The 70,731-nt window shown below is 39.6% G+C and overlaps 5 protein-coding genes and 1 non-coding gene across 17 annotated transcripts; 2 read left to right on the top strand and 4 right to left on the bottom strand.

Annotated features, from left to right (window-relative positions):
* Positions 1-11,579: 11,579 nt before the first annotated feature.
* Positions 11,580-18,913, bottom strand: LOC103706162 (Transducin/WD40 repeat-like superfamily protein). Of its 2 annotated transcripts, none has more exons than XM_026804322.4 (4): positions 18,501-18,913; positions 15,207-15,371; positions 13,439-13,923; positions 11,580-12,263 (listed from the first exon to the last, which is right to left on the bottom strand). In XM_026804322.4, exons 1-4 carry the CDS (start codon positions 18,805-18,807, stop codon positions 11,961-11,963), a joined length of 1,260 nt encoding a protein of 419 aa, XP_026660123.4. In that variant the 5' UTR covers positions 18,808-18,913; the 3' UTR covers positions 11,580-11,960. The 2 variants fall into 2 exon arrangements, with proteins under 2 accessions (XP_026660123.4, XP_008788412.4); XM_008790190.6 differs by having other exon boundaries at positions 11,580-12,332; positions 18,501-18,911.
* Positions 18,914-20,576: 1,663 nt separating this feature from the next.
* Positions 20,577-29,953, bottom strand: LOC103706160 (uncharacterized). 4 transcript variants are annotated; one of them, XM_008790186.6, is made up of 5 exons: positions 27,986-29,953; positions 23,956-24,061; positions 23,748-23,845; positions 23,576-23,642; positions 20,577-20,974 (listed from the first exon to the last, which is right to left on the bottom strand). In XM_008790186.6, the coding sequence occupies exons 1-5, from the start codon at positions 29,713-29,715 to the stop codon at positions 20,966-20,968; spliced, it is 2,010 nt and encodes a 669-aa protein (XP_008788408.5). In that variant the 5' UTR covers positions 29,716-29,953; the 3' UTR covers positions 20,577-20,965. The 4 variants fall into 4 exon arrangements, with proteins under 4 accessions (XP_008788408.5, XP_008788410.5, XP_026660122.4 ...); XM_008790188.6 differs by having other exon boundaries at positions 23,748-23,842; positions 27,986-29,805; XM_026804321.4 differs by lacking the exons at positions 23,576-23,642; positions 23,748-23,845; positions 23,956-24,061 and having other exon boundaries at positions 27,986-29,809.
* Positions 29,954-34,522: 4,569 nt separating this feature from the next.
* Positions 34,523-39,676, top strand: LOC103706159 (endo-1,4-beta-xylanase 5). 2 transcript variants are annotated; one of them, XM_089929803.1, is made up of 9 exons: positions 34,785-34,994; positions 35,074-35,108; positions 35,281-35,437; positions 36,836-37,008; positions 37,090-37,194; positions 37,311-37,457; positions 37,587-38,225; positions 38,772-38,780; positions 39,629-39,676. In XM_089929803.1, exons 1-9 carry the CDS (start codon positions 34,925-34,927, stop codon positions 39,674-39,676), a joined length of 1,383 nt encoding a protein of 460 aa, XP_089785929.1. In that variant the 5' UTR covers positions 34,785-34,924. The 2 variants fall into 2 exon arrangements, with proteins under 2 accessions (XP_008788407.3, XP_089785929.1); XM_008790185.6 differs by lacking the exons at positions 38,772-38,780; positions 39,629-39,676 and adding an exon at positions 38,831-39,600 and having other exon boundaries at positions 34,523-34,994.
* Positions 39,677-40,766: 1,090 nt separating this feature from the next.
* On the top strand, positions 40,767-50,967 carry LOC103706158 (S-adenosyl-L-methionine-dependent methyltransferases superfamily protein). 7 transcript variants are annotated; one of them, XR_015976685.2, is made up of 9 exons: positions 40,767-40,987; positions 41,686-41,884; positions 42,043-42,173; positions 42,718-42,810; positions 44,128-44,188; positions 47,565-47,680; positions 48,390-48,522; positions 48,974-49,442; positions 50,462-50,598. XR_015976685.2 is itself a non-coding variant. In XM_088719058.2 (8 exons), coding segments are annotated over exons 1-8 (828 nt in total). In that variant the 5' UTR covers positions 40,767-40,893; the 3' UTR covers positions 48,975-49,529. The 7 variants fall into 7 exon arrangements, 5 of the variants coding, with proteins under 5 accessions (XP_088575184.2, XP_088575185.2, XP_088575182.2 ...); XR_016399997.1 differs by lacking the exon at positions 50,462-50,598 and having other exon boundaries at positions 48,974-49,107; positions 49,202-49,529; XM_088719058.2 differs by lacking the exon at positions 50,462-50,598 and having other exon boundaries at positions 48,974-49,529.
* A 1,176-nt stretch (positions 50,968-52,143) lies between these two features.
* On the bottom strand, positions 52,144-52,216 carry TRNAE-CUC (transfer RNA glutamic acid (anticodon CUC)). Its single transcript has one exon. It is a non-coding gene; the product is annotated as a tRNA-Glu (tRNA).
* Positions 52,217-55,562: 3,346 nt separating this feature from the next.
* Positions 55,563-58,830, bottom strand: LOC103706157 (thaumatin-like protein 1). Its single transcript, XM_008790174.6, has 3 exons — positions 58,485-58,830; positions 57,687-58,380; positions 55,563-56,307 (listed from the first exon to the last, which is right to left on the bottom strand). The coding sequence occupies exons 1-3, from the start codon at positions 58,555-58,557 to the stop codon at positions 56,127-56,129; spliced, it is 948 nt and encodes a 315-aa protein (XP_008788396.4). The 5' UTR covers positions 58,558-58,830; the 3' UTR covers positions 55,563-56,126.
* Positions 58,831-70,731: the final 11,901 nt, after the last annotated feature.

Consider the following 70,731-nt stretch of genomic DNA (forward strand, 5'->3'; position numbering starts at 1 on the left):
ACTGGAGAACATCAACCTCCAATCTGACTCATCAACCTCCAAGCAACGGCTAGGTTTATCATTTGGAGGAGTCCTAGCCCTGTTGAGTTTTGACTCACATGACCACATCGTGGTCAGTTACGAGGATTACCGTAACTGTCTCCTTGAGAAGTGGAAGCATTATCCTTGATGGTAGAATAACATAACGGGTCTCACCCTCTGCCTATAACGTGAACACGGAATCGGTCTCCATCACCGGGTGTTTGAACAGGGGCCAAGAGGGAGAAACAAACGAAGCTTTGATCGTTCAGATTACTCATGGATCCAGGTACGCTTCCCTTTCATGATTGGTTCATGATCCTATTTACAGATGTTTTTACAAGCCCTACAATCCTAGCTGGTAAAAACTTCCTAAAATTAGAACCGAGCACAAACATTTTGTTGGCTAGGAAATTCCAGGCCTGCATCCAACTTTGGTGTGGTTGGTTTTTAATGAAGAAAAAACTTCGACAGCATTTTTTCAGCCAATCGAAACTTAGTCGTATACTCAAGTTGGAGATAATTTCTACTACTAGGGTTGTGGAGTATTTATTATCTGTCTGACAATTGCATTTGTGGAACCAAGTCTCCCCTCGTAGTGAGATGAGGTGCATGATTCATAGTCTAGAGGTAAAAGAGTTGGATGTGGGAATGTGATGAGTCCTAGCTGTGAAATAACTCAGATACATGAAATAAGAGTTCTAAAGAACCGACGGCAAATAATAGCAACAACATCTGAAGGCCAATTGCAGAGGACAATATCATGAGTTCCTAATCAATTAATGTCTCTTTAAGAATAATTAATTGATAAATCACATAACCTATAACCTTTGTTTTTGGATTGAGAACCAGATACGACATCAAATCTAAGTCATCAAATAACTCTCCATTTTTATATAAAATCTAAGAATGATAGAAGAAATTATCACTATTTCGGAAGTTATCATCACCGAAGCGAGTGATCTTTAGGGCTGAAATCGGATTTGATATAGATCAGATATCAATATATCCACATTCATATTTGTTTTATTTGACGGATATAGATATGGATACAGATGTTAGTCGGATGTAAAAGTTTATATCCATATTTATTTTAAATGGATTCAGATACAAATCGGATATCGAATGTATAGATATAAATCAGATATAAATAGGATAAATTAATTTTATGAGCACAAAATCAAAGATATTACTAAGTAGATGATAATCAAGTTATTAGCATGTTAATGCAGTCATATATATTTTTTAAAAAGTTTATGAGTATTATATAAAATTAAATAGTATTATAAATAGAATCGAGTATTTGGATATAGATCAGATAGTTTTCAATTCATATTTTTTTTACGGATAAGAATACAGATCCAAATACAAATACGAATACGAATTAGATAGTTGTCTATTTTTATTAATATTGTAACAACTCAGGACCTCACCCAAAATAGTTAGCCGAAAGGTATCATTTGGGTTACTTGATCTTGTATAAATATCCAAAATCTACTCAGCGAATAATCAATGTGAGACTAAATACAAGTCTGCACGTGTCCTCACAAATATATATTTTAAAAATATAGATATAGGTATAAATATTAGTTAGACGTTTAAATTTTTATTTATATTTAAATAAATTTAAATATGAAAATAGATTCAAATAAATATTATTCTATCCGTCTGGTGATTGGAGATTGATCAAAGGCTCGCCGTGCATGTCACCGTCGATTTTCCGCTCTCGGCCGCGCAGTCCGAATCAGATGTCCCAAGACACCGCAAGTGGACGAGCGGTAGGTGCAGAGAGGACACGAAGATAACGTGGCCTGTCGGATAAGGTCATTTCGTACCGGGCCGTCCGGTACGTCGACTCCACAAGCTACAAGGGGAACACGGCTTCCTAGGAAGCGATTAGCAAGCACGTTTCCAATCCAAGGTGGCACTCCATAAGTGGCCCAGCTCTCGTGCAAGAAGCTGAATTCCTGTGCCGCATCAGATGGTAACTTGTTTGGTAATTTTATTGGGTACCGCAGCTATGAGTACGACTAGATTGCCTTTTCTTTATGAGCGTTGTACTAATTGGTTTGTTTATAAAATAAACCTGCCAAGAAGAATATTGTATTTAAGCCGAAGTCCCAAAAAGCAGCCGTGACGAGATCACCCCTGCACTATTTCGTCCCTCGTACGAAATCAGCCGCGTCTCTACTGCGGGGATCGGTGCGGTACATGGGATCACTGTAGGCTCGTTTGGTTCTCAGGTAAAAAAATAGAAAAAAATGCGGTCAATGAAAAATAATGGGATGCCTCCTATTTGGTTGGAATTTTTTTAAAAAAAAAGATGAAAAAGTTTTATTTCCATTAGAATATGATTCCCACATTTCATGGAAAAGTCTTTAAGTTACTTTCCCATGAGATAGGAATCACTCTATTTTTACTTTTTTCCAAAAAAACCCTTCAGCATTAAAGAAGCATTAAAGAGACATTAAAAACCTAATTTTTATTAAGAACATAATAGAAATTATATATAACTTTTTCAGAAAAGTGGATGGTCAATCAAACATAAGCATTTTGGAAATTTGTCACTTTCCTATGGTCAATCAAATATGCCAAAAGTATTTTCCTAGGTATCCTCTTTCTGAGAATTTGTTTCCCAGGAATCATATTTCTAGGAGAAAAAATGCTTCTCGCGAACCAAACGAGCCCTATATGACAGACAGGTCTCTAGTGCCAGCCCACATACCATCATGGACGGGTGCTCTAAGCGGGTAGCGGAACAGCAGACGGATACTGATTGAAATATCGTAACAGTTATAACGAATGAAACGTTTCTCATTATATCTGTTAATAATAAGAATTTTAATAAGAATTATTCTCTGGTAAATATTCCCTTTTATCATCTGATAATTAACATGGATAAAGTGCAGCTATTTAATATTAATTTTAGCTGCTCATCGTTATACGATAATACGAATACAGACCTCCATGCTTGTCTATAAAGTAATTCAAACACAAAGCACTCCAATTATTTTCTGACATGTTATAAATATATATGTATAAATTCTTGTTTTACTTATGAATATTGACAGTCAAGCGTACTCTGGGCAATAAATATCACCTGCAATTTCTACATAATTGTAGCAACAAAGATTTATTTAGAAATAATCATGTAATCAGTATAGGAATAGTGTCATATCAAATAGGTTAGAAATTCTAATCTCTTAAATACTCAAGGATCCATCCAGCTACTAGCTTAAATTTTTGGATCAGATTATTTGACAATTAACCATGGTTAGCTAGTTCATTTTCAAACAAAAAGGATAAAAAATAAAAATACAAGTTCAAATAAAAAATATATCCGATTAGATGATGAAAAGCTATCATTATTTACGCACACCAGAGTAGAATCAACAACAATGGTAGCGTGTCAAATGGAGAAAAGTTCCACGTAGCGGACATAATGTCACAACATCGGAGGTAAGGGCACGAGATTCTGATACAATGTCTGTTACAATGAAGAAAAATATGAAGATTACAACAAACAATATTATGTAGAAGCACTACATGTTGACATAGCTACATAGTCTATTATTCTAAAAGCAGAGATCAATTAAATGTCAGTTCCCAAGCAACTCGATCTATCAGCTCAACACCCCCTCATGCTCATCAAATTACACACACAATACAAACACATCGCATCAGAACACCGCTAAACATCATCTATTCTCAGATGGATAAGCAAGAATATAGAAGATGCATAAAAAGGAAAAAAGAATCATCCGTTCTACCATTTGCGAACAAAACGATAGCATGATGAAGCAAACATGATGACAGGAACGAAAAATGATTCAGAAGCTTCAAAAGGAAAGCTGATGGCTGCCTGCTTTTGCTTGCATTGCCTTGTAGATAGAGAAGTGCATGCTATAACTTCATAAACACACCCTTCTGGTCTTACATAAAGGCACAAAATTCCCTGAAGACATTTGGAAAGGAAGCAATAACTGACCAACCTTTTTCCATTCATAAGTGCGATCTAAACAGAAGACAGACATCCTGTAGGGAGGTCGAATCATAAGCACTTGACCATCCATCACTAACTTCGGCCATGAGTCCACACACATTGTATGGAAATATGTGAAGGAAAGTGCATTATCGTTGACAAGCAAAAAAGGAAAAAAAAGATGCAAATTGCATCCTCTGTGATTAATGAGTTTGTAATGAAACTCAGACATCAGGTAAGCAGTCACCTGAGTCTGTCTTCATGCAACCATATTTAAATGCAGAAAGTAACTTTGCTGGTTTCTCATCATCAGGAGAAAGGGTTTTGACTTGTTAATACTCAGGTATCGAAACATATTAATTAGTCCTACGTTTGAAGAACAAGCATGCTATTTCAAAATTCATTATGCAGGGAACATTGCATTTGACTTATATTACAGTAGGATCTAACATTATGAACTCTGGTGACAGCCAAAGAATGAAATGCTGAAAGGCTGTCATGTTGGATTCATCGATGCCTCAGATGCTTGTCCAAACAAGCAACTGCTTTTCAGGAATAAGCAAGCCCCTAATTGTCAACTGACAATAGTCTATCAGCAGTCTTAGTAAAAGGTTCAGTTTAACACAATAACTTTTCATTAGATACACATAAGGATATTTTCGAACCATGAAGAAAGATCGATCATAAAAAATAAATATAGAAATTCAGCTCACCATGAAGACAGGGAAGAACCCTTATGTAATCCTCAAGACAAATGGCACAAGTTTCTGTCATGTGCTTGCCATTTACACAAGAAGTTTTGAATGTGAAGCAAGGTAGGACACCCACTGCCTGTCTGTTCATACTGGGAGGCCGGTTATGGGCTCCATGCCTTAGAAGCCGACAATTTCGAGCAAAGAGAAATGCTGCAAGAGCTGATACTACGACAACAATTGATACAAAGGAAATTACCAATACTGTTGCACCTGTCTCATCCATTAGAAGAACCTATACAGCATTCTCCTTCACCATGAGCAAATTTCTTTAGGGCTCACCCGCCATCTATGAAACAAATACTGCATGTAACATCATCATTGGTCGCTGAGCAATCTGTTTTATGTTTGTTGTCTTTGGCAGAAATCGGTAAAATTTGATTTGCTTATCTATCTGTTGTGGTGAAGCCATGTTTATGAGGTCTGTTTGATAAAGACGATATCACTGTCATAGTTTCATTGAATAATAACTTTGTCAATCTTAAACAGTATTTATACTTGTTCCATCAGCTCAACATACCTCTGTGCATTTAATCCCCAATTTTCCCTGTACACACATTCAAACCACTATAACTCTCTCCCCTATACTACATCCTGCACATGTAACCTAAGCAATTCCAATAACAGGAAAAAAAGAAAATAGAATGTATATTGATACTTTGAGATTTATCCTTTATATCCAACCTCTAACACATCGATCCCCAACCCTTACATCTTATTTATTGATATTACTTAAAAATATTCTTCCATCATTATTTTCCAGCAATTGGGACCCCCATGATCTTCTGTATATCCTAACAGATAAAATTCCAGTCCAGTCAGACCTTCCTCTAGATCAAAGCTTGATCAACCCTTTCATATTACATCCTGCTTGAAAAGGAGAAGCTGTTTCAAAATTGATTGCATCAAATTCAACCATTAGATAATAGTGACAATATTTGAAATCTATTTCAAGATAATATGATCCCAGTGATTGATTATTCAGATAACGCCATCACTAGCAAACTTCACGAAAGTTAACACACCTAATATAAGAGTCATTTCGTTATGCTCATAGAGGTTTCAAACATGAATACCTTCAATTCATCAACCTATACGAAGGAGAATACTTTATTATCAACATAGCCTCATTCCACTATCCTTCAGCCTTCCATAATGCTTCTTAAGAATGTGTAAGTCCTGAATTACTACTACAATTCTTTCCCTTCAAATTAAAAAAAAATATGCTTAAGTGTCATGAAACAGATTCCTATTACATCATAATAGAAGAAGTTTTTTTTGGTTGCTTAGAAATGAAATATTTGCCTTTTTACTTCTACTGCACAAATTTAAACCAAGTAACTGCATCATGCAATGCAAAAGACAAGATCCCTAAGCTATCAAAAGAGACAGGGATTTGAGTTAGTTGACAGTCAAGCATCAAAAGGACTGTATTAGGCTAATGTAGGTTTGCTACAATTAATAGGGAAAAAGGGTTGCAGTTATAATATAAGATCTTTTACTTTAGCATATACACAAAAGATTGTTTATGACCATCTCATTATACTGATGACTCGGTAGGGTGTTAAACATGCTGATCCAACCTAACAACTCTAAACACCCATCTCAATAAATGTCAGGCTTAAGCTCAAAAATCAAGTCCAATGATTTGGCACCCACTTCATCGTCTAGGCCTGAAGTAATTGGTGCCAGGCTTGGGCTTAAATATTTAACTATATTGGGACCAGAATATTAGAATATTGATTTTTTTTTTATTGTTAGAGGTGCCCCTTGTAATTATTGTTCGACCTTTTCAAATTTCTTGGATAAAACCAGCACTTGATTCAAATGTTCACTTTATTCACATCATAAAAATCATAAACCAGAAAGAATGCTTATAAATCAGAATGGGAGCCTCAAATTCCCAAATTATAAGTAGACCCAATTTGTTAGAGATGAACTACTGATATTTCGCTCAAGATTGATGTGGTAAATACAGTTACATGTTGATTGTCCAAAATTCAAGTTGGGACCCGCTAGATTCAATATGTCACCTTCCTACTGAGATTGATTCTGTTTTAGAAGGCTTTAGCTAAATTTGTTACAACCTCTGTGGTATCAATGCGACTTCTGTAACATACGTATCATTATATACTGAAATGAAGCTTTTGTGCTATAACATGGGAGATTCTAGTGTCCTTAAGGTGAATTCTTCTTTTTGTAGCTCAAGTCTTTGCAAGTGAATTTATACATCTATCCCTAATTCTCTCTCTCTCTCTCTCTCTCTCTCTCTCTCTCTCTCTCTCTCTCTCTCTCTAAGACTATTTAAACATCTTAGTTATTAGCTTGTATCAATTCACAAGAGATAGGATAAGGATGCAGGCATTGAAACAACTTTGTAAAATGTAATCTTTCTTGTATCATTAAATAAATTTTGGGGTCTAGAACACATCAGCAAATAAATATCTTTCCACGAAAGCTACTACACAATTATTTAAAATTCACTGAAACTTTTCCCTATCTGTCACTCTACCTCCTTTTGTTTGCTTTGCCAACTTAGAAACTTTGTTATGTGCCGCAATCTGATTCTTGTTTCTGCGTTCATACAACACTAGATTCAAAACCGAAACTATAGATAACCAAAAGGCCTAGCAAACAGATATACATTCTAACAAAATCTTGTAACTCCCCGCCGGTGCTAGCGCACCCTTCTCTTCCATCATCTCCCGCAAGCTGCTCTGTCTCGCTTACAAAAACCTTCCCTTCCCCCCTCGCCGGCGTGTAAGCTTCGTTGCCCGAACACGATTGGTGCTGACCACACGAGGTGCTACTGTGGTAGCAAGAGAGGCCAGGCAGGGACAATTGAGAGGTTGTCACTGAGCATTCCGTCTGAAGAAAGTGCGCCCGCTCTCATACAAAACTGAAGCCGCGAAGCTGGAACAAGCTGAAAAGCTATTAACTATTAGCATCTAAAGGATACCGGCCCGGAAATAGAACCCAGCCCCCCTTCTGATCCATTCATTTCTGCAAGCAGGCGGGTCAAAAAAGAACGTTTAGGATGAGCGCTTTTACCATCAAATACTAAATCCCCTCCAATCGTAAATATACTTGGTCGCACTTGCACATATCTCCTACAACATAACCATTCCTACTCCTTCAGAAATAATCTTACTGCTCTCCTATCTAACAAAGATATCTCGGCAGCACCAGTTTTTACCATCTCAAGCCTTCTCTCAGACCAACTAAATCTCCATCACCATTTCCCAAACAGCATCTGAACAGCCACGACTCAACCTGAGAACTTGAACATTAACATCACTCTCTCAACATGCATGGCAAACTTCTTCGCGCGTCTTTCAGTTGATAACACTTCCTCATGATTGTGTAATCACAAAGATGAATTCTTCAACAGTGCTTTCAGATCAAAGCATCCCTTCACCTTAAGATGGAATTCACTTTAATTAGGAAACAATATAAAACAAGAATAGACACATGGGTTAAATCCTATTGTGTTGATTGTGAGTCAACATCGTGAAACCCACAGTACACAAAGACTCAAACAGAACCCGGAAAGGGATTCATGGGTTCTCTAAATCCAGGTGATGCGATAATAAAGAAAGACAACTTCTTTACTCACTCGACTACAAGCTGCCATTCTCCAGGTCGTCGTAGATGATGGCGGCCTGGTATCCGGCGTCCTGAGCAATCCTGACGTTGTTCTCGAAGTTGCAAACACCTCTCACGATAAGAACAAAATCGGAATGCGCCGACTGCCCGGCTCCGCCCGCAGGAGTCCTATTGCTCCGGATTGGAGAGCAAGCGTCGATAGGATCGGCAATGTGCAGAGCTCCACAAACCCCTGACCCGCGAACGGGAGCAGCTGGCAATAGACAAAAAGATTAGCCCCTATTTTTTCTTGCTGATCGGGAGCACTAGCCCTGGGAGAAGGAAACCGAAGCGGGCGGGGGCGTCGAGGAAGGTGAAGGCGAGAAGGAGCTGGCGGGGCGGAGGAAGGAGAAGAGAAGCAGGAGGAAATAGGAGTTGGAGACGAAGAACCCGGCGGTGGTGATGGAGGTTTTGATGGAGGAGGAGCGGCGGCAGATGCAGTGGGGGCGGTGACAGTACTTCATCACGGCATCTCGCTCTGTCTGTCCTCATCATGCTCTCCGTCTCCCTGGGATGCGTCCGCACCGCACCGCACCGCAGGAAATGGGCAATGGAGAAGAAGGTAGGGGTCCGAACTCGAAAGCAGGGAATGATACGAGGGTCGCGCAGGCGCGGCGACAATGGAACGGGGTTGTATCTTTCGTTCGAAAGAAGGATTCGCCACCTTCCTTCGCGCGGCCGCTTTGAGATATATACAGGCCGATGAATAGCAGAGTTCGATTTGCTTTGAGATTTGTGCAGAGCGCGAACTTACGGCCCGTATCGCGAAAGAAGGTGCGGACCGAAAACACGTGGGGTGCACAGCATACTGGGACTTGACGAGAGCGCTTGGCCGTGGTCGTTTTCGTGGATGATTTAGAAGTCACAATTCACCTTCTCATTTGCTTAATTTCGAAGCCTGTTTGATCGCAAGAAAATTTGCATGAAAGGCTTGTTTTTTTTGAAAAAAACTAACTTTTAGTTTGCTTATTTCAATGGATAATTGATGTTGTGGTTCAAATTGGGCTTAAGGGTGACCATGTCAGAGGAGTCGAAGGAGCTGCCGGAATGTTGAGAAAGAAGGTGGGTCACCTCCCACGCGACGGTGTACCTGCACAAAGTCTCGCGGGTAATTCCGGTGAGGGCCCTCCGACGCTCAAGTTAGGATGAAGCTTAGTTAGCTCAAAAGAGTCCCCGTAGTGTTACCTGATGGGGCTATATATATAGTCCTCGGAGAGGTGTCCAGGTGGCGGAGGTATGGCCCATCCTCATCATGGGAGGAGATAGGTCGTAGACAGATGACGTGCAGCTAGAGCTAGCTTGAGGCCCACGGCGTAGGCCGTTCCTGTAAATGGTAAGGCGTCGATATATGTGACGGGGTATAGCTGAAGCAGCATGGTGTTGTCTTCGATTATCGTTGGTCAGCAAGCAAAGCATGGCGCGGTAATGTTGTAATGTACAACCACGTAGGCGGGTGTGAGCATGCATGAGGATGTGGTCATGGGGAAGCCGAGCTCGATGAGGGGTTGCATCATGTATTCAGCGAGGTCTGCTTGGCCTGCACTGAGGTTGGCCTAGCTTCCTCGATTACAAGATTTACTCGGTAGGGCGCCCCGAGCTTAAGGATCGAGGCACACTGTTAGATGGGGCGCCCCGAACTTGCTTGGGGCGTATCGTCGAATATTAAGGGCGCCCTTAGCTCGGGTTGGGGCAAGTCGGCGAACATAAGGACGCCCCGAGTTCGGTCAGGGAACGCTGGCGAATATAAAGAGAGCGTCCCGAGCTTGGGTCGGGGCAAGTCAACGAACATAAGGGCGCCCTGGGCTCGGCCAGGGCACATCGGCGAATATAAAAAAGAACCCCAAGCTCGGGTCGGGGCAAGTCGGCGAACATAAGGATGCTCCAGACTCGACTTGGGCGCGTCGGCGAATATAAAGGGGGTGCCTTGAGCTCGAGTCGGGGCACGTCGGCGAATAGACCTATGGTTGAAGGAGCTCTTGGGCTCGTAACCCGAATAGTTGGGTGCTTTGAGCTCGGGCTCAGACCGTTGCTATGATCATCAGAAGAGGTTGGCGCAAATCGTAGCAGTGGAGACACCTGTCTGAAGTCGGCGGAGCCCTCGACGAAGTCCGAGCTCGGACGGATTCTTAGCGGGACCGAGGTCTGGCTCAATTGATGCTAGAGTCTATTTGGTTGAAATTGGGTGGTCCTATTATTGTGAGCAGGACAATCCATTTTGATCGCAAGAAAATTTGTTTGAAAGGCCTGTTTTTTTTTAAAAAAGCCAGCTTTTAGTTTGCTTATTTCAACGGATAATTGACATATTTGAAAAGAATAAACTGAATTCATTGAATCACAGTGTTTTTTTTTTTGCTTTCAATGGTACTTTACACAAAAAGTGCAGGAGTGCTTCGAACAAAATCATTATAAAAAAAAAACCGCTAAAAATATATTTTTTTTATTTTCTGCGAGATGCAACAATTGTTATTTGGCATTTCGCTATCATCTAAAAGAACTGCTTGAACGAACAACAGCCATCTTTCACATCCTGGCCTCTCATGACAGCTAACAACGGCCATTGCAAAAATCGTTATGTTTTTAGTGTTGCGGAAAGATCCTCCAGCAGAGCGTTACTAACAAAGTTGCAAAGGGACCAGTATCTGAAGGTGACAGGGCAGATAGAGGAGTATCTAATCCCTATTTTTCAGGGATAGATAAGTCATCTCACAGAAATGATTACTACGTCCAAACGGAAGTCCGAGGGGACAATTAACAGCCAATATTTCCATTCTATTGAAGATGTGTTTTTGGAGGAGGTTCAGTATTCAGAGATATCAAAAATGTTTAAACTTGGATCCTAGGACTGGGAGTCGCATTATAAATACATGTAACATCCTAAACAATTGTTAGTGGTCCATACAGCTCAAAGTACATATATAATGTATAAATATGATGCCTCTTAGTTATCATATCAATATACTTCAAGAAGCAAAAGCACCAAAGCTATCTTTTAGCACTTGGAATTCCCTGTTTATGGCTTAAACAAGGACAGCCCTGTAGGACGTACTTCCTAGCTGAAGAAGCTACCCTCAATTAACAAAGATTTCGATTTAAGATCATCTGTGAAGAACAATAACAAAGACTTCTAGTGCAACAAGTTAAAATAAAGTTAAAGTTCTGAAAGGCAAACCAAACATGAGAGATTTTTCCAGTCTTACGTATCATTTCAAGAACAAAGTTCCATATGATCTAATATTGAGTCCCAGGAATGCATTACTTCCTCCATTCAGGACTTGGCATTCAGTGTATCAGTAACAACGCAATAAATATGACATGGTACTATATTCACCACTTATCTAACCGGCAAGCATTTGCAACGACTTTCCTATTTTACAAACATGCTTCACCTGTAAGGTCTACTTCAGAGCACAGCTGAGATAGCAGCATGCACAATCTACCAGGTCCTCTGGGAACTTTTAGTGAACCGAACTGAGTTTTCAGAAGGAATGAGCTCGGCTGGAAAGCCAATTCGCACTAAAATGAACACAGCTATCTCTCTAAGGATAAGGTGCAGGAATATTGTTTTATTCAAACACAGAAACTTCACCAGTCCAACTGCATGAAGCTATCACATTAGGCATCATGGGGTGGAATGCAACATCAATGCACGCCTGCTCGAATGCCTTGATTTTCCTCACAAGCGCGGAAGATTTATAGCTGTAGAAGTACATACAGCCATCTGAGGAGCCAGAAGCAAGTTCTTGGCCATCCAGACTGAAATTACACTTGATGGGGAAGCCCCATACTCCATGATTCTCATACCTCCTGTACCTATCTAACTTGAAGGGGGCTCTGGCAGAGAAAATTGCAATGTAGTTGCCGTTTGACTGTGCAACAAAACAAGCGTCAGAAGGGTGATACCTGATACAAGGGCAGGTATATGCTTCCGTGTAAACCTGATAACAACATGAACATGAACTCAGCAGGTTGGTAACCAATTAAATTGTTATTTGCCAGTTAATGTAAAATAAAAAATCTAACAATGTTGGTTTTCAAAATTAATCAACCCATTTTTAGTGGTCAAGTGAAGATAATTTTATCATATAGATTTCTCCAATTCCAGTGCACTCAAGACAGGCCTGAAGGAAATATTTGTTGCATGTTCAACAACATATGGAAGGAAGATAAGGGCTGATAGCCATCAGTTCTAACTAGGAAAGCAAGTGCCACCATTGTATCTGGGGATAAAGGATTCCTAATCCCAAAAGGAGTAGGTGTTGTCACACCCAATAAGCAGGGTAATTTTGAACATCTCATACTTTCTGAAATAAAATCTCTGGCTGCCTTTGCCTACCTATAGTTAATAAGGACAAAAATAGAATTAAGGGTTTTGACAACGGAAGTAATTGTTTTCCCACACTGATTGCACATATAATGCTAATAAATTTATCAAACGGCCACCTTTTCCATCCCATGTCCATCCTGAGGACCATTGGGCATTTGATTTGTAGATTTATGGTAGGTACAAACAAAATACGAGAATTTATACAGTGAGGCACACACAATTATATTACTGGTGTATTTAATTTAAGATTAAAAATTCAAGTAATTTTTTGCCGCTAAATTTTATCGAAAGTAATATTAGCTCCAATTGCAAATTTATTCTTCATTGTTTAATTAGTCTATACAATTTTATCTCATTTATTTCTCAAAAATGCAAACAGATTTTTCTTGTTTACAACATTTTATAGCTTTATACAAACACTCCCTAGGCTCTTTTGCACCACAGATGTTAGAAGACTGCTCTTGCACCTTCTCCTAGTTCAAAGCAAGGTCCACAGACTAATATGATTTGAAAACAGAAAATAAGTAGCTCGATGCATACAAACAAGATACATAAGATGTATATTATGTTAGTGTGGCATGGCCTCTGCTCAGTATGTGAGGAATGAAACAACATGGTGTAGCCTTTAATTTGAACCTTCACAGATTTTTCTTTCCTATTCTTAGGACATAGGAAGATTACCATTTAACTACCAGGGAAAACAGGATTGAGCAATACCTGGTTAGATAAAGGAACTTGTCGTGAGACATCCCATACGATGATAGAGTTTTCAGAAACCCTGCTCTTGGAAGTGTCACTGGAAGAGATGAAATGTTTTCCATCGGCACTAAATTCAATGTCAAGGATCGAGCCAAGACCTCTGAGATATTCCTGTATCACCATACCAACTCGTATATCCCAGAGTCTAAGGAAGCCCTTTGATCCACCAGAAAGGAAGAGATTGGATTCGCCGGGATGGAATTTGATCACCTCCACAATTTGATCTTCCTTGAAAAGTTGTGTTTCTATCCCCTTTTCAACATCAACTAGCCGTGACGAACAGTCATATCCACAAGAAAGCAAAGAGAGCCCTTGTGGAGACCATCTCACATTCTTCACTGCTGCATCATGAAATTTGAAAACGCGTGCCTTCTGTTGATTTCTCCTCCATACATTCCACACATGGACTGTATGATCCATTCCAGCAGAAGCAAGAAGATGGCCTGTAATATTCAGCATACTGATAAGCAAAAGTGAATAGTAGAGAGGATTTCTGCAAATTAAGGATAAAGTATTTCTTTTAACATTTCAAAGTTTTCTTCAAGTATATAGTCAAAGTTGCTTGAGCACGGAAAGATGATCAATATAGAGTAAAAGTACTTCTGAATAAGTCCCATAAGTGACTATTGGTTTTATGCTCGTAGTAATTTTCCTATACACTGGTAAAAAAAAAAAGATTTAAAAATCACTTAAAGTACTAAAGTTGCATTTGGATGCGAAATAAGTTAACCTAGAGTAAATAGGTTAATTTACTAATAACCCTCTTTATAAACTACTCCACACCATCACGTGAAAGAGTTTACTCCAGTTTATGAGGAAAAAGATGCTTTAAAAACTTTTTTAAAATGTCCATTTTGCCCTCAGAATAATTGGTTGCTTTTATGACATTTTGTGGGTTAAAGTAGAATAAATGGGTTAAACCGGCCTTTGCCCACAATCAAACACAGCCTAAAAGCTAAATAAAGGAACCTATAAACATAAACATGATGAAATTACTAGAAAAATAGATATTTAATAGTCATTCGCTATCAAGAACTGCCCCATCAGTGCTAATGAGAAAAATGGTTTTAATCAGTATTTATCATGTGACTATTCCTCTTAATAAAAGCATCTGCTGGACTATAGAACCCAAAGTGTGCTGAGGCTGAGATACATCTTATGCTCAGATCTCGCCTAACTTCAAAATTTGGTTCGATGATTTTTAGCATTGAAACAAGCCAAATGTGTAAATAGAAGAATGCAACATGCTTGAAAGATTAAATTAAGAATGTGAAAATTGTTACAACATACATGGATCACTTTTGAGCATATTTGAAGAGTTTACTCCCGGCCATAAAAATTAATAAAGAGTGGTGCTAGAAGACATGCCTTAGTTTTTGATAAAATGATTAAGATGCACTTTCCCCTTTCGATCTTTATGCTTTTACTTAGAGGCTATCATTCTATAGAAAAGAAATTGGTCTGTTCTGAAACAAATAGATTATTGTTTTATGAGACAAAAACCCAATATGACAGAAGAAGAAGCTTGAGAGGATAAAGTTTAAACTGGCCAAGCTATATTAGTTTCAACCTTTATCTGAAGCTTAGTTTCCACATCAATCATAATATCGTACAGATGTATCATCTACCATGTATAGCCAAAACCAGAAAAAACAGAAATTACTAAAAGTTTGGAAGATGAATATTATCAAATTGTGGGCATTAAATACCAAATGGTAATACTAACCATGACTCTGTGACCATTGTACAGAATTGACAGCTTTAGTGTGGCCATGTAGGGCAACAGAGAGTCTATCAGGAACTTTCTTGTTCCGAGCATGGACGTTTTTCTGGCACTTTAGTGACGCCAAAATGTCAGATGGTAGATCTGAATCCAAAAGAGTTCCAACAACTGAAATCAAGCAGAAACCAAACCAAGACAGCTATCAGCATCTTATGATTTTAGGTGAATTAAAGATCTAATCTGGTGGAAAGTTATACCAGAATGCTCCAGTGATACAAGCCTGGCATAACAAATGTGACAACACAGTTTGCATAAGAATTAGTCTAGAATCCTAAAGCAAGATCATAAGGAACTACTCAGCAGTAAACAGGACCTGGAAATATAATCTAGTGTTACATATGTCTTGAAAAAAATCATGAAAGAAGTTCGCATAATGAAGCATTATACATTTTTTCTGGTGGCAGCATTCATATAGTAAAGTGAAGATAGTATATACCGATAAATAGCACATCAGTTAATTAGTGTATCAGACCATTACTATATCATTTATCTCATCTATCTAGGGGCTTTGTGATCCAACACGATCACCGGACTCGATGTGGAATACTTTGGTCACTACGAGTATCCAGAAAAATCACCAAACTCAATGTGGAGGACTTTGGCCACTACGAGTATCCAAAGAGATCACCAAACTCAATGTGGAATATTTTGGCCACTACGAGTATTCAAGAAAATCACCAAACTTGATGTGAAACACTTTGGCAACTTGATTGAGAAAATCTTGCTCGTAGTGGCCAAAATGATCCATATCGAGTTTGGTGATCCTCCTGAATACTTGTAGTGGCCAAAATATTTCACATCGAGTTTGGTGATCCTCTTGAACACTCCTAATGGCCGAAGTGGTCCACATCGAGTCCGATGATCCTTCTGGATCAAAGCTCCCCTTTTAGTTGTGTGAGATGTTCCATTATCTCATCATCCGTCAAGGTAGAAGTAGCAGTCATACTCGTCTTTGTCCTTCAATGTACTTCAAGCACGGGTAGCCATTCTTCTGGCTGCTTGTATCGCTCACGCAACTGGACCATGCACTAAAGCTCCTATAGATGTAGTGGTCAAAATGTTCCACATCGAGTTTGGTGATCCCCTTAGATATTCGTAGTAGCCAAAGTGATCCACATTGAGTTTGGTGATGCTCCTGAATACTCATAGTAGCCAAAGTGATTCACATCCAGTTCGGTGATCCTCCTGAATCACTTTATTATTCATAACCACTTCAACAAATGCGGCATCATAAGATTTCTTAGGTCCTTTTCCACCACTTCCATCTAACTATTCTTGTAACTCCATTTAGGATTACAAAACATTTGCCACAAAATGAAGCGCTTTTCGTCAGTGTAAATTATGCATGCATGTATACATATGTCTATCATTGGTTACACATGATCTTCCCCCAAAACTGATTTATGTACAAACCACAATTACACCTTCTAACCTAGACTTAGTATATGTTCATAGTTCAACAATAATGGTGTAGAAAAGATCAAGCTGACCATTTCTACAAGAAGAGATTTGAGTTTCAGATATGTCCTATGATGTACTTGAGACACATAATTCTCCCCCTCAGCACTTGTTATCTTCTTGCCTAGTCCCATCAAGCAATCTACTCAATCAGTCTTTGCCTTGTATCTCTTATTCTCAGGCTTGATAGTAAAACATCGATCGTAGTTGATACAAAAGTTTATGATTTCAATTGGAATTAGAGGTGCAACATGGACCACATTAGTCTGAATCCAACCCAAACTATAAGCTGTTACATGGGGTTTGGTACATGTGTTGGATGTGATCATATGTCTAAGCAACAGATTCATTCAATATCTAAGACTTTCTTCTTATAGAGCTATGTTCATGTCATACCAATATGCATGTTCAACTGTTGAGTGCGGATATTTTATGCTAATCCTAAGGTTCCAGGTAACACAAACTATATATCTATGTAGGCAAATAAACATAGAAGTCATCAGGATAGGGTCAGAAAAAACACCAGCACAGTTTGGGTTAAGTTGGGCTAGGGTTTTCAAAATTTCACCCTAGACTGGCATAAAATAATCATCATTTTACACAACTTGATTCAATCCCAAATTGACATCATATAAATCCCAGCCTTCTCTAGATAAGATTCTAAAAGTAATCCAGAAATAAACAAACATAGAGTTTATTAAATCTAATGCTCAGAAGTTCAATCCAATTCAATGAGTTACATGGTTGAGATCAAAATCACAGCAACAAGTCAAATTGCATGCTCCAATAATCAAACATCCAGTCTAGTTTCCTAGACATAGACACAAACATCGAACATTCCATTGAAGCGAGACATTTCAATTCCATTGAACACAAACAAACATTCCTCTGGATCAAAGGTAATTTATCAATTCTATCAAAATTTCAATTCATTATTTTATGTTATAAGAACATTCTTGCTATTAACTACTTTTTGCTCAATTATAAGGTTTAATTTTATTTCAGCATTCAAGCTTTTCACTTCTGACATATTTCAGAATACAAGCCTTTCCCCACTTGAATGGTATGTTTATATATTTCAAACAACATTATCAATTTATATTCACGCCCTATATAATGTTTGGTTGGAATTTTTTTTTTTTCAATCTCCTCAATCAGTATTGACATTATGGGTTGGATTTTTCTAATATTTCATACATATTGTAGTATTATTTTCCTACAATTTACTAAGCTGGAGATTTTTATCAAAAACTTTTATCCCCACTTCGCTCAATGTACTAGAGATTGAAATGGGAAAAACTGAACGAACCATTCCAGTTCACCGACGAGTCCTGCAACGGAATACATCTGAGGCTAATTTTATAACTACCCAACGTTGCAATCTAAGATTCGAATTTCATAATGTGATGTAGAGTTAGGCGACAAACAACTGCCAAATTGGCAAGTGGTCATTGTTTTATTTACTTAAACAACTTATCCATAAAATTTCCTAATAAAAAATGGCGAGTTATCAGGAAAAACATAGGGTTTCCCTCGCTCTTTCTGGAAGTTCAGTAGAAGAATCACAAAGAACAATGTCTCCTCAGGGACACAAAGAGGCTTCATTCTTATACTTCCCATCGATTAATTCGGTAAAAAAAATAAAAAAACAGAGAGAGAGCTTTTTATTTTCTTTACCCTATCTCTGCTCTAATATGTTTCGAGTTAGTGGCACCATAATTAAAAGGAATCTCGTAAGTAAGGGAAACAAGAAGATAAACATAGGGGAAATCAAAACACCAGGAGATGTGATGACCGTGGGAGGAAAAGGAGGCGACGGATCGGAAACGCTAGAAGATGCCGCCAAGATCGCCCTCTCCCTCTTCGACACGTACCTCCCAGCGGCGAGGGGGGCTTCCGTTGTGCCGCTAGAGGGGCGGTGGTGCCGAACGGCCACCAGCGGCGAGGGCCCTTGCTCCGGAGGATGCCCTTCCGATCGGGGTCTCTTGGAAGCCGGGGCTGCTAACTCTTTGCCTTCGCCTTCGCCTTCGCCTTCGCCTCCCTCGTCGTCGGAGGCAACACCGTAGGCACGGAAGAGGAGATCCATGGCGCGCCAGAAGGGCACAAGTCCGGTCCAGTCCTTGCGGCGTTCATCACAAATATAAGAACCAACGGGTGCATTCGGCGAACTAGGAAGGTGGCAAGCGGATCAGGTCGGGTCCGGGTCTAGATTCTAGAGGACCCAAACGCAGGCTAAGCCAAGTGCACGTTCTTTGAGCACCGACACCAATGCAACACTAATGCACGAGATCCCATCAGAACCTTAAGCATGGTTGGACAAGAATAGTACTAAAATGGGTGATTCTCTGAAAAATGTTCGTCCCTTTGTCGGTATATAGGATTGGAATTTGATCAGTAATTCGAACCATTTCAAAATTTTTAGCGTCCCGGATCACTGCAATTTTCCTTTTTTTTCTTTGTTTAAAGCCAGGGATGGCTAATCTCTAGCCACTAACCATACCAACCCCGTCCCATCTAAGTCAGAGCTTAGGCCAATAGACACACCGAGCCAAAGCTATCTTATGCTCTGTGGAAGCAAGAACCGAGTAAGAAACAAACTGGTACCCTATAATACCATCCGAGAAAAGGCTCTGTGGCTTTGGCTAGTTAGATGACTATAGTACCAAACTCTTTAGCCTAGGACATTAGGCTATAAAGTATTCAATATATGCCAAACTCATTTCTCTGATGGTATCACTACAGGTTCCCCTTTTGAGGGTCTTTTTTTACAAGATTTATAAGCCTGATTTGACTCAATATTAAGATCTGATTTCAAAATTTTACTATGATCTCGAAACAGTTAAAAACAAATACATAAAAATAAAAGTAAAAAAGAAAATCCCGCAGAACTGTTTAGCTTGTTGCAAACTAATCCAACCTATAAGTGAAGGTTTAATGCGAAATCATATAATTATAACTCCTGTCTTCTTGCAAAGAATAAGGCCGCAAATAGATAGGGTCAATCGGTTGCTCCACCGAGGTAGGGCCAGACCAACCTTATGGTTTAGGCTCAAGAATGGCGACTGATTTAGAAAGATAACCCACTGAACAATTCAGGTCGAGACTGGATCATGTTTTTTCCCATCTAACTTGGAACTAACCCAACCCGTCTAACTTAAGAACTAGTTGAACCAACCATATCTGCGGCTCTGCCCCAACTAGAAACTAGAAAACGCTTAGTGCAAGGCTATCAATAACAATAAGATTCAAATTAATATCGGCGGAACCATCTTAAACCGGACGATTTCGGTCATACCGAGCCGACCGGGCAGCAGACTAAGATGGTTTGGACAACAGAAATGAAATCAATTACCAGAGGAAGAAAAGAAGAAGAAAAGATAAGAAAAAAGAGCGAGCGTGAGAGAGAGAGGGGGAGAGAAAGAAAGAGAGAGGAAGGTTGAGACCGGCCAATAGAGACCAGCAAGCCACGTGGAGGACGCTCCGAGCTCTACAGCGAATTGCTTACCGGCTTCGCTTAAAAATCGTGAAATACAAAAATAGGCAGACCCTTATTTCGAATGAAACATGAAACCACCTCTTATCCGGGTTGCCGACATCCGACGACTCTCCGCCACTCTCCTCTCTTCCTCCCTCTCTTCTTTTTTCTTTTCTTCCGTTCGCTCTCTCTCCCACCTCCTCTACTGTGTCGGTACAAGCGCAGTACAACACGGTGCACATCCATACCAACTCGTGCCGCCGAGCAACCAGTCTGGAGCCTGGTACGAGCACAACAAACCATGATTTAAATAGTTATAATGCATTTCCCTCAAAGCTTGAAGTATCTTCATCGTCCAGTGGAGAGACAAACAACAAGCATCAGAGAGAAACCTCTTGGAATTAATGTAACTTGCAGCAACATGCAGCAAACACTTGGAAGTTATGTCTTTCCGGCTGTCTTCATATATATATATATATATATATATATACACGCGCGAGGTGTAAGAACTAAAGGAATAAATATCTCCTGTCACACAGCAGCATTAAGACAATTGTATATACAAATTTACAGTCTCATGTACCTTCCAGACGTTATTTAAAGAATCCCCATCGGCCCACCATAATCAGCAATACAGGCCCTATTTCAGAAAAATGCGTCCACGATAGAGTCGTTGACACAGCAGGCAGAAAGGTCAGCCAACAGGCCATCAAGAAACTATATGATGCCAATCGGTTAGGCAGAGCAGGAAAGAAAAAGAAGGTTGCCTTTATGACTCCTGTAAGACAAAGAATGCTTAAATTAATGGAAGAAAATGATGTATTAAAAAAAAAGATGTAATGGATGAATTGAGAAAAATATTGAAACATGAAGCATTGGAAATTGTACAGGAAACAGCACAGCCTGATGTAGCATTAGATAACCTAAAAATGGTAGATCACAAACTGTTTGATATGTGTGGACTAGGCAAAATGGCAGAACAGGTGAAGATTTCATGAAGAATGTTCTATAAGTTCTTCAAATAACTGAATGAGAATAAACATGATAATAAGGTTCAAAGTTTGAACAAACATATCAAAACAATGAAGAAATTCCAACTCTTTTCCCCCTGATCTATGTTATACAACATTTTAGAAATGATGCAGGAAATCATCCAAGACTCTGAGAAAGCTTAAACAAGCATTTATATAACCAGCATGAACATCAAAACCATGAAGTATCAAGCCAATCTGAAATGGTTCATTCACTTTAAATCGGCTAGCCATTTAATAAACCCTTGGCTCCCTATTCTTTTGAACCGACTCCTAACACTACCTTTAAGCTAGCACTCTCCGCTCTCCTCTCTCCACCACCTGCCGGTCATCTTACTAACACTGCCTATCCGAACCATCCAGAATTCTCTCTTATGGAGACCCCACCTATGCCCCAACCACGACTACACAGGCCTCAAGCATTTTTGCATCTTGGACCCTAGTTCATCCTCAAGTCCTTCTCACTCTAATCCTAGCCAGTAAGCCAGCTTTTTCCCCTCTGCAAGATCTGACTTGTCCAATGAAAATCTGAGAGCTCAGCCAATTTATATGATCTATTAAGCGAACAGTCCAACAAAAGCAGAACTGAGATATTTTCCTCGGACAGCCAACAAAATTTTTAACTTCAAGGATGAAATGATTAAAGTTTAGAAGGATTCTGACATATGATACAGGAAGGCTAGAAAGTAATTGCTTTTCCCACAAATATTGATCTGTCAAATATGAATATTTATAAGATACAATTAATATAAGCAAATTAATAGCATAAGATGTCACACACAATAGCATAAATCTAAAGAAGCATTCAATAAATGTAAGCAATAATACATAGATGGCACTGTTAACTTCTCTTAAAAACTAGAGGCATGATATCTTGAAGCAAGAATGACATAAATGTTTGAAAAACATAAGAGCCTCTAAGAATTAAGATAAGGAGTTGTTTACTGAAACATTAATGAATTCACAACCTTTTTTTCAACTACAAATATCAAAAACTTGTCACAAGCATTACAGAACTGATTATTTTCATATTACTCGAATCAATGGTATAGTAGAAAAGGAAAAGAAAAAAGCCAATGATCAAAATTCGCTTATGTGTGAGACCTGACTAAACTGACTAATGTGAAAGTATATCATGATCATTGACTAACTCAAGTTCTTTCACACAATAACATAAAAGAGAGAGAGCAAACGTGGGCACGTGGGTGGAGCCAGGATTCAACCCTTGTGGGAGTGGATATATAAACACATGCATATAAAAAATAAAACATTAAATCTTATCAGTGAAAAATCTTTTTAAGGTACGGCTGGATTAATTTGAATTCTATTCTTTGATCAATTTCTCCTCTTCCTACTACTCCTCCATCTGCTTCTTCTTCTTCTTCCTTGATCAATTCCTCCACCTCCTCTCTCTCATGGTTCATTTTCCCAAAAGATGTATTCTAAATTGGTAGAAACCAGAATTTTTACATTTTAGATGGAGTGAGCAAGAAAGTTTTGGGAGTGGTTGAGATAGAAGGTAGATAGAGATCTGAATGTGTGATAGCGTAAGCCATATGATTGAAATTCATAGAAGGGGGAAAATGGAGAGACTGTAAGATAGGTGCAATCTTCTAAGTCCAGCCCACCTAAACATCCTTATCTAATTATCTCAACATTTAAATTTTAAATGGAACTTTACTCCATGTTTGTATGAATAGAAAAGATTAATAGTCGATAATTTGGAAAGAGCAAAGGGATGATTAGTAAGGGATATTTTATTTTTTATTTTATTTTATTTTATTTGTATTTTATTTTATTTTATTTTATTTTATTTTTTTTTTTGGGGGGGGGGGGGGGGGGGCGCAATTAAGCAGGATCTTTTATACAATATACATTTTAAAGAACAACAATTAAAGGAGATCTTCCCTGCCTGGGCACATTATCTAACCATTTAGTCATGCAACTTCAGAAATATATGATTATTTACCTGGTAGGCTGTTAATGGTTCAAAAAAAATTTCCAGCACAACTGTTAGGAATATGTACATGTTTGTTTGTTTACCTTGTTAGCTGGTCGTAGTAACTGGAATTTGGATCCATTGAACACTTTTTTTATAGCAATGTAACAAACAGCTTATGTAAATCTGACGGTAAGAAACTTATCGAACAAATGTCACATAATTTCAGTAGATAAACAAAGAGAATAAAGACAGTAAACTTGAGGATTTCATGACTCTTAGGCCTCGTGTCTACATTATTTCAGATCATTTTCTAGACTCCTAGTCCTCTCTAGAAGCATAACAGTTTAAGTATAAATCTATGAAGATTAAGTAGACAATGTTGTATTAAGTGGCTGAATGGACATACCTTCTTCTGGTGTTCCAAGCCAGCAGTTGCATGCTCCTCTTCACTCGAAGAAGGGCCTTCTAGATTCCTACAAAGGATTTCATTTATCAAGGAAGCTATGCTACCGACAGTTGGGAAAACTTCAAGAATTGTTTCATTACATATGGCAGAAAATTTAAGGTTTACAGGATACCTTTTAGTTTCAGAACTACGTTGGTCATGTGAAGTTGAACATGAATCAGGTTTCCCTATTCCAGATTTCATTGTTTCCGGATTAGTATTGCCTTCCTGCTGTTCATGAAAGATAAGAGTATATATGATTTCACCTCACATTGTCTGTTAGAAGGAGGAAAGCAGTTATTTGAAGAAGAATATTTTTGTCTTTCAAAAATACGACTTACTCCAGGTTTCCCTTCAATCCACCTAGGAATGTTCTCAGACAGAACAGTCATATACTGCTCCATTGCCATCTCTGGATTCATGCTCCCCAATCTTTGCCAAGCATGCCTTGCACAATGTAACCACTGTTAATCACACAAGTAGCAGCTCTCTGCCCTGTTAACATAACTAACAATCAAGGTACAACCGAAGATCCACTTAAGCATGGGTCTTAAGGGAGCCATCTTCTCACTGTCATTGCATGTCTTCAAAAAGTATATCTTGTCTTCTCATCACCACATTTTATAAAATGATCTTGATCATTTATTCCTCTCATCATGTTTAATTAAGTTCATGATGATGTTATGTGCAAGTGACATTGTGAGGTATAACAGGGGTTAAGTGGGCAGAAATACCATGGGGGTTATATTGATCTTATAGCTAGGGAGTTGCTCTAACTTTATAATTGGAAGAGAATAGGGTGATTGGCCAGTCTAATGAGGCAGCCAGTGGCCATTTACTTACATTTCATCTTTCTATTTCCCTCTTCTTTTATTGAGCTCTTATTGTACAATATGAACATCAAGAGTATATACTCTATTAGAATTCTTTAAATATTTTTCTAAAATTTCTTTTGCATGCAACATTCTCTAATAGATTTCTGCTTTCCAGCTGAAGTATACATGTTAGTGATCTTGGTCTATAAAGCTACATACAGCATCTCTCAACAATAATGGTTAACAAATGAATTAATGTAACCATCCATTGTTGTTTAATGGTGTCAGCATGATCTCCAGGTTAGTTATAAGTTGTACATCATCTTTTGTAATATCATTCCCTGTCTTAGTTAGAGCAAATCTAAAGTCTTTCCCTTCATATGTTTTCTTATTTTCTCTGTAGATATTTGCGTTCAATTCATGGCACAAAGATCATCTCTTCAATTTATACATGCAAATGCAGTAGTGAAGAGAAGAAAATGTTGATTTGTCTATAGAAGATCATCTGAAATACATTGTTTGTTCTAATGAATCTAATCTTGGTGTTGCCAATAGTGCAACAAAAGTGCTTGTGGGATGTCAAGGGACAGATATTTGTTGCCTTTGGAGCTGATTGTTGTGACTATTGTAATTTAAATTCTAATCACAACTGCTAGTTTTATGTGGAGTGAATTTATCTTCTTATGCAAGTACATCTGAAAAGAGACAATCCTTATATCCTATTACTTTGTAAAGACTAGTGAAAAGTGTTATTGTTGTAAAACGAAAGGAGTGGTGTTGAAGTTATGAATGTTCACAGGTAGAAAGGTAGGGAGAACACTTTGGCTTATTTAACGATGCAAGTAACATTTGTTGGGACCTAAATTGTCAACCAATCACACAAGTAATGTGCAATTAGTAATATCACTTATCAATTATCAACCAGCGAGTAGTCATCCTAAAGCATGTATCACCTCCAAAATAACATATACATTATTAAAGGAGGAAAAGTTTATCGGTTGATTTAAAACTGGACTTCTTTAGGTGACTGTCAGCGCCTCATCTAAAATATTGCAGTCAAGTAGTCACTGGGTTTTGTATCAAGTGATTCTAACCTCTAGTTTTTGGATTACAGTCAACTGACCAAAGATGTTGAATTCTTCTTCTATGGATCAAAAAGTTATTGTGCACATGTGACAACAGATAGTTTGTCTTAAAAAGAAGGGTCCCCGCGGGCCCTCTTTTCAACTTGTCTACTCCACATACTTTTCATATCTAAGTTTTACTTGCATCCTATATATATCAGTAAATTAACAAAGCCATCAAACTGTTTGTAACTATTTTTTCCCTTGATGTGCTTTCTGGGACCTAAGGACTAAGATGCCAACAGACAAACATGAGTCCAAGTGTTAAATTATTTGGATCATGATGTTGCATAATGCCCTACATCTATAGCTCCTTACAAATGGCACTGTCACCGTCTTGTACAAAGTCTTTTATCTATCAATAAATATGCAAGGAATTAGCATGAACAAAGAGAGCATTTAGGCCTATTTTTTTCTAATGAGAGAAGATACTAATAAAGGCCACATATGCTTGGATAATACTATATTCATAGACACTATGGGTCCCAAATTCAGGCAGACCGTCAAATCTGTAGGTAATTTCACTAGGCTAACTTGGTTGGAGCTTAATAAAATCAATTTGAATTGCTTAATATATTACATTATTCTATGCTAAAATGCATACTCAATGCAGTGTTGCTGAAAAACTATTAAATCTACTGATATTTGTGAATAGTTGGAATACAATACTTGTTGTTTCCAATGGTTTTTTTTCAACAAATCTCATTTTTCTATATTAAGTAGTGGGCATAGTTGTAGAACACAAGTTTTCTCCATTAAGAAAGTTGCTAAGATTCTTGTGCTTGGTAGAAAAGTTCCCTATATGCCTCTACTATAAAATAATAATAAAAAAAAATCACTTTCATAAGTTCATGTTCCATTGAGTCTCCTTTCTCCCCTATTGTCTCAAAGGTCCTTGAGTGTGTTTATTTTGTGGACTCTGGAGACAAATTGGGTCATTCCATTATGTTTTTTTTTTGTCTGGTGTTTTAAAAACTAGAAAGGAATACAACCACCAAATTACCAACTCAAAAGGCAAGTTTATTGTTGCTAAGTTCACTTATTTTTAGTTGTAGAGCATCATTTGCAAGCTAGTTTGTCATGATATATAGGCTTCATTTTGACGCATGCTTAAGATTCGTTAGTTCAATGATGTTTTGAACATGTCAGTTGCAGATGGTTATTAGTGGCTTTTGCATATATAGAGGGGAATTCCATATAAATAGACCCTTAACAAATGAGTTCTAAAATCACATTATGAGGTAGTAATATATGAGATATAGCTATCATAACATCAAGGGAATTTTGGGTTCTGACAGAGTTGATTTGCTCCAACCTTACAAATATGAAAAAACAGGGGATCAGTCAGGCTGTGCAGACCACCCCCCCCCCCCCCTCTCTTCTATTGTCACCTCTTATCCCTCTTTGCTCTTCCTTCTTTTCTCCTTATTGCATTTATCCTAAAACATCAATATCTATGCTCTATTTTTTCAAGTTTATTCTATTTCATGTTTCCTTTACCCTTCGAGGCATTTTGAAAGGTTGGTACCTAAGCAATTGTTTCGGCTGTTAAATCTAATATGTGAAGTTTCATGACATCTATGGCCAATATCTGTCCACTAAGGATCTTGAATCGTTCCACACATATTGAGTAAATCTTTTGTTTAGAGTTAGAACAACAATGGGTAAATTAAAAGGCATGACACCTCCGCACACCATCAGATGCAAAATGGCATCTCCATTTAGGTGAATCCAATGGTCATGCTAATCAAAGCCAATTCATAAATAACTAAAAGATCATGGGAACTCAAGCAAATGACAAGAGAAAAACTGTTAACTAGTCGATATGGCAAGGCAAGTTCATAATTAGATCATTTGATTCTTAATGCAGTCGTAAGGAACAGAAAGTAAGATATTCATGAATAGTTATTTACCTGTGTAAACAGATTTTCCATGTTTAAAGTTTCCCTTGATCCAATAAGCTTGTTGTTCTTTGAGTTGACATTATATTAGGTTATGTTCCTTCTATTCATCAAGTAATCTTCCCTGCATTGATGCTTTCATGTGTTCTCAAGCTCCAATTTGTCAGTTTCTTGGTATTAGCGTGAGAACTTACCCTCAGTTCATTTAAAGCTTCAGAAGTTTGCATTACTTAGATTCCTTTTTGAAGTACAAAATTTGAAATTGAGGAGACATCAATATATTTCTTTCATTTTTCATTTTTCGGTCTTTTAATATTTGAACAGGTGCTTGAATTTCTTAGTATCGCTTGATGGAAATCTTGATCAGTTTCATCTGGCATTCTTCATATCCAATTGTGCCAGTAGAGTATATAACCCAACACTACATCAAAATGTACCTATTATAAACAACTCATCAACCATGTAAAGGAAAAGAACTAGAAAATGAACGGAAAGAAACAATCGAAATAAGAAGGCAAAGTTCAGCAGTACCATTTAGCACGAGCAGAAACCTTCAAAGCCAACGGCTGCGACTCATAGCAAGGGCCCTCTGTTGCAACCTTGCGTAGTCCATACAATTGCATCTGCAAATCACTACTCAGCTTTGACAATGCATCTCCACCACTACCACTACCCACATACGCTATCGCGGCACCAAAGCGCTTTTCCAGCTCACTCTTCTCAATCCCTTCCCAATCATCTTCCTCATTAAGCAAAGATCCCTCCTCATGGATGCAAATCTTCTGTCCTTTAGCTTCACTTTGAGATCCTTCTTGTACTATCCTTTCTTCTACAGGTGATTGAACAACATTCTCAGTACAAACTTCACCTTCAGCCGATCGTTCTTCCCTTTCAACCAAATTAGGAAAGTCAACTCTATCAATTCCCACCTCCACAGGCATTGCTTGTATAGAGTCCTCTTCTACCTTAACTGCATCAGCTTCATATCTCTGCTCTTGCTCAATCTCCTTATCTTGCTCAAAATTGTTAGATGCCACCTCTGCTGATCTTTCTTCTTCTCTAAGCAGCTTTTGTTCCTCTCTAGTCTCTTCGACTACTACCTCATGCATTTCTCTCATAGAATCATCTTCCAAGTTAAGCAAACTTACTTGATGCCGTCTCTCTCCTTCAGTCTTATTCTCCATGTCAAAATCACTGGCTCTGGAGTCCTCTGAGCGTTCTTCTTTTATGAATAATCTTTTCTCTTCCTTGATTCTTTCAGGTGCAACTTTCTCAGGCATTTCTCTAGTGGATTCCAATCTCCCTACATCTATTTCAGATATTTGCTCTCGTTCATTCTTGTTCTCTGGGGTCTCAATTTCACTGGCCATCACCTCCTCTGGCCTTCCTTCTTCTTTTAGCAACCTCTCGACTTCTCCAATCTCCACCTCAGCCACTTTCCTAATGGATTCATCTTCCAAATTCAGCACATTCACTTCAGGCTTATTTTCTTCTCCTTTCTCCATCGTCGGCTCAAGTTCTCTGACGTCCGCATCTTTTATTAATCTCTCTTCTTTTTTATGCAATCTTTCAAGGCTTACCATTTTGACCTCGTCCGTCGTATCTCTTGTGGACTCATCTGCCAATCCCTCTATATTTCCTCCATATATCCTCGCCTCTTGTTTCTTCATCTCTAGATTGACGCTCTCCAGGTCAATCTCATTGGCTCTCATCTCCTCTGACCTTCCTTCGTCCTTAGCCTTCTCAAATCCAACCCCCTCGGGCATTCTTTTGGCAGAGTCTTCATCCAATCCAAGTTCTTGCACTACTTCAAATCCACCTTCCAAGCTGTGATCAACCAATCCATCGTCCTCCAACCAGACAACGATTCCTCCATCTCCTTCATCGTCGTTTTCTTTACTCGCTTTATCAGCCCCCACCGCCGACTCCGCAGCAATATGATCCGATTCAAGAATCTCCTCCGCAGGCCGGCGATCTTCGTCGCCGTCGACCGCGCCCCGACGGATTCCGCCGACCGTCTCGGGCGATCTCTCGCGCTTCTCCTCGGGGTCATCGGCGGAGGAATCGACGGCGAAGATCTTGCCTAGGAGGAAGGCGAAGAGGACGGAGAGGGCGGCCGTTAAAAAGAGCTCGAGGAGGAACCCCATCTCCATCTCCTCCTCCTCCTGCGCTTGCACGCCAAGGAAAGAGGAAAGAAAAGAAGAAGAATGGAAGAGGGGGAAAAGAAAGAAAGAAAGGGAAAGGTTGCTCTCCGGTTGCATCCGCTAAGGGCTGGGCTGGCGGAGCCGTCTGCCTTCACTTTTTAAGGTTAAAAAATCCCAAACGGGCTCGGAAAAGACTCCCCCTCGCTGTGTTTCCCGAGGCTGCTTTTGAAACGCCGTAAGGAGCTTCGCTTTCGGAGTCCGCGAGTTTGCGGTTGTTGTAAGCCATCACGACTGTCTTTCTTCCAACGCACTGCTTTGATGTTTGACACGCAGGGTTTATTTTTCTTTATCGTGTGTAATGTGATTCTCAGCGTGTTTCAAATGAACTAAAATCGTATGGGGCGGGCGGCAAAGAAGAAAATTTGGGCTGAACTTCCGGTTTTATCATATATTCCTCAGTATTCTTAAAAACATTTAAAAATTAAAGACTCCTTCTACTGATAAAGTCATCGGTCTCGTAATTATATATATATAAAAAAAAAAAGCATGTAGCATCATTTTTCTTCCTCATTTTTAAAGTATATATTTTACCGATACATATGATATGACCAAAAAATACACAATAAGCAAATTAGTTATCTACTAAGCCTAAAATATGGTATTCATCGATATATAGTACATAATAAATACTTTACAAATTAGCCATCTAGCAACCCAACACACACTTCCAAGCAAATTGATATATAGTTTTCAGAACATTATATTTATCAGTACATACAAAATAACCAAATGATGCACACTTATTGACTTTTTGATACATACTGCAAGTTTATTTAATATACACCGAACAATAATCCAATACATGCCTCCAAGTAAATTGATGCATAGTTATTTATAATATACTTTTTACCAATATACTACATTGTCGAATAACATACACCGAGCAAATTAATCATTCAACAAGCCAATCCACGTTTTTAGATAAATTGATACATAGTTTTTAGAATATCATAATTTTTAGAATATACTTTTTATCAGTATACTACATAACCAGACGATATATGTCAAGCAAATTAATCATCCAACAAGCCAATACACGTCTTTAGGTAAATCGATATATAGTTTTTAGAACATGGTGTTCATTAGTATTGATACATATTTTTTTAGTTTCGTCTGATATAAAAAATATATATTTATCATTCTTCGGATTTGGTGAACTCTTGGGTGTAGAGATTTCTAAGAGAAAGAGAGTTTTGGAGGATGAAAAGGAGACTTAAGAGAAGGAATACCTTATAAATGGAAGAGACGACTTGATGTGAAATAAGATAGAAGGAGAGGCTTGATGAGGAAGAAAGAGGATGCGAATGGTCTCTCTTCGTAGACAATCTTTCATGGCGTGTGATTTTTTTTTTTTTTTTTTTTGAGTTAGGAGACCGACAGATTTTGTTAGCAAAAGAAATTCTATTCCTATTTGACTTTTGGATTTTGATTTTAAGACTGATGCTACAGAAAATGTGGCATAGAAGCTCCAATAGCAAGAGGCTATGGAAACTGGATTCCATCCTCATTTTGTTTTAAGATCCATATTTAGGATCATTTAGTTGTATGATGAAAATGTCTAAAGGTTTAGCCAGGTTTGTTAGGAGACATGCAGAGGTGGGAGTATGTCTGTTGTGCAGCAGGCATAAACCACCAAATGTCAGGTACTCATATTTTATTTTATTTTCTTTTTTAATAACGAGATGCTTGACATTCGCTGTCAAGTATTGTCTTCATTCTTCTGAGAATAAAATGGGATTATCATAATGGCCATTGTTAATGCAAAGATGAAAATAATGGATACTAGCAGACATAATTTTTTTTATTTGCTCGAGCCACTTTTGGTAGGACAAGGTATATTCTTTCATTTTTTATGCATTGACACATGTGATTACGTACTAGCATGGAGATTTAAAGTACACTCGGATTTTTAAAGACAAGTCCTTAACATGATGAATGTTGCTGCACACCACTCAAGTGCTTTTTGCTGGAGGATACTGCTTCTATACCGCAGTCCTTATATCGCATACTATTTTATGACTCTTTTAGATGTGCTCATAATATATATATATATATATATATATATTATGGGTCGCCGTTGTATCCAAAAAAAAAAAAAAAAAAAAGCCAATTGATATTCTTATCATAAAATAATTGTCATTGTTAGGGAGAAAAATGGATCGTCCAGCCCACAATTAAAAGACCATCCAATTTTGGCCCAATAAACGTCAACGCCAATCGGCTGAATCTTTACTTCGATCCAGAGTCAGCTCGACTTCGGGATTCCGCTAAAAGCTTCACCACCTTCAGATATTCGCCGACTCCCCCGACCAAGCTCAGGGTGCCTTCAGATATTCGTCGACTCCCCCGACCAAGTTCGTGATGCCTTTAGATATTTGTCGACCCGCCCCGATCAAGCTCGGGGCGCCTACCTCAGCAGTACGCCCCGACTTTCGAGCTCGGGCGCTCCACTGAGCACACCTCAGAACCCGAGAAGCCGAGCTACTATCAGCACCCGTCAAGCTGACCTCGCCAAACACATGATACGATTTCTCAACGAGTTTGGCCTCGCCAATGGCTGCACCCATATGCGCGCCTATGTCCACTTACATGGTCGCACATTACAAATACTACCGTGCCACATCTCCATAGCTGGCCTTCAACAGTCAGATGACACCTTAACTACTCCGGCCATATCCTGCTGTGACTGTCAACACCCTACCGTTCTCAAGAACGGACAGTACTACACGCCACCAATCAGCCTAAGCTGCGCGCCATTCGGCTCAAAGCCACGCTCCCTCATGACGAGGGCGGACAGTGTCTTTGCCATCTGGGCCTCTCCATCGGGACTATAAATAGCTCGGTCATGTAACTTCTAAGGGACCTTTTTTGGGCCGGACCAAATTGATCCCACTCTAATTTGATCGTTGGAGGGCCCTCACCGGAAACACCGGTGAGGCTTTGTGCAAGTCCACGACCGTCGCGCAGGAGGTGGCTCCCGTTTTCTCCTTATAATCAACGGCGACTCCCTCGACTCCACTGGTGTGGTCACCCTAGGGCCAAATTTGAACCACAACAATCATAATTAGAAATAATAATCTTCTTCCCAACTCAGGAAAATAAAGGTCATCTTTTGAACCCTCGTTGTGCATTTGTGGTGGGATGCCAATATTGGAAGGGGGGGAACTAGATTCTGCTCATGCGTTAATCGCCATTTTATCTTTGACGTTGGTTGATTAATTTTTGTAAAAAGTTTCATAGACTTTTTAATGTTTTGACAATACAAATATTTATGAATAATTAATAATTTTTTTTTTGATAAACAATATAGTTCTAGAGAATGGACTTTAGTGCAAAGATAAAATTGCTCTATTGACTCAAATATCTTAATTTAAAAATATAAAAATAATATCTTGGCATGTAGGATAAGACTCTGCATGTTTAATTCTTTCCAAACCAACAAGAATAAAAGTCTCATGCACCGTGACAGCTTTTTTTTAGAGAATGATATAGTTTCGTGAAAAACAAGACTCACTTTATATTAAATAGTTGTGTAAGAACTAAACAATTGTACCATTATCCCATCCATTATTCGAAACCTTTGTAATTTATCTACACATTTCTTTATACCAATATACTATTTCTAGATCCACCTCTAAATCTACTCGATGGATGGGCTGGACTAGGTTTGATCAGGCTCAGCCAAAATATAATTAAAATTAGCCTTTAGGCCTACTTCTCAGGCCCAAGCACGGTACTTGCTCAGGCCTTAGGTTTGAGGAGCTTCGGGCCGGCCATTACGTTGAACCTCAAGCTTCTTGGATCTTTTTGTTTTATTTTTTCAGTTTAAAAAATATACAAAAATGCTTGGAAACATTAAATATTTCAAAAAGATCGGTAAAGGTCATGAACTTGTATCTATAGTTGTTGTTTCTTTTTTTTTTTTTTTTTTGCTGAAACGGAAGTATTATACCAAACGTATACGGATGCAAAAAAAAAAAAAGTCAAAAAACAATACATCTCGGAGAGCACTAGGCAACTTTGCCTCGCCTACCCATAAGTGTACATCCGAGTGCTGGGCAACAAAAGAAGCCATCTAATCTGCGGCCCTATTGGCCTTCCGAAAGACATGCTTAGTTTGAACGACCAGTCCATCACGAATCATAGCTCGAATATCTCTCAGCAGCAGGTGGTAGTTACCAACCCCTCCGACGTCCGTAGAATCCACCCAATGATGGTCGCAAAATCGTCCTTCAAGAGGACCCTTCTAGCATGCAAAGCATGCCGCACGTAATACAATCCCGACCAGGCCGCTTTCAATTCATCCTCGGGCACTGAGGTGTCAAAACAGCTGGCAACTCCCAACAGCAATCATCTTGGAGTCTGGGCCCCTCACGATAAAGCCCGCACCTCCTCTCACACCGCCCATGAGTGGTTTTTCTCCCGAAGAGATTTATCAATATTTTCTTGGTCATCGAAACCAAATTCTTAAGATATAAGTATACAATATGCTGCAAAAGATTCAGCAACCATCCATCCTCTCCCGTTCGGCCTGCAGCTGCAATCAATTCCGTCGCCAAGCCAAAGATACAAAACCTTTATTCAGGCGCATGCAACGCATGTACTGTGACTTCCCACTCACGCTAGGAAGAAGGCCCTGAAGGTTCAATAAATTAAAGATGGTCCCCTAACTCAAAGAAAAACCTTGGCCGCCCACTACAAGGGAATGGTTGTAAAGAATGACGCCATGGTCCTCGTGTCCTTTAGCTCATAGACTAAAACCACAGATGATGATTTCCAAGACAAATTCAACCCTCCAAAGTCACTGCATAAGCCTTAACAGGTGCAGCCTAATAAAGCCAGTAGCAGGAGCTGATGCCTTCTTGTCCATTTATGAACAGATGAACCACCTCTGTGCTCACGGACCGAGAAGACGGGGAGTGGACGTGTAGGCGTCGTTCATCAAGACAACATGTGACCAAGGCACGGGCGAATCATAAACAAAGGACCACTGTTCCCCATGTGAACTTATCCCCCTCCCTCTTCCCTTCTTTCTTTCACCCGGCAATGGCTCCCCAGCCGTCCCCCAGTCACCATGACACCATCATCAATCTCCTCACGCTTCGGGCCTCTCCTCCTCCTTGGCTTCCCAGCCGTTCTCTTACTTGACTGCTATATAGAGGACCAAGAAGAGCACTGCAAGCCAGTGAGAGAGAGAGAGTGAGCTGTGTGTGTCTGTGTATGCGTGAAAGCTCTTCTTGCAAGTCACTAACCAAAGGTGGGAGAAATGAGAGCTCTTTTGATGCTCTTAAGCTGGGTTTTTCTCCAGTGGCAACTTGCCTTTGGTGCTTCTTATGGTTTGTGGTCTTCCACCCGTGCCCTTTTACTTCTACGAGTCTCTGTGCAATCATTGAACCAATATTTCTTTCATTTCAGACGGACCGCGGTACGACTATTATGCTTCTACTGAGGTATATCTTTATAAGTCTGATATTGCAATCATGAGTATTATTGATGGTATCACTGCATTAGGAAGTTAACATAAAGTACCATGTCCTATGATTTGGCTATAAGATTTAAATCTAAACACAGATCACTAAATATTAAGATTAATGTTTAATTATGGAGCTCTGACATTTCCAGTGCAAGACTTATCCTGAAGCTCCGCTTTATGATGGAGGAATTCTGGCTGACAGGACAGGGAAGATTCCAATGACATACTATAAAATGGAGACTGGGGTCTATTCTCCAGCATTTGTACTGTACAACTTAACCGGGACTACAAGATACACTTTCTCTTGTAAGTCTTCTTGACCTGCTCTTCTTCCTCCATAACCTTATCGTGTTCTCTATGGTTCAATAAAACTTGCACTCGAGGATAAGGCTCTTGAATAAATTGTCCTTCACAAAGTTACTCTTGGATACTTTAATAAGAACAGAATTAATCACAACTGAGTTGCATGCAACAACTCATAAGTAAAATAAACTCCATCCTCATGACATGCGACATCAACTGTTGTGCGATCCAATACAGAGTATCCTAATTATCCCCGGTTATCTGTTATCCTCGTTGCAGAACGAAGATTCAATTCCTCTACGTGTGTGATTCGGGCTGAACATGAGGATGGGTCTCAAGCCTAGAATACATACATTATTGACTCTTTTCTTATCGACATAAGCTTTTAGGATCGATCGGTTAGTTAATATATGGACACCTATCATATCAGCACGAAGCGAGTCAGAATAATTGCAGAGACAGTATATAGGTAACACATATTACTGTTGATGGTGGGAAATTGGGCACTAATGAAGGTTGGTCCTTCGAGTATGATGATAATCACAAATAGCTAAACATTTATGTGATTATATCATAAAGCTTAACTCCTAACAAAATTTTTGAGTTTGCGTACCTTTATGAGGTTATTTTTCTTCTAAACATATATTTCGTACTAACAGAATGTACATCTGCATATCTTTAATCCGATTGTGAGTGAAGAAATTTCTTCCTCATATTTATTTGATTTAAATCCCTCACAAAATGGAAGAACAAAAATTGACAGTAGAATTTGCATCCTTCTTACTTTCTTAATGTAGAAAATCCAAGATTTACTCTTATATTAGTGAGATCTGACTTTACTAATGAAAATTAAATTTATCTTCTAGTTAGAGATGATGAATCTTTCCATATATTAAAAAATATACTAGTTATTTGAAAAAAAAGTTAGATCTCAATTCCTATTGTAACTTTTGCCTGCTGTCATATTAACAAATTCTTGTCTGTCTTGGTTCCGAAAATATTAGTAGCAGAATAAGTTTGATCTAGCATTTTGGGACATCAAACTCGGATCTCTTTCAATTTGGAACCTATTAAGCCAGTCGCTTTGACACATTTAAACCGGATACGGTATGAGAAAAATTATAACCTTGAAAAGTTATGCAATCAGGACTTCAATGGGTTTGGTAATCCTCCTAAATCAATCTCTTCCCATCCCTCTTTGCTTAAGAAAAAAAAGTGCAACAATCAAGAGTCCAAGTGCGGTTATTAGCTGGTATAATTTTTTCAAAAAAGATTTCAGTTTCTAAATTCACAAAATCTATTTTACTCATTACACACAATGCATGCTCAATGCCAAACTCTGTAACTGGAATGGTGTAGAAGCCACTTTGTGGAAACTTTAATCTATGCTATCTTTCATAGGTTGGGTGAAGATTAAAGGAACAGTTTCAACTCTTCTCAAGGCAAGACTATCTACAGAAACTTCAACATCAAAATGTGTAGGAACTGCATCGGCCAAGAGTAGCTGCTGGTCCTTTCTTAAGGGAGGTTTTGTCCTCGACTCACCCTCTCAGACTTCAATTCTCTACTTCCAGGTGCCTCAACCATAGAACTTTTCACACAAAATCTTCCATGGTGAATTATCAGACAAATATAATCCCAGTCTTTCTCTGCAGGATGTCGAAGCGAACAATGCAATCGAAATCTCGGTCACAAGCCCATCGTTGCAACCGTTCTCGGTCGAGCAATGGAAGACGCAGCAAGAAGAAAATATCAGAACAGTAATCCTCCCATGCTTCATTTGTTCATGTTTTTGAGGTGTTGTTTATGATAACATCTATGATCTTCTCGACCAACAAGTCTGTAACTCGGCAGCCGGGCCTCCTGTTGTTCGCAGAAAAGGAAGCGTGTGGCCACAGTTCACGTCTCGGACTCGCAGGGAAACCACATCACCGGAGCTTCTGTCACAGCCCAGCAGCTCTCCAAAGACTTCCCATTTGGCTCTGCAATAGCCAAAACTATCTTAGGAAACACAGCGTATCAGGTTCTTCTTCTCGTTCCATCCAATTCAACTAGCAAACAAGTGGATTAAAATTGGTTCAGCTGCTGATAGAATTCGAGTGATCTAACCAAAAAAAAAAAATGGCGTTTCATGGCTAATTCACCACTGCAGGCATGGTTTGCAAAGAGATTCAATGCTGCAGTCTTTGAGAACGAGCTCAAGTGGTACACCACGGAGCCTGAGCCAGGGAAGCTCAACTACACTCTGGCTGATGCGCTGCTGGAATTCGTCAGGGCCAACCAGATTGTGGCCCGAGGCCACAACATCTTCTGGGAGGACCCCAAGTACACTCCATCATGGGTGCAGAACCTCACCGGCGACGAGCTCCGGGCAGCCGTCAAGTCTCGCATCGATAGCCTGTTGACCAGATACAAAGGGGAGTTTGTGCACTGGGACGTGAGCAACGAGATGCTTCACTTCGATTTCTACGAACAACGTCTCGGATACAATGCTACCTTCGACTTCTTCGCTACAGCGCAACAATCGGACCCCTACGCTACTTTGTTCATGAACGATTTCAACGTAATCGAGACCTGCGACGATGTGAATTCGACCGTCGATTCATATGCGTCGAGGCTGAAAGAGATCAAGGAAGGAGGGGGTGTTTTGGAAGGCATTGGACTGGAGGGACATTTCTCTAAGCCAAACTTCCCTCTAATGAGAGCTGTGCTGGACAAGTTGGCCACTCTGAAGCTTCCCATTTGGTTAACAGAGATTGACATAAGCAACAGCTTCGATCAGCAAACACAGGTGTGAAATTCATGTGAATAAACTAAAGACACTGTCCTAATTCCTAATCACAACTTCAGCAGTTCTGTTATAATCTGAATACATGCAACAATTCAGAATCCAAAAGTTTTAGTCCAACAGAGTTAAAAATACTAAAAATTAAAGATTTTTTCAACAGAAAAGAATCATATATCTATATATCAACTTCTACTTGTTGCTCAGATTCTTTCCTCTACTGCTTCTTTTTACGAACATCAATATTCTCCATCCTGATTATCAGACACTTGATTTGGAGCCATTCAGCTTCTTTTTCTCGCACATGTTCCTAATATAACTCATCTTTGCCCCTCCATCTCTGTTGTAAATACGATTAATCTTCAATAAAAGCCGGATGGCTTTTTTTTGCCTCTCTTTATATCAAAAAAACTCATGTAGAAACAAGAACGGGACCGTAAACATATCATAAAAACTTATGAATCATTGAATTATTATGGACCAGTCCATTTGCATGGGAATAACTGAGAAAATCATTCAGCTGACACACACAAAAAAAATGTCAATAATTAGTGGAGTATTGTTACTGTGGTTCTAGTAATGTAATCCTTGTTTCCTTGAATTTCTTGTAGGCTACATATCTGGAAGAAGTGTTAAGAGAAGGGTTCTCCCACCCATCAGTGAATGGAATAATGCTATGGACTGCGATCCATCCATATGGCTGCTATCAAATGTGCCTTACAGATGGAAATTTTCACAACCTACCTGCAGGAGATGCAGTGGATGGTCTCCTCCAAGAATGGGAAACAAAGGAAGCAAGAGGGGCCACCGACGAGCGTGGTTCCTATAGCTTTATTGGATTTTTAGGGGAGTACAAGGTGTCCGTGAGTTATGGAAACAAATCGACCGAGACCACATTGTCCTTGACGCCAGGGGATGAGACAAAGCATTTGAACATTCAACTCTGAGCATTCATCTATTTGTGTGTTCTTTTAGATATTCCCGTGTGTCAGACTGTCTTCGTGTGGCTTGTTTGGTTGCTAAGAACTGGAGATGCTATATAGTTGAAATTACCAATCTCTAGCTATGTTCATCACCCAAAAAAAAAAAAAATGATCTCTAGCTATGGCAGTGCTTGTTGATAAGAATATGAGGGTTTTCTCTTAGGTTGTTCTCGCTTTACTGAACTGGATCACTAGACCTTCTACAAGGTGGTCTCTTCCAATGTTTGTGTGATAGTAAGTGCAAAATTGCATGTAACTCTGGACCTAGTTTGATATAACAGAGTTGATGCACCATTAGGTTTGGAGAGGGAATGATCATATGTTTGATTTCAAGACTTGGATATAGTTCTTGGATTATATTATTTAAGAGTGATGTTACAGTGCTGCTATTATGGACACATGAATAATTCTCTTGCAATGTAGTAGAAGGGGATTGATACGACTTGTAGGATTGTTGCCAACTATTATACCTAGGAGGTTGATAACCTACTAACTCAATTCGAAATTGATAAAAAAAATAATATAAGATTTGGTTATGAAAAATACATCTAATAAACTATTGGGTTTGATTTGAACCCAAAATTAGATCTGAAGTCTTATTGGATCATGTATGGATTTAAATAGATTTGTACTTGAAAACCAAAAACCTAACCTAATTATATGTGTATATACATAGACATACATAGGTATGTTTTTTTTGCATTTATATATGATTGTATAATATCAATTTTTTTATTGAGCATAAAAGGAAAAAAAATGAGCAATTTGATTCAGTAAAACAAGAAAAATTAAAAAATTCTAAAAAAAGAAATCTTAACGCATAAGAACTTTTGTGTGAGAGGATAAATTGTGATATTTCTTGACCACGTGGCAGCACCGAGATGAATCCATTAGAGAAAAAATACTTGTAGTTTAATTATTTTCAGGCTTTTAGAATCATTGAATTATTCAAATCTAAAGATATTAGTAGCCCTCCTCATATGTATGGATGTGATGGGGTGGATTCTAACATCATTTTTTTTTTTATACAATGGCAACTTACACCCAACGGGCATAGGTTTAGTCTATAAAATTAGAAGAAAAAAAATAATACAAAGGAGAAAAAACCAGTACGTGATTTTTCTAAATAAAATCTTCAAATGATGACATTTAAAGAATGCCATCTAATCCGCAGCACTATTTGCTTCTCTTTAAATATAAGTAGTTTGAGAGGAAGTGCACTTTTCTAAATACTGCAGATGTTATGGAGTAGCCGCATCTCACTGACATCAAGCTTCCGATTCTAAATTTTTTTGATCACTATGGTTGAGTTTCTCTTGAGGAGAACACATTCCGCACCACAAAAAAAAAAAAAAAAAAAAAAAAAAAAAAAAAAAAAAAAAAAAAAAAAAAAAGAGGCCACTGACGTGGATTCTACCACCGTTTTGGAAGTCGAAGAAACGGACTATTAGAGGTTGAATAGCCTCCTGTTGTAGTTTACATAACACCTTTTGTGTCAAAAAAAAAGGTTAAATATTTTATTATTTTAATTTTTTTAAACATAAAAAAGTGCATAAATTAGATAAATAAGTGCTAATAAGCGGACAGACCTCAACGCCTTCACTCTATTGCAAGATCAAGATCTTTCGCCGGCTCACCGCCGGATTCCTCCCGGCTAAGAATCGACCTCCGATCACGACCGTGTTGATACGATGGAGAAGGCTTCTGGCTCTCCGTCATCCCCAGCATCTCTAAGGTGGGAGATCCTTCGCCGTTCGTTCCTCTCTCGCTCTTCTCCCGAACCCGGTACCCCCTTCCTCTCTTTCTCTTCTCCATCTCGCTCTCTCCCTCCGTCTCCCATCTCTCTCTCCTCTCTTCTTGTTTTTTCTTGATTTTTAGGTGGTAGTTTTAGCATCAGTTTCTTAGAATCCTAGGCAGATCTAAGTTGCAAGAACTTCTTGAAAGCAGGAGGAGACCTTCTGTTGCTTTCAAGAATCGAGGCATATTGTGCTTTGGTTGAATCGGTCCGAGTAACCCCTAATAGCGCACCAGCAATAGCATCAACTTGCAAGCACAGCTTCTAGTTATTGGTAAATCGAGCCTGCCTGCTTCACCATGAACCCTGATTTCGGGGATGCTTTCAATTTCTTGCAGAGGAAGCTAGACTCGCGTGGATGAATCGAAAAGAAAAGCTTATTGTGAAAAGACAACATCTTTCTCGTTAACTCTTTGATGTATTTAAGAGATTAAATATTCCATATAAAAAGCGCTCCTTATTTCATGATAGAAGGTTTTTTTTTTCCTAAAAAAAATTGCCTGCTATAACAAGTCAACAATTTTTAGGGGCAAAAAAAAGAGAGAAAAAAAAGTATGCAAATGTTAATAACAGCTGGTAAAACGATATATATGGTTATTGAGCTTCTGATGACCCGATAATGGTGGGAATATTGGAGGTTAGAATTATTGCCCTAGTGCTGGCCCTGCTTACATGTTATGGTTTGCAGATCATGCATCTCAAAAGAGCACCAAAATCGTATCCAGAAAGGCAGCTGGTGGCTTTAAATTGATCTCGTGTCACCCACTAAGGGGCCATTTATCAGAAGACTTGGGCACTTCACCCAGAACAAAAGATCTAGCTGGTCACAGAGATGTGTGCATTTGTTACAAGTTGCCAGTGGCAAGTGTTCCAAATCTTACTTTAGTGTAAGTATTAAAGTTTTTCTGTCCAAATTGCTGGTGCTTATGGTGTAAGTACTTATGTACCTTGGAAATTTTGATATCGATTAACTTCTCTTTTCAATCACATTTACGTAAAGACAAAAAATGCATAAAAAAATTTATTATTTATTCTCTAAATAAAGGTTCAAAATACCACAAGCTGGCCCCACCTCAACTGATGGTCGATGTGGGATATCTTATCCTTTTGCCATGCTGACAAAGTGTATTGACCGGTACACTTGGTACACCCTTGTTGGCCTATTGCATTCTCCAAGTATGTTTTTGTATAGTTATATTTTTACCATATTGTATTATCTTAGTGCTATGTTTTTGGAAGACATATGGAATGGTATCATTTTAAGTGCCCTATTCATGGTTCCTAATAGTGAAAAATGGATATATGATGATTCTATCTCCTGTAAAAAAGACTCACGATATGCCAAAAAGGGCTTGGACATCATATAAACTGAGGAACGAAACTTAGAAGGTATAATAGAACTAAACTGATTATAATCCAATAATACATCATTTGATGTAGTTAGCGCATTTGTATGCATAACAGAAGAATGTAATAATGTTAAGACAAACAATGCAATATGTATTTGGTACCCTTCTAGCTCATTTATTGACTAAAATTACTTACTTTAATCAGAAGTTTCTGGTATTATGATAATATGACCTGTTATCTGCTTTATAAAGTAGAGCTTTTATTACATAGCTTTCTCTTCAAAGTAGCCAGTATGCTATGTGAACAATACCGCTGCTTAATTTCAGATATAAGAATACTTGTCATATGACCAGTTCCTATTCTCATGTAGCATTTCCTTGCAGCCAAAGAATGGAAGACTGCATTGACCTAAATGATTTTCAGATCTCTACGGGATATAACATTGACACAACAGGGCTTGTATGTAAGTTATCATGAAGCCTGATGAAAGGTCCTACCAAATGTGCATAGAGTTAGTTGTTCTCTAATCCTGTTGCACTCATCTATTGGTTTTGTGGAGATCGAAAGCAGTGTTCCTCGATAATCCTAGTATATAGCAGATAACTGTCAGTTTCCTTTTTTTATCTGATGTTGATCCATCTGAATATAATGTTCATTTGCTGGTTAGTTGATATTTACATTCATTAGAGATCTCATCTGCAGGTCATAGAAGCATTCTTTATGCATCTTCTGGTCACAGAAGCATTCTTTATGCATCTTCTGGTCACAGAAGCATTCTTTATAAGCATGAGCAACAATACATAACACTATTTTCTTTTTCTTCTATCTAGTAGAATGAGACATGAGTGGCTGAATTGATACTGTTAGTACTCTGTAATTGGCTACTGCACTTGTCATGATTATTTCGCATCTCAAGAACAGACTGTTGCCTGCACAAGTGCTAAAATTAAGTACCATGCATGTCAGTGACTTTACAGTTTTTTTGTAGATTTTGCACATCTCATAAAAAATTGGGATGCAGTAAATCAGGGATTTTTATCAAAACATCTCTTAACCTAACTTTTCATGCTTGCAAGTAACATGATTTTATCTTTATAACAAACAAATAGTTGACAATTCTCAATAGGGAGAAGGACTATGTTGGTTTTTTAAATTCAACTTTATGGGGAACATAGAATTATATAATGCAAGCCACACACGGATTGTGTCCTCTGAATGTGACATTTAGGATTACGGGAACTGGTAATAAAAAATCATCAAATTGTTTGTGGATGTAACCGCCATTTTGCTAGTAGTACATATATAGTTCCTGGCCTGCAATCTACATATGATTGTCACTTGCTTTCATTCATCACTGCATGCAATCTTATCTATGCTTCTAATTTTCATGTACTACAAAGCTTCATATGGGATCTCTGGTTTGAACTTGCAATACATGTAGTTCCCCTAACATATTTCATCTTCCAATTGCTTGTTTGGCCATCATGTATGTTCTTCCCTAGGCATTTTATCTATAGTGTAGTCTGCCTGTGCAGATTGATACGTATGTTATGGGTTCTATTTATCTGAGCTGCTTATATTTAATCAGCAAACAACTGATACTACATATTAAAAAAATAAACAAATCAACATAATGCTATTACTCAAGATATTTTTTCTTTTTTACCATCCTTATTATTGTAAAATTTTCTTCCATATGATATTTGAGATCCTAAACACAAAGTTACTTGCGATCCATCTAAGGCTGAATATTTTCTCTTTTTTTCTTCCCTGCCTGCAGGTTGTTGGCCGTCAGAAGATGTCCTTGCTTATTTCTGTATAAGCCACCTAGACATGTTCAGGTTTGTTAGAAAAACATGATATGCTTTCACTATTATTAAAAGTACTTTGGTCAATGAAAGATGAAATTAGGATTTTGTTGTCATTAATTGCTTTCACCCAGATGAACTGCATTATTTTTTCCCCTAATTTTATCCATTTCATACATCACACATGCACAACTACATGGGCATATGAGAAGAATATGCGTCTAGCATGGAAATTATGAAAGCACCCTTTTGGGGTGTTGACATGCATAAAATATCTGCAAGGAAGTTTGGTTCATGTAATGCAAAAGAGTTGTCAGTCATTTCCATGTGATGTTCGGACTCCTATAATATGTTCTGCATGATACCTTACCACACATGTAAAGAGCTGGTCATCAATAAGATAGGAGACCCATAGAGTTGTTCATGAAGGTATATGAGAAACAAAACTTGAAGCCCGTCTCTTCGTTCCTTTCTTTTTTGTATAGTGGTTTCCATCCTATCTTCTCTTTAGATGTCTGCTCTTCCATCTTAATTCCTGCTTCCCTAGTCCCCACCCCCATCACTGACCCCTTTCTCTGCATACGCAATCACTAGCTTTATTCCTTTTGCTGGATCTAAAAAATTTGTTTCTCTAACCCTTCCCTATGTTGCTATTATCCTTTCAGTAACATTTCTCTCAGCTTTGCTCTCCCCTATTCCTCATCAACCTTGATTTGTGTCCATTCAAGTTGCTACCCCTCTTGAAGCCCCTAAAAATAACCTCTCTTGGTCCATTCTAATCCCCACAAGCATTCCTAACTATTTTAGCTTCCAATCGACCTTTATTATCGCGTAGTTGTGCTGCAGACAGAAGGGAGATGAAGCATGAGTTTTAGGGCGGAGTTAGGAAGGGATGGGATCATAAATTTTGTAAGCAGATGGTCATCCACAATGTGAGTGGGGACACATCAAAGGTTTGTGAGGAGGTGATCTAATCAAACATTCAAGATGGAAGAGGGGAAGAGGTTGGTTAATTGGGGCTGTCTGTGTGTGTAGGTCAAGAGGTGGTTTGGTATTAACTTACTACCTTGTTTAGAAAATCTTTTAGACAACAGAACTTAAACTATAATTGCTCGCCAAATTTTAAAGATTTACACTCTAATCAAGGATGGACTGATGTTTTTAGTAGTTTCATTTTGTTGAGTTATGAATGAAAAAATAGAAAATAGAAAATGAAAATAAAAGAAGCTAGGAAAAATTATTACACACCTTTTTGGAGTATATTGTGTTCTATTGGATTTATATACATGGTTCTAGTAATTTTAGGTTGAAACTTCGTAGTGTGTTAGAGTGAAATGCATGAAAGAAGTATAACACCAATGCAGTTACCAACTACATCAAGTAGCATAGTAGCTATTATTTACCAAAACAGTTCAAGGTAGTTGCAGATGCTCATCAGTACTACATAGTTATTAAGTTACGCAAGTAACAGTGGTCAGTATCACTATTATTGTGGTGTGTGTGAGAGTATTTATGAGGATGAGGCTCATGAGGATAGTATTCTCTTGATCCTTGTCTAGGAAACTTGTGAGAGGTTATGATGTTTGTCTAGAGAAAAGAATGAAATAGCTTTATAATATAGAAGTGAAGATGTCCTCTCCCCACAAAGAATTTCCGTTCCACCTCAGATCCCTGCATCACAAACTATCCAACTTGAATTGTTCCTGACCTTTGCGATTAATTTTCGTAAGATTGTTCTTCCCCTTTGGAAGAGAGGAAACACTAGCAAATTTCTCTACAGGTAACTGCTGGTTTGGTTCGTACTCTTATATATCTGTTCTAGTTAATGACTTAACTTGGATACATATATTGACCTTCCTTAAGAGGGTTTTGAACTCATTCATCATTTGCTTACAAATGTAAGTCTTTCATGGCAAGGTAAAGACATATTGACTCGAAATATATTTAGATCAATGTTTTAAGTATTGCTGTTGGGGCCATACTGATCCTTTGTTGGTATGGTCTGTGCCATACCGCATATCATACCAAGACAGCTTGCCATTCTGTATGCCTTGGAATGGCTATTGGCCTCAATTTTTTTTTCTTTATGTTTTATTATTTTAATGCCCAGATTGTGCATAGATATGGTAAATTTATTGATTTAAATGCTTTAATCATCCTATTTGTGTGTGTTGAAGCTTCTTCATCATTATTTGACATGCATTTTAATATGCAATACATAATTTTATATAACTTGTTATAAAAATTGCATGGAACAACTATATTTGCGCATTAACAACTGGAGCAATGTTCTAGCTTGTAATTAATGATTTACATACTAGTGACCACCGAGCACCTGCTTGGATGATATCACCTTTGCCTCTTGGGTAGGGGGACAGGGGTTCAATTCTTGTTGGAGTCAGCCTCAGGATGGGTATAGGATAGAAGGTGGGGATTAGCCTCTCATAATCTCAAATAAAGGAGAAAAAGAATAAAAAGATTTACCTACTAGTGAATCAAGTTTCAAAGGTGCATATCTTCATTGTGAGAAACTCCCTACTACCTCTAGCTGCAATTCCCAATTTCATATGGTGGGGTAGTTTTTTAAAGGAGTCCCATTCAGTACTAATCAATTTGGGCTCATTCTACAACGATCCAGGCAGTTTAGGCGCAGTTTGCCAAATCGGGCGTATCCTGCTGTATCAGTTGTCAGTCAATATAATGTCTTGTGGCCTTTATGAGGCCAACACAGTGATCCTTCAAACCTTGGTTTAGATGTATCCTAGTTAGACTTTTGTTCCTTATGCATATTTAGATCTATGATGTGAATTTGTAATTTATATATCACCCAGTGTCTCTAATTTATTCTCGATCTCTACTTGATTCATAAATGCGAAGCTTCCAGAGAATTTGGGTTTTTAAACATTTAATTATTCTTAATCGTAACCAGCAACTTGGGTTGTCAATCATATGACCTGCAGGGTAGTAATTCAAATCTCTATCCCCACTTTCCTCCCCTCCCCACTTTTTATGTACAGTATATGTATGTGCGGAAAGGATGGCTTTAAAGCTTTATTGTTCACAGGGTAATTTTGTTTAATAACCTCGTGTTAAATGCATGGTGATCAATAATCTGCACTTTACATCATGATGACCATTGTTCAAAATACCTAGAAACCAGTTTCAATATATTTTGAGAATTCATTGTCTCTGCATCAATTGGGCACAAAATGAATAGTTTTTCAAACTGAAAAGCTTTCTTTCAAAAATTCCATCCATTTTGTCACTAAGACTTGAGCGTAATTATATACAGAAGAAACTTCATGCCAAAGAAAGCAGGCCTGTGTTCATTTTCTACATTTTCTTGAAAAGTTATATATATGTTTTTAACTTAATATGATTCTTGACTGAAACAAATGTTACCATGAAGGTCCAAAAGAGTACTTGAACTTGGATCAGGCTATGGATTAGCTGGATTGGCTATTGCAGCAAGCTCAGATGCTTGTGAGGTAGTAATTTCTGATGGAAATCCACAGGTTGTTGATTGTATCCTATCCAGCAAGGTAATGCTCCATTTTCTTTTATAGTTAAGGTAGCATATATGGATGTTGTCCAGCAAAATGCACCAAGATACTTCTAAAGTTATGTATTGCTTATCCGAACTTTGCAGGTGTTGTATTAGGATAAGTCTCTCTGAAGTCTGCTTTAGTTAAATTATCATAACAGTAATCTATAATAACATGAGTTTAACTCTATATGACATGGAGTAATTGCTGTTAGCTGAAGCCCATGAGATGATCATCAAACACCATTTAGCTAGGAATTTTCTTCATTTTGAACTGTAGGCTGACCCATACCGATATAAAAAGTGAGAAAAATAGTTTGATAGTTGTTTTAGCGCAAGATGTATACTGTACTGTATTGACTCGCATCGTACCGAACCGGTAATATACTGGTACAGTATCTAATACCGAGATTGCAGATATTACCGGTACAGTATCTAATACTGAGATTGCGGATATTACTGGTACAGTATCTAATACCGAGATTGCGGACCTTAATTCAAATTATATGAGAATTTAATCAAATTTAGGACTTTCAAATGTGTTAGTGGTCAACAATGCCATTTGTCTTGGTCTTGTGAAATCTTTTTGGGTGGTCATTACTAAAAACAATCCCAAGTGTTTGCCATTAGTAGAATCTGCCAAACTAATGTTTGCTGTTTGAGTTCTTAACTTGATTCCTTAACATTCAGATATTCAGCGTAACATAAGTGTCAATGCTGGAGCTTTTGGGAATACAAAAGTGAAATCAATGACATTGCACTGGAATGAAGAGCCAGCTTCAGATATATTGAATTCCTTTGATATTATTGTTGCAAGTGACTGGTAAGTTCCACTGCTTTTCATAGTCACTATTTTGTCTTTTCTCCCATTTTTATAGTATGTTGTTGAGGAAATGAAGATTTGAAATTTTGAATGCTACTCTAAGATTTTCATTTTGGCTATGTAACCATTATTTTATTAATATTACAAACAAAATATTAGTGCATAAAGTATAAAAAATATAGATCTTTTCAGATATTGTCCAAACATTAATGTGGGAAATCCTAGGCAATAGCTTTCATGCAAAGTGACACCTTCATCTGTGCTGGCATACTAAGAGCCTTTTTGCTTATACTTTATAGTTTATATTGTACAGTTCTATGTTCAAATCCTTGCCTTTCAACCAAATTGACATGCAAAATGAAATATAATTTGCTGTTAAACCAGAAACTCATATGCTTCGCCCTTTGACAAAATGAATTAATATTTGTTCCACGTTTAACTTAAAATGCAGATTGAGCATACTGCATTTCGTGGAACAATGTAAATCAGACTGCTGCATAAAAGTTTGTTCATTTCCCTTGATGTAAAATGTATTACATTTCTCTTGACACCCTGATGAAGGCATGATTCAGACCGTGGTCTATAGTTAAGTGCCTATGACTTTTGATATGTGCTCCTTTATCACATTTTTTGAAAAGATTAACCTTGGTGGTCTCACCTTAGTAATTTTCGTTTGCAGACCATTTATTGCTCCTTGCTACAAGGCTGCAAGCTATAAATGCTTCTAGCCCTGCTGCTATCTTCAAGAGATTTCCCTCACCTCACACTCCATGTAGTAATAACCGACTGCTCCATGGACACATTGTTTCCATCCGCTCTTTTATGAATCTAATTAATACATCATCTATGTAATATACTCAGTTTGGTGAACCTTGTTGTCACTGATCCATAACTAATGGAAATAGAATATTGTGCTCAAGGTAAGGGTTGACTAAATCTATGGTTTTCTCTTGCATTCTCTGTCGAATTGTATAAGTACATATTTACTATATATACACCAATTGTAATACATCATCAAGGGCATATACTTCCCATGTAATATAAATGCACACTTGCACAGAGACACACAGTCCCCTTAATATGGATCATGCACAATGTATCTTTTCAACAGGATGGGAAATTTTTGGTTGTGGAGCTCTGAAATAAGTTAATGGGCTACAAGGTAGTTGAAACAAGAGGCAGTAATAATGTTCCAGATAGTGTATGATGGGAGGGAATGGTCCCTATATGCCTATCTTGCCTACGATAAATCGCATTATTTGTAATCTTAATAGCATAGATGCTAAAAGCAAAGATAGAAACACCTATTTGTCAGAAACCCATTCCAAACAATCCCATGCCTAAATTATCAATCTTAGTCGCAGGAAACTTATATTTGTGGTGCAGCACCTGCGATAGAATCTCCAGGAAATTCACTCCGCACCGCTTCATAAGTGCTTCAATCTGCTTTAGAATCTCTCAGAAAACTCACTCCTGCACCTCTTCTAGCTCCTTTTATTTTATCAAATGCTAGTTGCTTTCACCAGGTATAACCTCTAGCACTGTTGTTCTACAGCCATGTTTCTTCACTGTCCTGATGCAAATTTAGTGGAGGTAGAAATTGCACATGGGATGATTTTAACTCTAGTTTTGAAAGAAATTATTAGAACAACATAATTAAGAAGTCCTGTGGCAGTTTGTCATGTCTGGTATATTGTTTCCGCCTTTGACAAGTACATGTCTGGTCTATTGTTCACTGACATACAGACATAAATTTGTCTGGTCTTTCTCATTTTACTCTTCTTTTTTTCCTTATAGAAGTTCTTATTTTACTTGTTATACTCTTTTTTTACTGTTTGCAACTATTAGATCATCGTGTTCTATGAGGTATTGTAATGATGTACAGTAGTCTGTTATGTTCAATTTTTGTCCTTCTGACTTGCATATTTCCTGTTTGTAGTACTTTCTTTAAGGAATTCCATGAAAGCCTTGCTCGTATAGTCAAATCCTTGTTGAAATATTCAGAGGGCTCTGAAGCTATTTTTCTCAGCCCTAAGAGAGGTGATTCACTGGACAAGTTTTTAGAAAATATCATGGAGGCTGGCTTGCAATATGAATTAGTTGAGAAATATGACAGCCGAGTGTGGAATCTTCATCAGAATTTCCTAGAAGGTAGAGACACCTCGTGGCCCAACTATCTCAAAGATCACTGCTACCCTTTGTTGGTAAAGATCACTCATCATGAACCTGAACAACCCTGTCATCTCTCGTTGTAATGTCATTTCGAACGTCAATGCAAGGTCTGCAAAGGAAGTTGTGTTCATGATTTTGACTTTTATTCATCAGAACAAGTATATAGAAATTAAGATTTTTTTTTTGTGCAGTTGCTGGGCTCCTTATTGTCATTCTTATTCTTGACATGCTTCATGGTTAAGATCAATCATCAATGGGTAAAATTATTAATCATATCATGAGCCTGTTAATTTTGATTAGCTTGGAACAGAAACGGCCGAAATGTTAGTTCTGGAACCACTATATTAGGTTTACATTTCTTGGTAAATTCTGCCGCGTGCATTGGTGAAGTGCTTTAGTCTTAGTTGTGTGGATTACTTCATGTGAAAGTTTAATGTAGACATCCTTGCTTGTCACGTTATAACCGTCTGTGTACAAAGAGAAGGCGATTTCGACTGTGGTAACTTTAGCTCTTGAATTAGTTAAGAGTAAGAATCACAGTTTGCTACTCTTGAAAATCTGTGTGTTACGCCTACTGGAGGTCTCTTCATTGTTGTTTACACATCATTCTTGAGTACATCCATAAGTGGGTGCCAACTGAACAAGTTTTGAATATTCTTCTTTATTGATCTTATATTGCTTGGTCACTAATGATGGGTCACTGCACCTGGAACCTTTACGCAGAAGATTATTCCTTATCCTCTCTGAATGCAAAATTATGCATATTAAAATCTCATTAAGTGGCTTCCAGGGAGTAGACAAATATCTTACAGGCATCATAGTCATAGACAAATAGCAATATCCAAAAAGTATGGTCGTTCAAGTAGCATCAAGATGATTGAGGAATGCAATAGGTGCCTTGTTTGACTTCCAATGCTACGTTTCAACATCTCGTGCATTCGAAATCAATTGCGAATTGCTTGGTCCAGAATGAATTCCTATCTTGATGGGTAAATGCCATCATTTTGAAATGCTAGGCGCGGTTGCTTTCATCGACTTTTTGGAATTCTCTCGTCATATTGAAGGGAAAGTATAGTTTATGAATGGCTGCAAGTGGTGTTGGATTCCAATCTAAAGATAATATAGATTTAGGATGCTAGGATTGCATGGTTGGTGTGGCATCGCTTTCTTCGCTCTGTGGTCTTTCATCTGCGTGATGATCCTTTGGTGGAGTCACTTGCTATCAGATAATCTCTTTGAATTCCGTTCTTGTTGACGTAGAAATAATAAATGATGATATACCCTTTTAATCACATGCCCACAGGCAAATGACTGCCAGGTGACTTTACGGTGAAAAAAGTGAATAAAAAATCTCTCTCTCGAGATATATAACTCTATTCATTCAGGGGAGACGCTGAGAGTAACACAAAACGCAAAATAAAGAATAAGTAAATAAAAATCTAAAACGACTTCCGTTGCCGGGACTCGAACCCGGGTCTCTCGGGTGAGAGCCGAGTATCCTAACCAACTAGACTACAACGGAACGTGAAAAACACCGTCCGTTGAAACGTTAAGATGGGTTCGTGTATGGTATGGTGTGGGGTCCTCTTCCTTCTTAGCCCTGTGGTTTGGCAATGCCTCGAGAGTCGAGACGAAGAGAGCCGCGGAAAACGCATAAAGGCAACACCATCAGCGCCTAAAGGTTGTTTGTTTGTTTGTTTCCAAGCCTTGCAGCCCCCCACTACACACAAGTTGGGACGGCAGCGTTGAGCACCGCACAAAGCTTGTTACCAATTAAGAATGAGAATCCTCCTCCTATCCAGAGCCCTTTGAGGCTACTTGCTCGAGCTTTTCCCGGGTTTCTTTCACTTTATTAGCATTCTCCTTTCCTTCATTTTCACATACTGCACTGGACTTTGGCGAAAAGCTAGAGGACTACATGTCTTGGAGACTCCTTTGAAAGGCCAACGTTTTGCCAATGATTGAGAGAGCATGAACTTTACGAGACGAACGCGTGGATGCACACGGAGATGAATTGGATTGGGTTGGCGGCATATGAGGACATATGGTGGTGGATGGACAGCATTAGACCTCACAATCGACTTCTTGCCGCGAACATTTTGCTCAAGTTAAAACCAATAGAAAGTGGTGGTGCTTAGAAAAATTCACACCATCAGGGCCATGATTTGCGATGGGATGGCTATTCAGACGCAGTATGTATTTCGGGAGGTCAATAGGGTGGCTGATTGGATAGCGTTCTTTATCGCCAACCACTCGGAGGACCACCTATGGGTGGGCGAGGTGAAGGTGTCTAGTATTCTCCGGAATGTACTATTTTTTGATTTTCAAACTTAGCATGGCCGGATTACAATATTTTGACCAGATTACACATCCATCTGTAACTTGAATTTGTTAAGAGAGTCTGCTAGCAAGTTGCTAGAGTTAGTGTGTAAGTCTGCCGACTGTACAGTATGTTGTATCTATATTAGCAGAAATATAAAATCGTCATGGGTGGATGACCATTTTTATCGAATCTCTTTCTATTTCTACATGCATCTCTCTTTTTTTTGGTAAATATAACTCTTTCTATTTAATTTGTATTTTGAAGCTACTCCAAATGGTAATGATAAATCATAAATGGGATAGACAACCATTCATCAAATAAAGCATGGGCTATTTTATTTTTTATTTTGACATTCATAAGCGTAGATTATCAAACAAAAAGTACATCAATTTTCACTCTCTATATTAGTAAAAATACATAAATTGTATTTTTGCAGCGGTTGGTAAACAATTCAATTTATAATTTATATGATATAATTATAAAGTGAATGTTTTGCACTTTATAGTCACAAAAATAAAATTAAAAAAAAATCTAAAAATGGCAATCTTGCGCAAGCTTGTAAATATACTCAATCTTATGGTAAATGATTTGGAATCCCATGTCATACGATCGACTAACATCGTCACCCCCACCATGCAAACAGATTTGGAGTGATATGAAGCTAATTTATATTTAATTCTTTGGTGTCACCTTGTGCTGGTGTAATAGATTTGCAGCGGGCGATATTGTTTGCTTCTAAACCAAGTCCAAGATGTCTAGGGTAGTCCTAGTTGACGTAATGACGACGGACCTCGAGTGCGACTTGGCACCAAATTGCAGTTGCTGGAAGGTTTGCATGTGACTCTCTCTAATTAATGGTCCCCCAAGTTCACTGTGAGAACCTAATTTCATTGTCACGAGCGACCGCCGTTGGGCTCCGATAAGCCGGTGGTGCCGCATCTCAACTAACGTCGGTGGAGGCGGCACGAGGTGGTCCTGTACCTATCTGGTTCGAGGCGTGCGACCATCCCTATCGGCATGGTCATATTGAGAGTCCTTAGAATCTCAAACATGCAAACCATCAATCTCAAAATCTATATTCTAGTACCATATAGAACAGTACACTACTCGATGTATTTATTTTGCACCTTGAATCATTATATTTGATTTACATTGAGTAGCATGCTGTTCTAGAGGTTATTCCATAGAGGTTGATAAGAAACTCAAGGCCAAGCAGCGGAGTCAGGATCCGATTGCCATCTTCGGATCGTGTGGTCAAAGTTAGCCTTATGAGGACCTGGCGAATATTTAATCTCATATCGATTATGTATTAGATAGATTTTAGATTGTATAAAAAAACTCAAATAATATCTTTTTTTTACTATTTTTTAGGAGCCAATGAAGTGGGTGCATAATGCTCCTATCAACTAAGTGTAGGAAGCCCTTGTGGGCTGTTCGACTTTTTTTTTTTTTGGTACAATAGCGGCTCACACACAACGAGTGTGAATGCAGCCTATAAGATCAAAAAGAATAAGAGAATACAAGGATAATGGAACCAAGGATAGGTATCCCAAGTGAAACCCTCCGGAGTGATGAGCTGTGAAGGATGCCACCCAGTCAGCCGCATTGTTAGCCTCCCTATAGGCGTGAGTGGCCTGGGGGGAGGAACACTCGCTCAAAAGTTGGCGGATATCATGAATCAATCGCAACCCGCCAGCGATACTGCCCGGATCCCGGATCCATTCGATCACCGTGGCCAAGTGCCGCTCAAGGATAATGCGATCCGCTCCCAACACACGTCTTGTGTAGGAGACGCCCTCCCATGCCTATCTGTTCGAAGATCCAACGCCCCCCCTTCCCACCAATTGGGCCTCTTAATCTCTGATGACGAACTCTGCACCTCCGCTGCCCTCAATCTCGCTAACATCGCCATCGAAGTTCACCTTGAGAAAGCCAAAGGGTGAAGGCTCCTAAGATATGGATATGGTCCTGAGCGCTACAAGAGCAGAATAAGAACTCCAAATTCCCCCAGCCAACCCAAGGGACGATGCAGTGGTGCATCTTCCATGTCTTGGGTAGGCCAGCTTCTTAGGGGCTCTTCGTGAATCCTATTTTTCACCCACCCCAATCCACCGAGAGCGTCGAATTATCTGCTCCCGTTGCACGACCTTTCAGATTGCATGATTTTCTTGTTTTCGCCTTGTAAAAATTTTTGGCAGCGATTTCGTCCCATTCCGCGTTTAGCATCGTCCCTTCATTTCATAGCCAACATCCTCTGACGACGTTTCTTTCCGCGTGCAAAGTTCCAAGCTACAAATCGGACTGTCAATAACTTTTTTTCTCAGAAGCGCTAGCTTTGCAAATTTCAGAAAAACAAACATTTAGAGCATTTACAATCTAAACTGGCTTTCTTGAAACTAGGCCAAAACAACCATAACATCCATGAACTGCATTAACCAATACTTATTTAACTTGTGGAGCCATTAATTCATCATTCAAGTCGAATTTTTATTAAAGTCTGCCAATTGACTTGCAATTAGTAGCTCAAACGATAACATGACAGATATCTTAAAGTCCTGAGTAAGGAAAACTATTTTATATAGTTCCGGGCCTTCCCCAACCAAACAACAGAGAACAAAATTAAGGGAACTAAAAACAAAGATAATTGAAGTAGTCCATAAGGGTGATCATTGCATCCAACCACCTATGGGTCCACTGCAGCAAGGTGATCAGAGGACCAGCTGACCACCATCATCACCCAAGTTGCTAAAGTTAACAGAACTACTCTTTTCCTCCACCCCATAAAAAAGAATCGGAGAGTAAAAGCCATCCCCCATGATTCCTACATCCCCACGCCCCCCATGACCATCAAAAGCACCAACCGTACATTATTCTATATATATACATCTTTGTTTTCACCATATGAATTAACCAACACTCAATATGAAATCTATAGAATATAGTTGCACAAAACCATTGCCTTACATCACTTGACTCGAGTCAAACTTCTCTTCCTCGATAAGGCTGCGGGATCATCACCTCTCTTTAAAAGGAAACTCCTTTTTACCAGTCCTCAAAGAGAGACAGCGAGAGCAGTGGATAAGAAGAGGAATCAGAAGAATTTTTAATGCTATAGCGACAATAGGATGCAAGCCATGGTGGCGACGATTAGCAGGGATTGGTGGATGAAAGACAACCTCGCTGTGGTGGGAGGAGAAGCCCCAGTTGCCAAGCTTGCAAGCCAAGAGTTATCTTCCAACAGCACCCCTCCTCCTGTTTTTGGAGTTGGAGAATCTGTAGAGGATTTCTGACTATTTTGGATGACAACAAAAGAAATCAGTGAGTTATGTTGATCAATTCATATAACAAATTTCAATAAGTTAACAATTCAAACAATATAAGTCCAGTTTCCGAACTTGGCTGAATCATGAACTCAACAACCACCAAACAATATCTTACAGACTGAACAAAGTTTTTTCTTTAAAAAAGGTGGGACAAGCGGTTCTGACTTTAATGATTGTTTCAGGGGAAAATTAAATTAGGATGATGTGGCTAACCAGTTAATCATCAACTTAATTTAATGAGCTACCTGTTAAGATAGTGATACCTTTTCCAGCTTCCTTGGCTGAGTGATGAAATCAGCTACCATACATGCAAATACTACCATCCGGACATAATGTTGTTTCCATTGTTGATGCATATCAATTAAAGTTTACAAAATTAATTAATCATTGTATGTTTATAGTTTAGGAAATATGTCCCTCTTTATATATATATATATATATATATATATATATATAGTTTAATATTGTCAGGATTGTTGAAACATCTACTAAAATTTAGACAATTAATTAATAATTGTCGGCTTATCGTTTAGGAAATACGTCTCACTCATCAAGGTCATCTGAGTGCTACACATACCGAGCAAATAGCATCATAATGAACTAGATAGTGCTACCTAGATAGCAGCTAAACTTCACCCCCATACAAGACCTTTTATTAGTGGAGCAAAGGGAAAGAAGGTACTGATGTTTAAAAAGCCACTTTTCCAGTTTATTTGGCTGATTAACGAAATCAACTACCTAACAGGAAGTTCTATAAAAAAGACTAAAAGCACGGTTGAGACATAAAAACGACCAAACTTTATACACATCTTCCAAGTTACTTGGCTGAAGCTGAACCCAACCATGTCATAAAACCTTCTAAACCGGTATGTGGGAAAAGAACAAAGTGAAAAAAAAAACAAGAGGAACAAAGTGGAAAGATCATCATCGCTATTCACTACATTATTTCTTTTCTTTTTTACTTTGTTATTTTCCTCTTGTTTATCATCTTTAGCTCAGTGAAAAAGAAAAAGCAATTGAGAGCAAACAAAAAAAAAATCAAAAGAAAAATAAAAATTATGCAGAGGAACCCACCGTTTGCAAGCATATATTCTACTTGAGCACTTGTCATACTAAATACCAAATTTACGAACAAAGATGAACAAAGAAGGCAACCAAATACCCAAAAAAAAAATAAGAGAAAAGAAAAAGAGAAAGCAATCCAGGTTCTCATGAGCAAGAACGATTTAATTGTAAGAATGAGACTCACAAAATTTTAATTGTAACTGCAATAATGCAAGCAAAACGAACATTATATGGTTTTTGATCGAGATTTTTCATTCATTTTTTTTAGTGTTGATGCATACCTCGGCAGCGATTCCGGGCAGAAGGTGATGGTATAGTCGGCGCCGGAGCAGGTGAAGGTGCTGGTGGGGTCATCAAAGGCGTAGCTGTAGGACTTGGGGCACGCCGACTTGAACATCTGGGAGTAGGAGGAGGGCCGGCAAGTGGCCGGGCTCGCGTACGCGCCGCTGCAGCAGAACTCCGGCTTCCCGAACGCCCCGCACGCGCTCCGGCACGCCTCCCCCTCCCCCTCCCCGATCCTCAGCTCCACCGGGCACCGCCGGTTAAGATCCGCCGCGCATCCCGCCGGCGCGCACCCGCCGGCGCCGCCGCGGCTCTCCACCACCATCGGCAGGTTGTACCCGTCCACCAGGCTCACGTCGTAGAAGTCCTTGGCCGACGCCGGCCTCGCTAGGGTGAACTCCGCCAGCGTCGCTGGCGGCGCCGCCCCCCCGCCCTTGCACTCCACCTCCCCGGTCCCGCAGTCTCCGGTGGCGCAGGACCCCTTGCCGTCGCCGTCGAACGTGCACCCCGTCCGGGCCCAGAACCGGCCGGACCACCCGGTCGGCGCCTGGAACGACCGGGAACCGCCGGCGGCCAGCTCGAACCCGGTCGTCTCGAGCTCCGAGCTGCCGGAGCTCGACAGGATCCCCGGCCACACCGTGTAGCCGCACTTGTTCGCGAATGTGAATGTGGTGCCGCCCACCACCAATAGCCCTGTAAGCACAAACATCAAAGAATTTTCCAGATCCAGTCTCTAAATAGAAAAAAGAAGAAGTTTAGGATAATTAGGTTAAAGGGGTTGGAGCAAGAACTATTACCACTAGAAAGGAGAAATAGGAGGAAAAGAGAGAGTGCTACAAAGGGAATTGGAGATGGAGGCAAGGGATCCATTAGAAGGAACCAATTGGTGGGCTTTGTGTCTCTCTTCCCGTCTAGTTCTTGCTTCTTCTTCTTCTTCTTCTTCTTCTTTTTTTGCTTCCTCTTTTCCTTGACAAATTTGGTGGGTCGATGTTTCTATAGTTAGTGTTGGTGGTAATGGGAATAGTTGAAGTGGGGTATGGGGTGCATTGGGTGGTGGTGATGGGAGAAAGGAAAGGACGAAGGGGAACAGTGATAGGTGGCAGAGAGGGAGGAGGAATGGAGGAGAGAGTGGATGGCACCACCACTCATAAAATTATCTAATGAGGAGGGAGGGGGAAATCTAAGCACACCCTTTTAGCCTCCATTTATAGGCAGTTCACCCATTATTTTGGTTTTCTTCGTTTCAGCGTTAGTGAAACAATATGAGCTTAATGCCCATGCTGGCGGATTTTATTATTATTATTATTATTATTATTATTATTATTATAATTTTCAACGTACCCAACGATTGCTCACACTACTGAGTGCAGCCAACAGAATTAAAAAAAAACCTTCTATTGGCCAAAGGATCTTTCTAGATATTGAGGAGCATAGGAGGCGACCCAGTCAGCAGTCTTATTCACCTCTCGATACGCATTACATGGCCTAAAAGGCACTGCACTTATCCATTATCCACCAGATGTCGCTTCGCAGAAGATTTACAACCCCCTTCACCCCTCCTCCCAGATTCAATCTATTACTGTAGCTACATTCTTCTCAAGTAGGATATGCTCAGCCCTTAGTACGCGTATCGTATCGATAATACCTTTTCATGCTGCTCTGAGCTCCGTTCCAATGGGCCCATGGCTTCTTCTTTGATGGAAAGCTTTTAGCCTCTTTTTTTTTGCTAGAACGGGTGGATCATACCTGGCGGGTATAGATACACTAGGATATCTCGGAGTACCAAAGGCACCTCTCCATTTTCAGTCCATAAGGTACCTCCGAAGTGACAAGCTACATACGCAGCTACCCAATCCGTAGCACCATTGGCTTCACGGTAAATATGCTTGGCCTGAAAGGCCCCTCCAACCCTAACCATAGCCCAAATATCTCGGAGCAATAGATGGTTACAACCGTAACTCCTTGAACCCCCCCCGGATCCAACTGATAACGATGGCTGAATCACCCTCCAGGATGATGGACCTAGCCTGTAACACGCACCGGGCATGGCGAAGGCCCGCCCAAGCAGCTCTCAACTCTGCACTCGGAACCGAAGTGTCAAATAACTGACTACCCCCAGCAGCCATAACTCTGGCAGACGGGTCCCGAATAACAAAACTCTCACCTTCCCTCATGCCACCGTCCAGGACTGACCCATCAAAGTTGACCTTGAGGAAACTCGGGGGTGGAGGCTCTCAGGTGAAAAACACCGTACGGGATACTGTCGAAGCAGAGTGGGAACCCCAGATATTCCGAGCTATTAAAGTCCCTCCAACAGGGATGGTGTGACACAGCTCTGCCGCCTGATCGCGAGCACTCTCCACCACAAGTCTCGGCGACATACGTCGATCGCCGAATATACGAGCAATCCTAGCCAACCAGATCTGGTAGGCAGTACAGCTCGCTCGGACCGCCTCCTGACGAAGCACCGGGGACACCGAGCCCTGATGCATGGCCTGTAAGAACTGGTCCCTACGGCTCCACACCACCTGTGGGACTCCTGCCAGACACCAAGTGGCCCTAGCCCATGTACACTGAAACAAGGCATGGTCCACCGTCTCGTCCACACCACAAACCCCACACTCCAATGAGATTCTCAATCCGCGTTCTCCAAGTATAGCTCTCGTGGGAAGGCGGTCCTAGACCACCTTCCAGAGGAACAACGCGACCCTCGAGTGGAGTCCCAATTGCCAGATCCAAGCACAGTCCGGCCCAGGCTCGTACTCCCGCCTAAGAATGCGGGAAAGATCGCCCATCCTGACCTTGGTTCTGGTAGAGAAACTCCACACCCGCACATTTGGTCCACCACTCCTTGATAAAGAGAGGGACCGGACCCGCTCCGCTAGATGCTTCCCGAAGAACTGGGCCAGTCGAATCTCATCCCAATTGCCCCCCCCCCCAGGGGTCATAAGATCACAGACATGTAGGCCCTCCTCAGCCTCGACACTAACCGTAGTCGGTCAAAGACGCAGAGGGAGGGCATCGACCCATGGGTCCTCAGCCACATTGATGCTACGCCAAACATGGTGGTGGACGTGATGATACAAACATGGTGATGGGGGATGACAGGTGAGGATTAACCAACTTTGGTAGGAAGGACAGCATACTAAATGCAATTTGCATTGCATTTAGTATATTTTTTGAACTATAATAAAGGAAGCGACATACTTCCCCCAATTATATTAATATGAACAAAATTTACAGCTTTGCTGAATTACAGTGATTCCCAGAGTAAGATGCCAAGGAACAAATGACATCCTAGAAAAACAGAACAGCCACAGACCATCTAAATATTCTGATTTGGCATCGGGGACCAAGAAGATTCACAAGTGCTTGGTGACCGTCTTTGCTTTTTTAACACAGGCTCCCCCGTTAAATGAAGGAATAAAGAGCTTTGTGGAGGATTGCATTGATGAAAGACTTTTCATGAAGAAAAACTCTGGAGTTTCATTCTAACCAGATGTGCCGACATATGGCCAAAGTGAGTTGGTCCTATCCTTTCTTAAGAATGCCCTAGGCTCTCCTTCGCCTCCAAGCTGCCAATCGATCTCTAATGTCCTTTGGCCGACCAATGATTTTGAGCTGAGTTTTAAGAGTGAACCACAAACTTTTGGAAAAGAAACAATTAACAGGGAAATGGACTTTGAGTCAGCTCCACATAGAGAACACCCAATCCTCTTCCCCATCTTTTTTTGCCATCACCTCACCTAAGTGCAATTTTTGAGAGCCAACCACATAAACACTTTAACCTTCTCTTGGCTGCTGCTCTCCATATTGCCTTGTGAAATGGCCAAAGAATGCCTCCATAGTTTATGAACTTGCAGAAGGAATTAACTAAAAGGTTGCCATTGGTGATGAGTGTTGGGGCCAAAACAGGAATATTGCGGAATAAACTAAGCCAAAACCAAAACCAATTAGAAGCATTATTCACACAAGCAATATGTCAAACACTTGAAGAGTAGAAAGAAAACACACCAAATTTACGAGGAAAAACCCTCCAGTATAGAGGAAAAAAACTACAGGGTAAATCTGATTAATCCACTATAATGAATATAGAGTTTACAATACTAAAGTTTATGCCCAAAACTTGAGTTCTCAACAAATTGAAAAAACTCCAATATCACCTCCCTAAGAGTAACAATGATCTTACCTAAACCACCACAATGTGATGAACCCAAAAATGTAATGAGTTCCCTAAAAATGAAGACTACAACTCCCTATAGCATCTAATACAACTCTTATATAGAAATCTAATTTGTTAAATCTCCGTGTGAAAAACACACATAAGAAAAAGAAACCTGTTTCTCTCTGTACGGCGTGCAAAAATAATTTACGGCTTCCGCAGATTTGAGCACTCACGCACTCCCCTTTCTGTTCCGCCGTCCTCTTCCTTTTTTTTTTTTCTTCTTTTTCACTGCAGCACGCCGCTCCTCTTATTTTTTGTTTCTCCGCCGCAGCCCCACTGTTGCTGCGCCTCCTTTCATTTTCCTTCACGAGCTCACATCATGTTGTCTTTCTCAAGTAGGCAGGACCCACTTACAATCTCTCCCTCCAGCCCATTGAGAAAAGAGATTGTACTCTAACTTGCTAGTTAGAACCATGCCGACCAATCCAACACAAAGTTTCAGCTTCTCTCTGCTCACAACTTTCGTCATCATATCAGCTGGGTTCTTCTCAGTATGAATCTTCTGTAGTAGTACTAACTGCTTTGCAACTGTCTGGCATAGCCAATAGTATCTCATATCTATGTTCTTCATGCGTGAATGATATGCAGCATTCTTGCTCAAGTCTAGTACACTTTGACTGTTACAATGAACTACATACTCATCTTATTTCAAACCCAAATCTTGAAGAAATTGTCTCATCCAAAGCATCTCTTTCCCTGCTTCAATAGCTTCAATATACTCAGCCTCAGTGGTAGATAAGGCAACACTTTTGCAGTTTCGACTGCCAAGATACAGCTCCTCCTGCAAAAGTAAACAAATACCCTAAAGTTGATTACTTTCCATCAAGGTCACTTGCCATATCTGTATATATATAACCCTTTTTTACAAAATTGGTTTTGAGCCTCCAAAGGTCAAGCACATCTTAGAGTATCTCTCAAGTATCTAAGATCCACTTTATTGCTTGCCAGTGATCTTTGTCAGGATTAACAAAGAACTAGCTAACAATTCCAACAATATGAGCAATATCTGGGCGTGTGCAAACCATAGCATGCATCAAATTTTCGACTGCAGAGTAAGGAACTACTGCCATGCTATCTTTCTTTTCCTTTGTAGAAGGACAAGTCTTCTTACTCAGTCTGAAATGATCACTAAGAGGTGTACTAACTGGTTTAGCCTGCTTCATGTTAAACCTTTCAAGTACTCGCTCAAGTCAATATACTTCTCCTATGATAACCATAGCTTCTTGGCTTTCATGTCACGAAAAATATGCATACCCAAAATCTGTTGTGCTGCACCGAGATCTTTCATGTCAAAGGACTTGGACAACTTTGCCTTCAAACTGCGAATCAACTAAACATCTTGTCCTATTATCAACATGTCATCTATATATAACAGAAGAATAATGAATTTACCATCAGAAAATTTTCTAACATACACACAATGATCTGTCTCTGTCTTGGTAAAGCCATGATATACCATGAATGAACCAAACTTCTTATACCATTGCCTTGGAGCCTGCTTTAACCCATACAGACTCTTCTTCAACCTACAAATCATGTGTTTTTTTTCTTTACTTCAAATCCTTCTGGCTAGACCATGTAGATCTTTTCCTCTAAATCACCATGAAGAAAAACATTCTCTACATCTAACCGCTCAAGCTCAAGATCCAAGCTAACTGCCAAACCCAGATAACTCGAATGAAACTCATCTTGACAACTGGAGAGAATATCTCATCAAAGTCAATACCTTTCTTCTGCTTGAAGCATTTTACCACCAATCAAGCTTTGTACTTTACTAGCTTTTCACCATCCATCTTTCGCTTGAACACCCATTTGTTTTCTAGAGCTCTTTTACCTTTAGGAAGCTCTACTAACTCATAAGTGTCATTCTTCTGTAAAGAACTCATCTCTTCCTGCATAGCTTTTATTCAACTTTGCTTGTCCTTGTAAGTCTGCACTTCCTAAAAACTCTTTGTCTCCCCCCTTCAGTAAGAAAAACAAACTCTAATTTAGAGTATCTAGTTGATGGACGACGCTCTCTGGTAGACCTTCTAATCTGAGACTCTACCGCAGTAGGCTGCTCCCCCTGCTCAACACTCTCTGACAGAGTAGACTGCTCCTCTTGCTCAAACAAATTATCCTCATTAACAACTGGCTCGTCACCTTGGTCTTCAACTTGCATCTCTTCTCCATCAGTGGCACTTTCTGGAGGCAAAGGGCTAGATGTAAGGTCAGAAACACCTTGAACTGCTTGACTGGGCTTCTTTACTTTTTCAAAGTCTGCCAAGGTCTAGTCTTCATAAAATACCACATCTCTACTTCTGATGATTTTCTTCTTCTCTGGATCCCATAGCCTATAGCCAAATTCTGCATCTCCATAACCAACAAATATGCAAGGAATGGCTTTATCATCAAGCTTTGTCCATTGTTCCTTAGGTACATGTGCAAATGCCTTGCATCCAAATACTTTCAAATGAGAGTAGAAGACGTACTTTCCTGTCCATACTTTTTCAAGAATATCAAAACCTAAAGAAACTGATGGAGACCAGTTGATTAAGTAGCACGCAGTAAGTACAGCTTTACCCCAGAATGACTTAGGCAGTTTAGCCATTCTCAACATACATCTGACTTTTTCTACAATGGTGCGATTCTTTTTCTCTACAACACCATTATGCTGTGGGGTACTGAAAACTGTCTTCTCATATCTAATACCATGCTCTGAGCAGTAATTCTCAAACTCATTAGATGTGTACTCACCTTCATTATTCATACGAAGACATTTCAATTGCTTTTCTGTTTCTCTCTCCACCAAGGCATGAAACTGTTTGAAGCACTGAAATACCTGATCTTTTGTTCTTAAAACATAAACCCACACTTTTCGTGAAGCATCATCAATAAAGGTAACAAAATATTTGCGGCCACCTAAAGACTCCACTTCAATGGGACCATACACATCAGAATATACCAAATCCAATTATTGGATTTTCCACTAGAGACTTTCTGAAAAAAAAATTCTATGATGCTTGCCAAGTAAACAGTAATCACAGGGATTCAATGACATACCTGTATGGAAAGAAATGAGAAATTTTCTTTCCAAAATCTTTAATCCCTTCTCACTCATGTGAGCTAGCCGTCTGTGCCACATATCTGCTAAAGCATCATCTTCAGTCATAATCACTGTACCACTGCACAACTTTACTTGTGTTTTGTAAAGTGTGCAATAAAGCTTTCCTCTAGCAAATACCATTGATTCCCTCGATAATTTCCATCTCCTGTTGCCAAAATAATTTTCATACCTAGCTATATCAAGAGCATTAGTAGAGATCAGATTCAGACGCATATTTGAAATATGTCGCACATCCTTGAGTGTAAAGGAACATCCAACATTGGTAACAAAACAGATATCACCAATTTCCATAATATCAGCAAAACTATCATTTTCCATCTTTACCCTGCCAAAATTACATGCTTTATAAGTAGTGTAAGAGCTCTCTCCTTGAAGTGATATGACAGAAAAATGCTGAGTCAATTACCTACTCCACATTGGGATCTGCAATATGACAACACTGATTCTCTCCCACACAGAGAACTACCACTGCTTCATCTGAAACACAAGCAGTGGTGTCTTTATTGTTGGCATTCTTCTGATTCTTTTTCTCTTTCAATTTTTTTTCCAAGCCTTGCATAGTGCTGTTAACGAGCCGAGCCGAGCCCGAGCCTTCCTTTCACAGAAGCTCAGGCTCGGGCTCGGCTCGGGCTCGATACCGAGCTCTGTATTGGGCTCAAGCTCGGGCTTGCTTGGCAAAGCAAAGGCTCGGGCTTGAGCTCGTAAAGCTCGTTTCAATTACGAGCTCGGGTTCGGGCTCGATACGAGGGACTCTGGGAGACTTTCGTTTGGGCTGGGCCGGCTGAGAATCTTTCATTTGGGCTGAGCCGGCTGAGAGTCTTTCATTTGGGCTAGGAGACTAGAGCTCGTTTGGGCTCGTGAGCTGCTCGAGCTCGGATGTAAACAAGCCTTATATTGGGCTTGGGCTCGGGCTCGTTTGACTAACGAGCCGGCCTGAGCCGGGCTTTTACCGAACCGAGCCTGAGCAGCTCGGCTCATTAACAACCCTAGCCTTGCAATATTTCTTCATATGACCCTCTTGATTATAGTAGAAGCACTTGATTTGTTTTTTTGCACTAGACTGACTTCTGGAAGTGCCGTGCCCCTTAAAATCTCTGCTCTTACCAAATCCCCTATGTTCTGTAACAAGAGCCTGTGCACTATCCTTACGCATGTCTCTTCTTCTTGTTACTTCATTAAACAAGCTATTTTTACCAGAGTAAGTTGTAGCACCCATCGGAGCAGAGTTGCTAAGTGACACCACCAAAGTCTCCCAACTATCAGGCAATGAACTCAACAACAATAATGCCTGCAACTCATCATCTAGCACTATCTTCATTGTGGTCAACTAATTCACCAAGTCATGGAACTCACTCAAATGCTCAGCAACAGATCTTCCCTCTTTCAGCTTCAAATTCACAAGCCTCCTAATTGCAAAGGCTTTGTTTTGGGCCGTCTTCCTCTCATAGAGACCCTCTAACTTTCCTCCAAAGACTGTAAGCATCTATCTCTTGAGATACATGATGGAACATACTGAGATCAATCCACTATCTGATATACCTAATAGCTTCCCCGTGCATTTTCTTCCAGTCACTGTCACTAATGTCCTTTGGCTTAGCATTAGCACCTTCAATAGGCTTATATAAATCCTTACAGTAAAGAATATCCTCCATCATAGACTTCCAAATAGAATAATTAGAACACTAAGTTTCATCATGGTACCCGAAGAATTCTCCATCTACTCCCACAATATCTCCACATCCACACAACCTCGGCTCTCAAACCACTTGTTAGGGCCAAAACAAGGATATTGCGGAAAAAACTAAGCCAAAACCAAAACTAACTAAAAGTAATATTCACACAGGTAATATATCAAATACTTGAAGAGCATAAAGAAAACTCTGTCCCTATCTGAAGCATAGGGAGACCACACTAAATTTATGCGGAAAAATCCTCTAATTTAAAGCGAAAAAAACATGGGGCAAATCCGATCAATCCACTATAATGAATATAGAGTTTACAATACTCAAGTTTATGCCCAAAACTTGAGTTCTCAATAAATTGGAAAATCCCCAATATCATCTTCTTAAGAGTAACAATGATCTCATCGAAACCACCACAATGTGATGAACCCGAGAATGGAATGAGATCTTTAATAATAAATACTACAACTTCCTATAATATCTAATACAACTATTAGATAGAAACTCAATTTATTAAGAACCACTCCCTTTTCTGTTCCGCCGCTCTTTCTCTTTTTTTTTTTTTTCTTCTTCTTTTTCACTGCAGCTCCTCTTATTTTTTGTTTCTCTGCCGCAGCCCCAGTGTTGCCGCGCCTCCTTTTGTTTTCCTTCACGCGCTCACGTCATGTTGTCCTGCAAAAACAAGAGAGGTCAAGCCCTAGTGGGCTATTGGGCCTCCTCAAGTGGGCTGGACCCACTTACAATGAGCTTCCCTACCGGAAAATCTGATGGTCTAGAAGGTCTAATAGAGTCCAAAAGTTGGAGAAGAGTCTCAAGTTGCTTAGATTTCAAGAGGGATAGTGAACCATAAAGCTTTATATGCCATTTTTGTTTCTTCCAACTCTAGTGAGATGCTACGGAGGCATTAATTTTTGCCGCTCTTTTATAAAGCTCAACAAATAAGGATGCTATAGGGGTAGAGCCAGCCCAAGCATCTATTGAGGCTGTTACACCGTTACTGTCACCTCCGCCTTGAGAAAGATCCTGGGAGGTTTCAGTGAACAACCGAGTTGTTTACAACTACTCCCAGCTACTAACTAAGCTGTTCTCGAGTTGTTCTAACTTACCTTGATCTTAGGAGTATACTAATCTTCTCTGTAATCAGTTACAAAACATTCCAATATAAAAATACATCTCCTGCAACTCCTAAGGGAGTAAGGAGACTTCAGTAAAACTACTGATCATATACTCTATAGCATCCTCCCAAAATCTGATGTTCTCCCTATTCCCCAATTTGACAGCGGTGCAATTCCACGCAAAAGTCCTTGCTAAGGTGCTTCAGATAGGTGAAATTCTCATAAATATTTTTCTTACTCTAATACCTAACTTCCTTTTTGCATAGTATGCATTCTTTGTTTTGCTGCTCCATGTTGCTTCTGGACCTTTGATAAGCTTCCATGCCCATTTAGCTAACAATGATGAGTTAGATCATTGGTGTTTTTGATGCATATCCCTCCTTCCTTCTTGTCTCTATATGTGCGGGCGTGTGTTTAGTCCCACATCGGTTATTCGCTGGGTAGATCTTGGGTACTTATACAGGATTAAGGAACCCAAATAATAACTTCCGGCTAGCCATTTTGGGTGAGATCCTAGGTTGTTACAAATGGTATCAGAGCGGACCCGGCCCATAACTTATGTGGACTAGGGGACACTGCAGTACGGATCTATTGGGGCTGACCACGGGCCAATCGTGGTGTTTGTGATTAGATTTGAATAGATTTGAACCCTTAGCCTGACGAGGATGTCAGGACTTGAACGAGGGGAGTATGTGAGACGGGCGTGTGTTTAGTCCCACATCGGTTATTCGCTGGGTAGATCTTGGGTACTTATACATGATCAAGGAACCCAAATAATACCTTCCGGCTAGCCATTTTGGGTGAGGTCCTGGGTTGTTACAAATGGTATTAGAGTGGACCCGGCCCATAACTTATATGGATTAGGGGACACTGCAGCACGGATCCATTGGAGTTGACTACGGACCTATCGTGGTGTTTGTGATTAGATTTGAATGGATTTGAACCTTTAGCCTGACGAGGACGTCAGGGCTTAAACGGGGAAGTATGTGAGGATTCGTGCGGGCGTGTGTTTAGTCCCATATCGGTTATTCGCTGGATAGATCTTGGGTACTTATACAGGATCAAGGAACCCAAATAATAACTCCGGCTAACCATTTTGGGTGAGGTCCTGGGTTGTTACAAATGGTATCAGAGCGGACCCGATCCATAACTTATGTGGACTAGGGTACACTGCAGCACGAATCTATTAGGGCTAACCACGGGCCAATCGTGGTGTTTGTGATTAGATTTAAATAGATTTGAACCCTTAGCCTGACGAGGACGTCAGGGCTTGAACGGGGGGAGTATGTGAGACGGGCGTGTGTTTAGTCCCACATCGGTTATTCGCTGGGTAGATTTTGGGTACTTATACAGGATCAAGGAACCCAAATAATACATTCCGGCTAGCCATTTTGGGTGAGGTCCTGGGTTGTTACACTCTGCACACACAATCCTAGTTAACAAGGCAGTTAAAGCTGGAGATAGAATATGTGCCCTTCCATAAGAATGCCCTCCTAATTTGGTTCATTCTGTTCACCACCCGTTGGAGGAGTTTGAAGACAGACATAAAGTAGGACAATAGAGTTGTCAATTATTTTGAGTTCCAAGATGCAAGTGTTGAAGTAATTCTTCCAGTAAGAGGCATCCAGCTTTGTTTTGAAAGCTTCCTGTCACTGAATGGAGGACCAAGATAATGAAGCCAAAGGTACATCTTTTACAATTCAGAAGGGTGGCCAAGTGTTTAGCTTCATCACTTCCCATGTTCATACACATTATGGCGCTTTTGTGAAAGGTGATTCTGAGTCTAGAAGCTTGTTAAAACCTAAGCAACACTGTTTTGATAGCCACGACGCTCTTTTCTTCTGCCACAGAAGAGGAGGGTATCATCTGCAAAATAAAGGCTTCTCAGATTTGAAAAACTAGGTTTAGATCTAATACCTTCAATGATGCCATTTAATTCGACTTGCTTGAGGATTCTGGAAAGCATGTCAATCACCAAAATAAACAGAGTTGAGGAGAGAGAGTCGCCAGGTCATAGTCTCTGCTTGCACTCGATCCATTTTCCCGGGATTCTATTCACTATTACTACTATTGAGGCCGATGGCTGCAAGGAACCGATCCATTCAGTCCATTTTGGTGAGAAACCGTTACTCTGAAGCACATCTAATAGAAATTTCACGCTTTTTCAAAATCAAGTTTACATAAGACACATTTATGCTAGATTTATTGCAATAAGCAATGTATCTTGATGCGGGATTTGCACCCCGTCACCAGCAGAGTCCCCACTGATCCGAGCAGCGGAAGAGAAAGTGTCCTCCAGAAGGTATTGTCCGCTTTGGGTCCGATTCAGGGGTCGAGCGTACCCGGAGCCCTCCTCACGGCGCCTCACGGTTTTGCCCCACAAAAGGCGCCTCCTAAGGGAAGGGTTATTGAGCCCCTCATTATATGGCACAGACCTTCCCGCTACACGGTCGATGTAGGACTAAATTCGGAGAACCCCCCGTAACACAGCCCCCCCAGCGGGGAGGTCCTGTGCCCGGGTCGGCTCCTTACTGGATAAGCGGAGGGCCGAGGCCCTCCTTCTAGCGCCATCTGATGCGGGATTTACACCCCGTCACCAGCAGAGTCCCCACCGATCCGAGCAACGGAAGAGAAAGTGTCCTCCAGAAGGTATTGTCCGCTTTGGGTCCGATTCGGGGGTTGAGCGTACCCGGAGCCCTTCTCACGACGCCTCACGGTTTTGCTCCACAAAAGGCGCCTCCTAAGGGAAGGATTATTGAGCCCCCCATTATATGGCACAGACCTTCCCGCTACACGGTCGATGTGGGACTAAATTCGGGGAACCCCCCTAACACATCTCATATGCGCAAAGGAAGTTCTCGATACTAGACCTCTCCTTAATAAATGCTAATTATGTCTCATCCACCAACAATGGAA

This window comes from Phoenix dactylifera, chromosome 3 (assembly GCF_051530095.1).
Source record: "Phoenix dactylifera cultivar Ajwa chromosome 3, Ajwa_hap1_PhDact_Kaust_v1.1, whole genome shotgun sequence".
NCBI lineage: Eukaryota > Viridiplantae > Streptophyta > Magnoliopsida > Arecales > Arecaceae > Phoenix > Phoenix dactylifera.

Excerpts from the sequence above, each read along its gene's own strand:
- LOC103706162 (XM_008790190.6), bottom strand. The coding sequence starts at position 18,807 with ATGGATCTCCTCTTCCGTGCCTACGGTGTTGCCTCCGACGACGAGGGA. Across the intron at positions 15,372-18,500 it reads CACGGTCATCACATCTCCTG|TTGTTGGAACTCTTTTGGAT; the intron begins GTGTTTTGATTT and ends GCTTGATTTCAG. Across the intron at positions 13,924-15,206 it reads ACAATGGTCACAGAGTCATG|GCCATCTTCTTGCTTCTGCT; the intron begins GTTAGTATTACC and ends TGAATATTACAG.
- LOC103706160 (XM_008790186.6), bottom strand. The coding sequence starts at position 29,715 with ATGCAACCGGAGAGCAACCTTTCCCTTTCTTTCTTTCTTTTCCCCCTC. Across the intron at positions 24,062-27,985 it reads GTTTCTGCTCGTGCTAAATG|GCATGCTTGGCAAAGATTGG; the intron begins GTACTGCTGAAC and ends ACATTGTGCAAG. Across the intron at positions 23,643-23,747 it reads CGTAGTTCTGAAACTAAAAG|GAATCTAGAAGGCCCTTCTT; the intron begins GTATCCTGTAAA and ends AATCCTTTGTAG.
- LOC103706159 (XM_008790185.6), top strand. The coding sequence starts at position 34,925 with ATGAGAGCTCTTTTGATGCTCTTAAGCTGGGTTTTTCTCCAGTGGCAA. Across the intron at positions 37,458-37,586 it reads TAGGAAACACAGCGTATCAG|GCATGGTTTGCAAAGAGATT; the intron begins GTTCTTCTTCTC and ends TCACCACTGCAG. Across the intron at positions 38,226-38,830 it reads GCTTCGATCAGCAAACACAG|GCTACATATCTGGAAGAAGT; the intron begins GTGTGAAATTCA and ends AATTTCTTGTAG.
- LOC103706158 (XM_088719056.2), top strand. The coding sequence starts at position 40,894 with ATGGAGAAGGCTTCTGGCTCTCCGTCATCCCCAGCATCTCTAAGGTGG. Across the intron at positions 41,885-42,042 it reads GTTCCAAATCTTACTTTAGT|GTTCAAAATACCACAAGCTG; the intron begins GTAAGTATTAAA and ends CTCTAAATAAAG. Across the intron at positions 44,189-47,564 it reads AGCCACCTAGACATGTTCAG|GTCCAAAAGAGTACTTGAAC; the intron begins GTTTGTTAGAAA and ends GTTACCATGAAG.
- LOC103706157 (XM_008790174.6), bottom strand. The coding sequence starts at position 58,557 with ATGGATCCCTTGCCTCCATCTCCAATTCCCTTTGTAGCACTCTCTCTT. Across the intron at positions 58,381-58,484 it reads CCTATTTCTCCTTTCTAGTG|GGCTATTGGTGGTGGGCGGC; the intron begins GTAATAGTTCTT and ends TTGTGCTTACAG. Across the intron at positions 56,308-57,686 it reads TGCCCGGAATCGCTGCCGAG|TCAGAAATCCTCTACAGATT; the intron begins GTATGCATCAAC and ends CATCCAAAATAG.